The following is a 72,089-nucleotide window of genomic DNA, read 5'->3' as shown; positions in this document are numbered from 1 at the left end:
ACCAAAACACGTGTCTGGGGTTGCTGTTGGTACTCTTGTTCAGAGGAGAATTGCCTAGCATTTCGGTGCTGGACTGCTCCAGGGCAGGATAAAGACTGATATGTTTGTGATATGTCTTCTCTGTGAAAGATAGTGAGCTAAAGACTCTGGGTAAGGTTCTCGTAACCAGGACTCATGTCTGGCAGAGAGTCTCCCAGGACCCCCCTTGTTAGTTGCATATCTCAAGTAACTTTGGGTCTCACCCTAAGTAACTAGGGGAATCCAGACGTTGACCCCTTGCTCACGATTCTTAGAGAGGCACAGCTACACCCTACTGATGAGGTTCAACCAGACCGAAACACTTGTCTGGGGTTGCTGTTGGTACTCCTGTTTGCAGGAGAATTGCCTAGCATTTCGGTGCTGGACTGCCCCAGGGCAGGGGAAAGACTGATATGTTTGGGATATTTCTTCTCTGTGAAAAATAGTGAACTAAAGACTCTGGGTAAGTCTCTCGTAACCAGGACTAATGTATGGCAGAGAGTCTGCCAGGACCCCCCTTGTTATTTGCATATCTCAAGTAACTTTGGGTCTCACCCTAAGTAACTAGGGGAATCCAGACGTGGACCCCTTGCTCACTATTCTTAGAGAGGCAAAGCTACACCCTACTGATGAGGTTCAACCAGACCAAAACACGTGTCTGGGGTTGCTGTTGGTACTCTTGTTTACAGGAGAATTGCCTAGCTTTTCGGTGCTGGACTGCCCCAGGGCCGGACAAAGACTGATATGTTTGGGATATTTCTTCTCTGTGAAAGATAGTTAGCTAAATACTCTGGGTAAGGCTCTTGTAACCAGGACTCGTGTCTGGCAGAGAGTCTCCCAGGACCCCCCTTGTTATTTGCATATCTCAAGTAACTTTGGGTCTCTCCCTAAGTTACTAGGGGAATTCAGACGTGGACCCCTTGCTCACTATTCTTAGAGAGGCATAGCTATACCCTACTGATGAGGTTCAACCAGACCGAAACACGTGTTGGGGGTTGCGTTTGGTACTCTTGTTCAGAGGAGAATTACCTAGCATTTCGGTGCTGGACTGCCCCAGGGCAGGACAAAGACTGATATGTTTGGGATATTTCTTCTCTGTGAAAGATAATGAACTAAAGACTCTGGGGAAGGCTCTTGTTACCAGGACTCATGACTGGCAGAGAGTCTCCCAGGACCCCCCTTGTTATTTGCATATCTCAAGTAACTTTGGGTCTCACCCTAAGTTACTAGGGGAATCCAGACGTGGACCCCTTGCTCACTATTCTTAGAGAGGCATAGCTACACCCTACTGATGAGGTTCAACCAGACTGAAACACGTGTCTGGGGTTGCTGTTGGTACTTTTGTTCAGAGGAGAATTGCCTATCATTTCGGTGCTGGACTGCCCCAGGGCAGGACAAAGACTGATATGTTTGGGATATTTCTTCTCTGGGAAAGATAGTGAGCTAAAGACTCTGGGTAAGGCTCTTGTAACCAGGACTCATGTCTGGCAGAGAGTCTCCCAGGACCCCCCTTGTTATTTGCATATCTCAAGTAACTTTGGGTCTCACCCTAAGTTACTAGGGGAATTCAGACGTGGACCCCTTGCTCACTATTCTTAGAGAGGCACAGCTACACCCTATTGATGACGTTCAACCAGACCGAAACATGTGTCTGGGGTTTCTGTTGGTACTCTTGTTCAGAGGAGAATTGCCTAGCATTTCGGTGCCGGACTGCCCCCGGGCAGGACAAAGACTGATATGTTTGGGATATTTCTTCTCTGGGAAAGATAGTGAGCTAAAGACTCTGGGTAAGGCTCTTGTAACCAGGACTCATGTCTGGCAGAGAGTCTCCCAGGACCCCCCTTATTATTTGCATATCTCAAGTAACTTTGGGTCTCACCCTAAGTTACTAGGGGAATCCAGACGTGGACACCTTGCTCACTCTTCTTAGAGAGGCACAGCTACACCCTACTGATGAGGTTCAACCAGACCGAAACACGTGTCTGGGGTTGCTGTTGGTGCTCTTGTTCAGAGGAGAATTGCCTAGCTTTTCGGTGCTGGACTGCCCCAGGGCAAGACAAATACTGATATGTTTAGGACATTTCTTCTCTGTGAAAGATAGTGAGCTAAAGACTCTGGGTAAGTCTCTCGTAACCAGGACTAATGTCTGGCAGAGGGTCTCCCAGGACCCCCCTTGTTAATTTGCATATTTAAGTAACTTTGGGTCTTACCCTAAGTTACTAGGGGAATCCAGACGTGGACCCCTTGCTCACTATTCTTAGAGAGGCACAGCTACACCCTACTGATGAGGTTCAACCAGACCGAAACACGTGTCTGGGGTTGCGTTTGGTACTCTTGTTCAGAGGAGAATTGCCTAGCATTTCGGTGCGGGACTGCCCCAGGGCAGGACAAAGACTGATATGTTTGGGATATTTCTTCTCTGTGAAAGATAATGAGCTAAAGACTCTGGGTAAGGCTCTTGTAACCAGGACTCATGACTGGCAGAGAGTCTCCCAGGACCCCCTTGTTATTTGCATATCTCAAGTAACTTTGGGTCTCACCCTAAGTTACTAGGGGAATCCAGACGTGGACCCCTTGCTCACTATTCTTAGAGAGGCATAGCTACACCCTACTGATGAGGTTCAACCAGACTGAAACACGTGTCTGGGGTTGCTGTTGGTACTTTTGTTCAGAGGAGAATTGCCTAGCATTTCGGTGCTGGACTGCCCCAGGGCAGAACAAAGACTGATATGTTTGGGATATTTCTTCTCTGGGAAAGATAGTGAGCTAAAGACTCTGGGTAAGGCTCTTGTAACCAGGACTCATGTCTGGCAGAGAGTCTCCCAGGACCCCCCTTGTTATTTGCATATCTCAAGTAACTTTGGGTCTCACCCTAAGTTACTAGGGGAATCCAGACGTGGACCCCTTGCTCACTCTTCTTAGAGAGGCACAGCTACACCCTACTGACGAGGTTCAACCAGACTGAAACACGTGTCTGGGGTTTTTGTTGGTACTCTTGTTCAGAGGAGAATTGCCTAGCTTTTCGGTGCTGGACTGCCCCAGGGGAAGACAAAGACTGATATGTTTAGGATATTTCTTCTCTGTGAAAGATAGTGAGCTAAAGACTCTGGGTAAGTCTCTCGTAACCAGGACTAATGTCTGGCAGAGGGACTCCCAAGAACCCCCTTGTTAATTTGCATATTTAAGTAACTTTGGGTCTTACCCTAAGTTACTAGGGGAATCCAGACATGGACCCCTTGCTCACTATTCTTAGAGAGGCACAGCTACACCCTACTGATGAGGTTCAACCAGACCGAAACACGTGTCTGGGGTTTCTGTTGGTACTTTTGTTCAGAGGAGAATTGCCTAGCATTTCGGTGCTGGACTGCCCCAGGGCAGGACAAAGACTGATATGTTTGGGATATTTCTTCTCTGGGAAAGATAGTGAGCTAAAGACTCTGGGTAAGGCTCTTGTAACCAGGACTCATGTCTGGCAGAGAGTCTCCCAGGACCCCCCTTGTTATTTGCATATCTCAAGTAACTTTGGGTCTCACCCTAAGTTACTAGGGGAATCCAGACGTGGACCCCTTGCTCACTATTCTTAAAGAGGCAAAGACCCACCCTACTGATGAGGTCCAACCAGACTGAAACACGTGTCTGGGGTTTTTGTTGGTACTCTTGTTCAGAGGAGAATTGCCTAGCTTTTCGGTGCTGGACTGCCCCAGGGCAAGACAAAGACTGATATGTTTAGGATATTTCTTCTCTGTGAAAGATAGTGAGCTAAAGACTCTGGGTAAGTCTCTCGTAACCAGGACTAATGTCTGGCAGAGGGACTCCCAAGAACCCCTTTGTTAATTTGCATATTTAAGTAACTTTGGGTCTTACCCTAAGTTACTAGGGGAATCCAGACATGGACACCTTGCTCACTCTTCTTAGAGAGGCACAGCTACACCCTACTGATGAGGTTCAACCAGACCGAAACACGTGTCTGGGGTTGCTGTTGGTGCTCTTGTTCAGAGGAGAATTGCCTAGCATTTTGGTGCTGGACTGCCCCAGGGCAGGACAAAGACTGATATGTTTGGGATATTTCTTCCCTGTGAAAGATTGTGAGCTAAAGACTCTGGGTAAGGCTCTTGTAACCAGGACTCATGTCTGGCAGAGAGTTTTCCAGGACCCCCCTTGTTATTTGCATATCTCAAGTAACTTTGGGTCTCACCCTAAGTAACTAGGGGAATCAAGACGTGGACCCCTTGCTCACTATTCTTAGAGAGGCACAGCTACACCCTACTGATGAGGTTCAACCAGACCGAAACACGTGTCTGGGGTTGCTGTTGGTACTCTTGTTAAGAGGAGAGTTGCCTAGCATTTCGGTGCTGGACCGCCCCAGGGCAGGACAAAGACTGATATGTTTGGGATATTTCTTCTCTGTGAAAGATAGTGAGCTAAAGACTCTGGGTAAGTTTCTCGTAACCAGGACTAATGTCTGGCAGAGGGACTCCCAGGACCCCCCTTGTTAATTTGCATATTTAAGTAACTTTGGGTCTCACCCTAAGTTATTAGGGGAATCCAGACGTGGACCCCTTGCTCACTATTCTTAGAGAGGCACAGACCCACCCTACTGATGAGGTCCAACCAGACTGAAACACGTGTCTAGGGTTTTTGTTGGTACTCTTGTTCAGAGGAGAATTGCCTAGCTTTTCGGTGCTGGACTGCCCCAGGGCAAGACAAATACTGATATGTTTAGGATATTTCTTCTCTGTGAAAGATAGTGAGCTAAAGACTCTGGGTAAGTCTCTCGTAACCAGGACTAATGTCTGGCAGAGGGTCTCCCAGGACCCCCCTTGTTAATTTGCATATTTAAGTAACTTTGGGTCTTACCCTAAGTTACTAGGGGAATCCAGACGTGGACCCCTTGCTCACTATTCTTAGAGAGGCACAGCTACACCCTACTGATGAGGTTCAACCAGACCGAAACACGTGTCTGGGGTTGCGTTTGGTACTCTTGTTCAGAGGAGAATTGCCTAGCATTTCGGTGCTGGACTGCCCCAGGGCAGGACAAAGACTGATATGTTTGGGATATTTCTTCGCTGGGAAAGATAGTGAGCTAAAGACTCTGGGTAAGGCTCTTGTAACCAGGACTCATGTCTGGCAGAGAGTCTCCCAGGACCCCCCTTGTTATTTGCATATCTCAAGTAACTTTGGGTCTCACCCTAAGTTACTAGGGGAATTCAGACGTGGACCCCTTGCTCACTATTCTTAGAGAGGCACAGCTACACCCTATTGATGACGTTCAACCAGACCGAAACACGTGTCTGGGGTTGCTGTTGGTACTCTTGTTCAGAGGAGAATTGCCTAGCATTTCGGTGCTGGACTGCCCCAGGGCAGGATAAAGACTGATATGTTTGTGATATGTCTTCTCTGTGAAAGATAGTGAGCTAAAGACTCTGGGTAAGGCTCTCGTAACCAGGACTCATGTCTGGCAGAGAGTCTCCCAGGACCCCCCTTGTTATTTGCATATCTCAAGTAACTTTGGGTCTCACCCTAAATTACTAGTCTAATCCAGACGTGGACCCCTTGCTCACCCTTCTTAGAGAGGCACAGCTACACCCTACTGATGAGGTTCAACCAGACCGAAACACGTGTCTGGGGTTGCTGTTGGTACTCTTGTTCAGAGGAGAATTGCCTAGCATTTCGGTGCTGGACTGCCCCAGGGCAGGACAAAGACTGATATGTTTGGGATATTTCTTCTCTGTGAAAGATAGTGAGCTAAAGACTCTGGGTAAGTCTCTCGTAACCAGGACTAATGTCTGGCAGAGGGACTCCCAGGACACCCCTTGTTAATTTGCATATTTAAGTAACTTTGGGTCTCACCCTAAGTTATTAGGGGAATCCAGACGTGGACCCCTTGCTCACTATTCTTAGAGAGGCACAGACCCACCCTACTGATGAGGTCCAACCAGACTGAAACACGTGTCTGGGGTTTTTGTTGGTACTCTTTTTCAGAGGAGAATTGCCTAGCTTTTCGGTGCTGGACTGCCCCAGGGCAAGACAAAGACTGATATGTTTAGGATATTTCTTCTCTGTGAAAAATAGTGAGCTAAAGACTCTGGGTAAGTCTCTCGTAACCAGGACTAATGTCTGGCAGAGGGACTCCCAGGACCCCCCTTGTTAATTTGCATATTTAAGGAACTTTGGGTCTTACCCTAAGTTACTAGGGGAATCCAGACGTGGACCCCTTGCTCACTATTCTTAGAGAGGCACAGCTACACCCTACTGATGAGGTTCAACCAGACCGAAACACGTGTCTGGGGTTGCTGTTGGTACTCTTGTTCAGAGGAGAATTGCCTAGCATTTCGGTGCTGGACTGCCCCAGGGCAGGACAAAGACTGATATGTTTGGGATATTTCTTCTCTGTGAAAGATAGTGAGCTAAATACTCTGGGTAAGGCTCTTGTAACCAGGACTCATGTCTGGCAGAGAGTCTCCCAGGACCCCCCTTGTTATTTGCATATCTCAAGTAACTTTGGGTCTCACCCTAAGTAACTAGGGGAATCCAGACGTGGACCCCTTGCTCACGATTCTTAGAGAGGCACAGCTACACCCTACTGATGAGGTTCAACCAGACCGAAACACGTGTCTGGGGTTGCTGTTGGTACTCCTGTTTACAGGAGAATTGCCTAGCATTTCGGTGCTGGACTGCCCCAGGGCAGGGGAAAGACTGATATGTTTGGGATATTTCTTCTCTGTGAAAAATAGTGAACTAAAGACTCTGGGTAAGTCTCTCGTAACCAGGACTAATGTGTGGCAGAGAGTCTGCCAGGACCCCCCTTGTTATTTGCATATCTCAAGTAACTTTGGGTCTCACCCTAAGTAACTAGGGGAATCCAGACGTGGACCCCTTGCTCACTATTCTTAGAGAGGCAAAGCTACACCCTACTGATGAGGTTCAACCAGACCAAAACACGTGTCTGGGGTTGCTGTTGGTACTCTTGTTTACAGGAGAATTGCCTAGCTTTTCGGTGCTGGACTGCCCCAGGGCAGGACAAAGACTGATATGTTTGGGATATTTCTTCTCTGGGAAAGATAGTGAGCTAAATACTCTGGGTAAGGCTCTTGTAAACAGGACTCATGTCTGGCAGAGAGTCTCCCAGGACCCCCCTTGTTATTTGCATATCTCAAGTAACTTTGGGTCTCACCCTAAGTTACTAGGGGAATTCAGACGTGGACCCCTTGCTCACTATTCTTAGAGAGGCACAGCTACACCCTATTGATGACGTTCAACCAGACCAAAACACGTGTCTGGGGTTGCTGTTGGTACTCTTGTTCAGAGGAGAATTGCCTAGCATTTCGGTGCTGGACTGCCCCAGGGCAGGATAAAGACTGAGATGTTTGTGATATGTCTTCTCTGTGAAAGATAGTGAGCTAAAGACTCTGGGTAAGGTTCTCGTAACCAGGACTCATGTCTGGCAGAGAGTCTCCCAGGACCCCCCTTGTTAGTTGCATATCTCAAGTAACTTTGGGTCTCACCCTAAGTAACTAGGGGAATCCAGACGTTGACCCCTTGCTCACGATTCTTAGAGAGGCACAGCTACACCCTACTGATGAGGTTCAACCAGACCGAAACACGTGTCTGGGGTTGCTGTTGGTACTCCTGTTTACAGGAGAATTGCCTAGCATTTCGGTGCTGGACTGCCCCAGGGCAGGGGAAAGACTGATATGTTTGGGATATTTCTTCTCTGTGAAAAATAGTGAACTAAAGACTCTGGGTAAGTCTCTCGTAACCAGGACTAATGTATGGCAGAGAGTCTGCCAGGACCCCCCTTGTTATTTGCATATCTCAAGTAACTTTGGGTCTCACCCTAAGTAACTAGGGGAATCCAGACGTGGACCCCTTGCTCACTATTCTTAGAGAGGCAAAGCTACACCCTACTGATGAGGTTCAACCAGACCAAAACACGTGTCTGGGGTTGCTGTTGGTACTCTTGTTTACAGGAGAATTGCCTAGCTTTTCGGTGCTGGACTGCCCCAGGGCCGGACAAAGACTGATATGTTTGGGATATTTCTTCTCTGTGAAAGATAGTTAGCTAAATACTCTGGGTAAGGCTCTTGTAACCAGGACTCGTGTCTGGCAGCGAGTCTCCCAGGACCCCCCTTGTTATTTGCATATCTCAAGTAACTTTGGGTCTCTCCCTAAGTTACTAGGGGAATTCAGACGTGGACCCCTTGCTCACTATTCTTAGAGAGGCATATCTACACCCTACTGATGAGGTTCAACCAGACTGAAACACGTGTCTGGGGTTGCTGTTGGTACTTTTGTTCAGAGGAGAATTGCCTAGCATTTCGGTGCTGGACTGCCCCAGGGCAGGACAAAGACTGATATGTTTGGGATATTTCTTCTCTGGGAAAGATAGTGAGCTAAAGACTCTGGGTAAGGCTCTTGTAACCAGGACTCATGTCTGGCAGAGAGTCTCCCAGGACCCCCCTTGTTATTTGCATATCTCAAGTAACTTTGGGTCTCACCCTAAGTTACTAGGGGAATTCAGACGTGGACCACTTGCTCACTATTCTTAGAGAGGCACAGCTACACCCTATTGATGACGTTCAACCAGACCAAAACACGTGTCTGGGGTTGCTGTTGGTACTCTTGTTCAGAGGAGAATTGCCTAGCATTTCGGTGCTGGACTGCCCCAGGGCAGGATAAAGACTGATATGTTTGTGATATGTCTTCTCTGTGAAAGATAGTGAGCTAAACACTCTGGGTAAGGCTCTCGTAACCAGGACTCATGTCTGGCAGAGAGTCTCCCAGGACCCCCCTTGTTATTTGCATATCTCAAGTAACTTTGGGTCTCACCCTAAGTTACTAGGGGAATGCAGACGTGGACCCCTTGCTCACTATTCTTAGAGAAGCTCAGCTACACCCTACTGATGAGGTTCAACCAGACTGAAACACGTGTCTGGGATTGCTGTTGGTACTCTTGTTCAGAGGAGAATTGCCTAGCGTTTCGGTGCTGGACTGCCCCAGGGCAGGACAAAGACTGATATGTTTAGGATATTTCTTCTCTGTGAAAGATAGTGAGCTAAAGACTCTGGGTAAGGCTCTTGTAACCAGGACTCATGTCTGGCAGAGAGTCTCCCAGGATCCCCCTTGTTATTTGCATATCTCAAGTAACTTTGGGTCTCACCCTAAGTTACTAGGCAAATCCAGACGTGGACCCTTTGCTCACTATTCTTAGAGAGGCACAGATATACCCTATGATGAGGTTCAACCAGACCGAAATACGTGTCTGGGGTTGCTGTTGGTACTCTTGTTCAGAGGAGAATTGCCTAGCATTTCGGTGCCGGACTGCCCCCGGGCAGGACAAAGACTGATATGTTTGGGATATTTCTTCTCTGTGAAAGATAGTGAGCTAAAGACTCTGGGTAAGGCTCTTGTAACCAGGACTCATGTCTGGCAGAGAGTCTCCCAGGACCCCCCTTGTTATTTGCATATCTCAAGTAACTTTGGGTCTCACCCTAAATTACTAGTGGAATCCAGACATGGACCCCTTGCTCACCCTTCTTAGAGAGGCACAGCTACACCCTACTGATGAGGTTCAACCAGACCGAAACACGTGTCTGGGGTTGCTGTTGGTACTCTTGTTCAGAGGAGAATTGCCTAGCATTTTGGTGCTGGACTGCCCCAGGGCAGGACAAAGACTGATATGTTTGGGATATTTCTTCTCTGTGAAAGATAGTGAGCTAAAGACTCTGGGTAAGTCTCTCGTAACCAGGACTAATGTCTGGCAGAGGGACTCCCAGGACACCCCTTGTTAATTTGCATATTTAAGTAACTTTGGGTCTCACCCTAAGTTATTAGGGGAATCCAGACGTGGACCCCTTGCTCACTATTCTTAGAGAGGCACAGACCCACCCTACTGATGAGGTCCAACCAGACCGAAACACGTGTCTGGGGTTGCTGTTGGTACTCTTGTTCAGAGGAGAATTGCCTAGCATTTCGGTGCTGGACTGCCCCAGGGCAGGACAAAGACTGATATGTTTGGGATATTTCTTCTCTGTGAAAGATAGTGAGCTAAATACTCTGGGTAAGGCTCTTGTAACCAGGACTCATGTCTGGCAGAGAGTCTCCCAGGACCCCCCTTGTTATTTGCATATCTCAAGTAACTTTGGGTCTCACCCTAAGTAACTAGGGGAATCCAGACGTGGACCCCTTGCTCACTATTCTTAGAGAGGCACAGCTACACCCTACTGATGAGGTTCAACCAGACCGAAACACGTGTCTGGGTTTGCTGTTGGTACTCCTGTTTACAGGAGAATTGCCTAGCATTTCGGTGCTGGACTGCCCCAGGGCAGGGGAAAGACTGATATGTTTGGGATATTTCTTCTCTGTGAAAAATAGTGAACTAAAGACTCTGGGTAAGTCTCTCATAACCAGGACTAATGTATGGCAGAGAGTCTGCCAGGACCCCCCTTGTTATTTGCATATCTCAAGTAACTTTGGGTCTCACCCTAAGTAACTAGGGGAATCCAGACGTGGGCCTCTTGCTCACTATTCTTAGAGAGGCAAAGCTACACCCTACTGATGAGGTTCAACCAGACCGAAACACGTGTCTGGGGTTGCTGTTGGTACTCTTGTTTACAGGAGAATTGCCTAGCTTTTCGGTGCTGGACTGCCCCAGGGCCGGACAAAGACTGATATGTTTGGGATATTTCTTCTCTGTGAAAGATAGTGAGCTAAATACTCTGGGTAAGGCTCTTGTAACCAGGACTCGTGTCTGGCAGAGAGTCTACCAGGACCCCCCTTGTTATTTGCATATCTCAAGTAACTTTGGGTCTCTCCCTAAATTACTAGGGGAATCCAGACGTGGACCCCTTGCTCACTATTCTTAGAGAGGCACAGCTACACCCTACTGATGAGGTTCAACCAGACCGAAACACGTGTCTGGGGTTGCTGTTGGTACTCTTGTTCAGAGGAGAATTGCCTAGCATTTCGGTGCCGGACTGCCCCCGGGCAGGACAAAGACTGATATGTTTGGGATATTTCTTCTCTGTGAAAGATAGTGAGCTAAAGACTCTGGGTAAGGCTCTTGTAACCAGGACTCATGTCTGGCAGAGAGTCTCCCAGGACCCCCCTTGTTATTTGCATATCTCAAGTAACTTTGGGTCTCACCCTAAGTTACTAAGGGAATCCAGACGTAGACCCCTTGCTCACTCTTCTTAGAGAGGCACAGCTACACCCTACTGATGAGGTTCAACCAGACCGAAACACGTATCTGGGGTTGCTGTTGGTACTCTTGTTCAGAGGAAAATTGCCTAGCATTTTGGTGCTGGACTGCCCCAGGGCAGGACAAAGACTGATATGTTTGGGATATTTCTTCTCTGTGAAAGATAGTGAGCTAAAGACTCTGGGTAAGGCTCTTGTAACCTGGACTCATGTCTGGCAGAGAGTCTCCCAGGACCCCCCTTGTTATTTGCATATCTCAAGTAACTTTGGGTCTCACCCTAAGTAACTAGGGGAATCCAGACGTGGACCCCTTGCTCACTATTCTTAGAGAGGCACAGCTACACCCTACTGATGAGGTTCAACCAGACCGAAACACGTGTCTGGGGTTGCTGTTGGTACTCTTGTTCAGAGGAGAATTGCCTAGCATTTCAGTGCTGGACTGCCCCAGGGCAGGACAAAGACTGATATGTTTGGGATATTTCTTCTCTGTGAAAGATAGTGAGCTAAAGACTCTGGGTAAGTCTCTCGTAACCAGGACTAATGTCTGGCAGAGGGACTCCCAGGACCCCCCTTGTTAATTTGCATATTTAAGTAACTTTGGGTCTCACCCTAAGTTATTAGGGGAATCCAGACGTGGTCCCCTTGCTCACTATTCTTAGAGAGGCACAGACCCACCCTACTGATGAGGTCCAACCAGACTGAAACACGTGTCTGGGATTTTTGTTGATACTCTTGTTCAGAGGAGAATTGCCTAGCTTTTCGGTGCTGGACTGCCCCAGGGCAAGACAAAGACTGATATGTTTAGGATATTTCTTCTCTGTGAAAGATAGTGAGCTAAAGACTCTGGGTAAGTCTCTCGTATCCAGAACTAATGTCTGGCAGAGGGACTCCCAGGACCCCCCCTTGTTAATTTGCATATTTAAGTAACTTTGGGTCTTACTCTAAGTTACTAGGGGAATCCAGACGTGAACCCCTTGCTCACTATTCTTAGAGAGGCACAGCTACACCCTACTGATGAGGTTCAACCAGACCGAAACACGTGTCTGGGGTTGCTGTTGGTACTCTTGTTCAGAGGAGAATTGCCTAGCATTTCGGTGCTGGACTGCCCCAGGGCAGGACAAAGACTGATATGTTTGGGATATTTCTTCTCTGTGAAAGATAGGGAGCTAAATTCTCTGGGTAAGGCTCTTGTAACCAGGACTCGTGCCTGGCAGAGAGTCTCCCAGGACCCCCCTTGTTATTTGCATATCTCAAGTAACTTTGGGTCTCACTCTAAGTTACTAGGGGAATCCACACGTGGCCCCCTTGCTCACTATTCTTAGAGAGGCACAGCTACACCCTACTGATGAGGTTCAACCAGACCGAAACACGTGTCTGGGGTTGCTGTTGGTAATCTTGTTCAGAGGAGAATTGCCTAGCATTTCGGTGCTGGACTGCCCCAGGGCAGGACAAAGACTGATATGTTTGGGATATTTCTTCTCTGTGAAAGATAGTGAGCTAAAGACTCTGGGTAAGGCTCTTGTAGCCAGGACTCATGTCTGGCAGATAGTCTCCCAGGACCCCCCTTGTTATTTGCATATCTCAAGAAACTTTGGGTCTTACCCTACGTTACTAGGGGAATCCAGACGTGGACCCCTTGCTCACTATTCTTAGAGAGGCATAGCTACACCCTACTGATGAGGTTCAACTAGACTGACACACGTGTCTGGGGTTGCTGTTGGTACTTTTGTTCAGAGGAGAATTGCCTAGCATTTCGTTGCTGGACTGCCCTAGGGCAGGACAAAGACTGATATGTTTGGGATATTTCTTCCCTGTGAAAGATAGTGAGCTAAAGACTCTGGGTAAGGCTCTTGTAACCAGGACTCATGTCTGGCAGAGAGTCTCCCAGGACCCCCCTTGTTATTTGCATATCTCAAGTAACTTTGGGTCTCACCCTAAGTTACTAGGGGAATCCAGACGTGGACCCCTTGCTCACTATTCTTAGAGAGGCACAGCTACACCCTACTGATGAGGTTCAACCAGACCGAAACACGTGTCTGGGGTTGCTGTTGGTACTCTTGTTCAGAGGAGAATTGCCTAGCATTTCGGTGCCGGACTGCCCCTGGGCAGGACAAAGACTGATATGTTTGGGATATTTCTTCTCTGTGAAAGATAGTGAGCTAAAGACTCTGGGTAAGGCTCTTGTAACCAGGACTCATGTCTGGCAGAGAGTCTCCCAGGACCCCCCTTATTATTTGCATATCTCAAGTAACTTTGGGTCTCACCCTAAGTTACTAGGGGAATCCAGACGTGGACACCTTGCTCACTCTTCTTAGAGAGGCACAGCTACACCCTACTGATGAGGTTCAACCAGACCAAAACACGTGTCTGGGGTTGCTGTTGGTGCTCTTGTTCAGAGGAGAATTGCCTAGCATTTTGGTGCTGGACTGCCCCAGGGCAGGATAAAGACTGATATGTTTGGGATATTTCTTCTCTGTGAAAGATTGTGAGCTAAAGACTCTGGGTAAGGCTCTTGTAACCAGGACTCATGTCTGGCAGAGAGTTTTCCAGGACCCCCCTTGTTATTTGCATATCTCAAGTAACTTTGGGTCTCACCCTAAGTAACTAGGGGAATCAAGACGTGGACCCCTTGCTCACTATTCTTAAAGAGGCACAGCTACACCCTACTGATGAGGTTCAACCAGACCGAAACACGTGTCTGGGGTTGCTATTGGTACTCTTGTTTAGAGGAGAGTTGCCTAGCATTTCGGTGCTGGACTGCCCCAGGGCAGGACAAAGACTGATATGTTTGGGATATTTCTTCTCTGTGAAAGATAGTGAGCTAAAGACTCTGGGTAAGTTTCTCGTAACCAGGACTAATGTCTGGCAGAGGGACTCCCAGGACCCCCCTTGTTAATTTGCATATTTAAGTAACTTTGGGTCTCACCCTAAGTTATTAGGGGAATCCAGACGTGGACCCCTTGCTCACTATTCTTAGAGAGGCACAGACCCACCCTACTGATGAGGTCCAACCAGACTGAAACACGTGTCTAGGGTTTTTGTTGGTACTCTTGTTCAGAGGAGAATTGCCTAGCTTTTCGGTGCTGGACTGCCCCAGGGCAAGACAAATACTGATATGTTTAGGATATTTCTTCTCTGTGAAAGATAGTGAGCTAAAGACTCTGGGTAAGTCTGTCGTAACCAGGACTAATGTCTGGCAGAGGGTCTCCCAGGACCCCCCTTGTTAATTTGCATATTTAAGTAACTTTGGGTCTTACCCTAAGTTACTAGGGGAATCCAGAAGTGGACCCCTTGCTCACTATTCTTAGAGAGGCATAGCTATACCCTACTGATGAGGTTCAACCAGACCGAAACACGTGTTGGGGGTTGCGTTTGGTACTCTTGTTCAGAGGAGAATTACCTAGCATTTCGGTGCTGGACTGCCCCAGGGCAGGACAAAGACTGATATGTTTGGGATATTTCTTCTCTGTGAAAGATAATGAACTAAAGACTCTGGGGAAGGCTCTTGTTACCAGGACTCATGACTGGCAGAGAGTCTCCCAGGACCCCCCTTGTTATTTGCATATCTCAAGTAACTTTGGGTCTCACCCTAAGTTACTAGGGGAATCCAGACGTGGACCCCTTGCTCACTATTCTTAGAGAGGCATAGCTACACCCTACTGATGAGGTTCAACCAGACTGAAACACGTGTCTGGGGTTGCTGTTGGTACTTTTGTTCAGAGGAGAATTGCCTATCATTTCGGTGCTGGACTGCCCCAGGGCAGGACAAAGACTGATATGTTTGGGATATTTCTTCTCTGGGAAAGATAGTGAGCTAAAGACTCTGGGTAAGGCTCTTGTAACCAGGACTCATGTCTGGCAGAGAGTCTCCCAGGACCCCCCTTGTTATTTGCATATCTCAAGTAACTTTGGGTCTCACCCTAAGTTACTAGGGGAATTCAGACGTGGACCCCTTGCTCACTATTCTTAGAGAGGCACAGCTACACCCTATTGATGACGTTCAACCAGACCGAAACATGTGTCTGGGGTTTCTGTTGGTACTCTTGTTCAGAGGAGAATTGCCTAGCATTTCGGTGCCGGACTGCCCCCGGGCAGGACAAAGACTGATATGTTTGGGATATTTCTTCTCTGGGAAAGATAGTGAGCTAAAGACTCTGGGTAAGGCTCTTGTAACCAGGACTCATGTCTGGCAGAGAGTCTCCCAGGACCCCCCTTATTATTTGCATATCTCAAGTAACTTTGGGTCTCACCCTAAGTTACTAGGGGAATCCAGACGTGGACACCTTGCTCACTCTTCTTAGAGAGGCACAGCTACACCCTACTGATGAGGTTCAACCAGACCGAAACACGTGTCTGGGGTTGCTGTTGGTGCTCTTGTTCAGAGGAGAATTGCCTAGCTTTTCGGTGCTGGACTGCCCCAGGGCAAGACAAATACTGATATGTTTAGGATATTTCTTCTCTGTGAAAGATAGTGAGCTAAAGACTCTGGGTAAGTCTCTCGTAACCAGGACTAATGTCTGGCAGAGGGTCTCCCAGGACCCCCCTTGTTAATTTGCATATTTAAGTAACTTTGGGTCTTACCCTAAGTTACTAGGGGAATCCAGACGTGGACCCCTTGCTCACTATTCTTAGAGAGGCACAGCTACACCCTACTGATGAGGTTCAACCAGACCGAAACACGTGTCTGGGGTTGCGTTTGGTACTCTTGTTCAGAGGAGAATTGCCTAGCATTTCGGTGCGGGACTGCCCCAGGGCAGGACAAAGACTGATATGTTTGGGATATTTCTTCTCTGTGAAAGATAATGAGCTAAAGACTCTGGGTAAGGCTCTTGTAACCAGGACTCATGACTGGCAGAGAGTCTCCCAGGACCCCCTTGTTATTTGCATATCTCAAGTAACTTTGGGTCTCACCCTAAGTTACTAGGGGAATCCAGACGTGGACCCCTTGCTCACTATTCTTAGAGAGGCATAGCTACACCCTACTGATGAGGTTCAACCAGACTGAAACACGTGTCTGGGGTTGCTGTTGGTACTTTTGTTCAGAGGAGAATTGCCTAGCATTTCGGTGCTGGACTGCCCCAGGGCAGAACAAAGACTGATATGTTTGGGATATTTCTTCTCTGGGAAAGATAGTGAGCTAAAGACTCTGGGTAAGGCTCTTGTAACCAGGACTCATGTCTGGCAGAGAGTCTCCCAGGACCCCCCTTGTTATTTGCATATCTCAAGTAACTTTGGGTCTCACCCTAAGTTACTAGGGGAATCCAGACGTGGACCCCTTGCTCACTCTTCTTAGAGAGGCACAGCTACACCCTACTGACGAGGTTCAACCAGACCGAAACACATGTCTGGGGTTGTTGTTGGTACTCTTGTTCAGAGGAGAATTGCCTAGCATTTTGGTGCTGGACTGCCCCAGGGCAGGACAAAGACTGATATGTTTGGGATATTTCTTCTCTGTGAAAGATAGTGAGCTAAAGAATCTGGGTAAGTCTCTCGTAACCAGGACTAATGTCTGGCAGAGGGACTCCCAGGACCCCCCTTGTTAATTTGCATATTTAAGTAACTTTGGGTATCACCCTAAGTTATTAGGGGAATCCAGACGTGGACCCCTTGCTCACTATTCTTAAAGAGGCAAAGACCCACCCTACTGATGAGGTCCAACCAGACTGAAACACGTGTCTGGGGTTTTTGTTGGTACTCTTGTTCAGAGGAGAATTGCCTAGCTTTTCGGTGCTGGACTGCCCCAGGGCAAGACAAAGACTGATATGTTTAGGATATTTCTTCTCTGTGAAAGATAGTGAGCTAAAGACTCTGGGTAAGTCTCTCTTAACCAGGACTAATGTCTGGCAGAGGGACTCCCAAGAACCCCCTTGTTAATTTGCATATTTAAGTAACTTTGGGTCTTACCCTAAGTTACTAGGGGAATCCAGACATGGACCCCTTGCTCACTATTCTTAAAGAGGCACAGCTACACCCTACTGATGAGGTTCAACCAGACCGAAACACGTGTCTGGGGTTGCTGTTAGTACTCTTGTTCAGAGGAGAATTGCCTAGCATTTCGGTGCTGGAATGCCCCAGGGCAGGACAAAGACTGATATGTTTGGGATATTTCTTCTCTGTGAAAGATAATGAGCTAAAGACTCTGGGTAAGGCTCTTGTAACCAGGACTCATGACTGGCAGAGAGTCTCCCAGGACCCCCTTGTTATTTGCATATATCAAGTAACTTTGGGTCTCACCCTAAGTTACTAGGGGAATCCAGACGTGGACCCCTTGCTCACTATTCTTAAAGAGGCAAAGACCCACCCTACTGATGAGGTCCAACCAGACTGAAACACGTGTCTGGGGTTTTTGTTGGTACTCTTGTTCAGAGGAGAATTGCCTAGCTTTTCGGTGCTGGACTGCCCCAGGGGAAGACAAAGACTGATATGTTTAGGATATTTCTTCTCTGTGAAAGATAGTGAGCTAAAGACTCTGGGTAAGTCTCTCGTAACCAGGACTAATGTCTGGCAGAGGGACTCCCAAGAACCCCCTTGTTAATTTGCATATTTAAGTAACTTTGGGTCTTACCCTAAGTTACTAGGGGAATCCAGACATGGACCCCTTGCTCACTATTCTTAGAGAGGCACAGCTACACCCTACTGATGAGGTTCAACCAGACCGAAACACGTGTCTGGGGTTTCTGTTGGTACTTTTGTTCAGAGGAGAATTGCCTAGCATTTCGGTGCTGGACTGCCCCAGGGCAGGACAAAGACTGATATGTTTGGGATATTTCTTCTCTGGGAAAGATAGTGAGCTAAAGACTCTGGGTAAGGCTCTTGTAACCAGGACTCATGTCTGGCAGAGAGTCTCCCAGGACCCCCCTTGTTATTTGCATATCTCAAGTAACTTTGGGTCTCACCCTAAGTTACTAGGGGAATCCAGACGTGGACCCCTTGCTCACTATTCTTAAAGAGGCAAAGACCCACCCTACTGATGAGGTCCAACCAGACTGAAACACGTGTCTGGGGTTTTTGTTGGTACTCTTGTTCAGAGGAGAATTGCCTAGCTTTTCGGTGCTGGACTGCCCCAGGGCAAGACAAAGACTGATATGTTTAGGATATTTCTTCTCTGTGAAAGATAGTGAGCTAAAGACTCTGGGTAAGTCTCTCGTAACCAGGACTAATGTCTGGCAGAGGGACTCCCAAGAACCCCTTTGTTAATTTGCATATTTAAGTAACTTTGGGTCTTACCCTAAGTTACTAGGGGAATCCAGACATGGACCCCTTGCTCACTATTCTTAAAGAGGCACAGCTACACCCTACTGATGAGGTTCAACCAGACCGAAACACGTGTCTGGGGTTGCTGTTGGTACTCTTGTTCAGAGGAGAATTGCCTAGCATTTCGGTGCTGGAATGCCCCAGGGCAGGACAAAGACTGATATGTTTGGGATATTTCTTCTCTGTGAAAGATAATGAGCTAAAGACTCTGGGTAAGGCTCTTGTAACCAGGACTCATGACTGGCAGAGAGTCTCCCAGGACCCCCTTGTTATTTGCATATCTCAAGTAACTTTGGGTCTCACCCTAAGTTACTAGGGGAATCCAGACATGGACCCCTTGCTCACTATTCTTAAAGAGGCACAGCTACACCCTACTGATGAGGTTCAACCAGACCGAAACACGTGTCTGGGGTTGCTGTTGGTACTCTTGTTCAGAGGAGAATTGCCTAGCATTTCGGTGCTGGAATGCCCCAGGGCAGGACAAAGACTGATATGTTTGGGATATTTCTTCTCTGTGAAAGATAATGAGCTAAAGACTCTGGGTAAGGCTCTTGTAACCAGGACTCATGACTGGCAGAGAGTCTCCCAGGACCCCCTTGTTATTTGCATATCTCAAGTAACTTTGGGTCTCACCCTAAGTTACTAGGGGAATCCAGACGTGGACCCCTTGCTCACTATTCTTAAAGAGGCAAAGACCCACCCTACTGATGAGGTCCAACCAGACTGAAACACGTGTCTGGGGTTTTTGTTGGTACTCTTGTTCAGAGGAGAATTGCCTAGCTTTTCGGTGCTGGACTGCCCCAGGGCAAGACAAAGACTGATATGTTTAGGATATTTCTTCTCTGTGAAAGATAGTGAGCTAAAGACTCTGGGTAAGTCTCTCGTAACCAGGACTAATGTCTGGCAGAGGGACTCCCAAGAACCCCCTTGTTAATTTGCATATTTAAGTAACTTTGGGTCTTACCCTAAGTTACTAGGGGAATCCAGACATGGACCCCTTGCTCACTATTCTTAGAGAGGCAAAGCTACACCCTACTGATGAGGTTCAACCAGACCAAAACACGTGTCTGGGGTTTCTGTTGGTACTTTTGTTCAGAGGAGAATTGCCTAGCATTTCGGTGCTGGACTGCCCCAGGGCAGGACAAAGACTGATATGTTTGGGATATTTCTTCTCTGGGAAAGATAGTGAGCTAAAGACTCTGGGTAAGGCTCTTGTAACCAGGACTCATGTCTGGCAGAGAGTCTCCCAGGACCCCCCTTGTTATTTGCATATCTCAAGTAACTTTGGGTCTCACCCTAAGTTACTAGGGGAATCCAGACGTGGACCCCTTGCTCACTATTCTTAAAGAGGCAAAGACCCACCCTACTGATGAGGTCCAACCAGAATGAAACACGTGTCTGGGGTTTTTGTTGGTACTCTTGTTCAGAGGAGAATTGCCTAGCTTTTCGGTGCTGGACTGCCCCAGGGCAAGACAAAGACTGATATGTTTAGGATATTTCTTCTCTGTGAAAGATAGTGAGCTAAAGACTCTGGGTAAGTCTCTCGTAACCAGGACTAATGTCTGGCAGAGGGACTCCCAAGAACCCCCTTGTTAATTTGCATATTTAAGTAACTTTGGGTCTTACCCTAAGTTACTAGGGGAATCCAGACATGGACCCCTTGCTCACTATTCTTAGAGAGGCACAGCTACACCCTACTGATGAGGTTCAACCAGACCGAAACACGTGTCTGGGGTTTCTGTTGGTACTCTTGTTCAGAGGAGAATTGCCTAGCATTTTGGTGCTGGAATGCCCCAGGGCAGGACAAAGACTGATATGTTTGGGATATTTCTTCTCTGTGAAAGATAGTGAGCTAAATACTCTGGGTAAGGCTCTTGTAACCAGGACTCATTTCTGGCAGAGAGTCTCCCAGGAGCCCCCTTGTTATTTGCATATCTCAAGTAACTTTGGGTCTCACCCTAAGTTACTAGGGGAATGCAGACGTGGACCCCTTGCTCACTATTCTTAGAGAGGCTCAGCTACACCCTACTGATGAGGTTCAACCAGACCGAAACACGTGTCTGGGGTTGCTGTTGGTACTCTTGTTCAGAGGAGAATTGCCTAGCATTTAGGTTCTGGACTGACCCAGGGCAGGACAAAGACTGATATGTTTGGAATATTTCTTCTATGTGAAAGATAGTGAGCTAAAGACTCTGGGTAAGGCTCTTGTAACCAGGACTCATGTCTGGCAGAGAGTCTCCCAGGAGCCCCCTTGTTATTTGCATATCTCAAGTAACTTTGGGTCTCACCCTAAGTTACTAGGGGAATCCAGACGTCGACCCCTTGCTCACTCTTCTTAGAGAGGCACAGCTACACCCTACTGATGAGGTTCAACCAGACCGAAACACGTGTCTGGGGTTGCTGTTGGTACTCTTGTTCAGAGGTAAATTGCCTAGCATTTTGGTGCTGGATTTCCCCAGGGCAGGACAAAGACTGATATGTTTGGGATATTTCTTCTCTGTGAAAGATAGTGAGCTAAAGACTCTGGGTAAGGCTCTTGTAACCAGGACTCATGTCTGGCAGAGAGTCTCCCAGGACCCCCCTTGTTATTTGCATATCTCAAGTAACTTTGGGTCTCACCCTAAGTAACTAGGGGAATCCAGATGTGGACCCCTTGCTCACTATTCTTAGAGAGGCACAGCTACACCCTACGGATGAGATTCAACCAGACCGAAACACGTGTCTGGAGTTGCTGTTGGTACTCTTGTTTATAGGAGAATTGCCTAGCATTTCGGTGCAGGTCTGCCCCAGGGCAGGACAAAGACTGATATGTTTGGGATATTTCTTCTCTGTGAAAGATAGTGAGCTAAAGACTCTGGGTAAGTCTCTCGTAACCAGGACTAATGTCTGGCAGAGGGACTCCCAGGACCCCCTTGTTAATTTGCATATTTAAGTAACTTTGGGTCTCACCCTAAGTTATTAGGGGAATCCAGACGTGGACCCCTTGCTCACTATTCTTAGAGAGGCACAGACCCACCCTACTGATGAGGTCCAACCAGACTGAAACACGTGTCTGGGGTTTCTGTTGGTACTTTTGTTCAGAGGAGAATTGCCTAGCATTTCGGTGCTGGACTGCCCCAGGGCAGGACAAAGACTGATATGTTTGGGATATTTCTTCTCTGTGAAAGATAGTGAGCTAAAGACTCTGGGTAAGTTTCTCGTAACCAGGACTAATGTCTGGCAGAGGGACTCCCAGGACCCCCCTTGTTAATTTGCATATTTAAGTAACTTTGGGTCTTACCCTAAGTTACTAGGGGAATCCAGACGTGGACCCCTTGCTCACTATTCTTAGAGAGGCACAGCTACACCCTACTGATGAGGTTCAACCAGACCGAAACACGTGTCTGGGGTTGCTGTTGGTACTCTTGTTTAGAGGAGAGTTGCCTAGCATTTCGGTGCTGGACTGCCCCAGGGCAGGACAAAGACTGATATGTTTAGGATATTTCTTCTCTGTGAAAGATAGTGAGCTAAAGACTCTGGGTAAGTCTGTCGTAACCAGGACTAATGTCTGGCAGAGGGTCTCCCAGGACCCCCCTTGTTAATTTACATATTTAAGTAACTTTGGGTCTTACCCTAAGTTACTAGGGGAATCCAGAAGTGGACCCCTTGCTCACTATTCTTAGAGAGGCATAGCTATACCCTACTGATGAGGTTCAACCAGACCGAAACACGTGTTGGGGGTTGCGTTTGGTACTCTTGTTCAGAGGAGAATTGCCTAGCATTTCGGTGCTGGACTGCCCCAGGGCAGGACAAAGACTGATATGTTTGGGATATTTCTTCTCTGTGAAAGATAATGAGCTAAAGACTCTGGGTAAGGCTCTTGTAACCAGGACTCATGACTGGCAGAGAGTCTCCCAGGACCCCCCTTGTTATTTGCATATCTCAAGTAACTTTGGGTCTCACCCTAAGTTACTAGGGGAATCCAGACGTGGACCCCTTGCTCACTATTCTTAGAGAGGCATAGCTACACCCTACTGATGAGGTTCAACCAGACTGAAACATGTGTCTGGGGTTGCTGTTGGTACTTTTGTTCAGAGGAGAATTGCCTAGCATTTCGGTGCTGGACTGCCCCAGGGCAGGACAAAGACTGATATGTTTGGGATATTTCTTCTCTGGGAAAGATAGTGAGCTAAAGACTCTGGGTAAGGCTCTTGTAACCAGGACTCATGTCTGGCAGAGAGTCTCCCAGGACCCCCCTTGTTATTTGCATATCTCAAGTAACTTTGGGTCTCACCCTAAGTTACTAGGGGAATTCAGACGTGGACCCCTTGCTCACTATTCTTAGAGAGGCACAGCTACACCCTATTGATGACGTTCAACCAGACCAAAACACGTGTCTGGGGTTGCTGTTGGTACTCTTGTTCAGAGGAGAATTGCCTAGCATTTCGGTGCCGGACTGCCCCCGGCCAGGACAAAGACTGATATGTTTGGGATATTTCTTCTCTGGGAAATATAGTGAGCTAAAGACTCTGGGTAAGGCTCTTGTAACCAGGACTCATGTCTGGCAGAGAGTCTCCCAGGACCCCCCTTATTATTTGCATATCTCAAGTAACTTTGGGTCTCACCCTAAGTTACTAGGGGAATCCAGACATGGACATCTTGCTCACTCTTCTTAGAGAGGCACAGCTACTCCCTACTGATGAGGTTCAACCAGACCGAAACACGTGTCTGGGGTTGCTGTTGGTGCTCTTGTTCAGAGGAGAATTGCCTAGCATTTTGGTGCTGGACTGCCCCAGGGCAGGACAAAGACTGATATGTTTGGGATATTTCTTCCCTGTGAAAGATTGTGAGCTAAAGACTCTGGGTAAGGCTCTTGTAACCAGGACTCATGTCTGGCAGAGAGTTTTCCAGGACCCCCCTTGTTATTTGCATATCTCAAGTAACTTTGGGTCTCACCCTAAGTAACTAGGGGAATCAAGACGTGGACCCCTTGCTCACTATTCTTAGAGAGGCACAGCTACACCCTACTGATGAGGTTCAACCAGACCGAAACACGTGTCTGGGGTTGCTGTTGGTACTCTTGTTAAGAGGAGAGTTGCCTAGCATTTCGGTGCTGGACCGCCCCAGGGCAGGACAAAGACTGATATGTTTGGGATATTTCTTCTCTGTGAAAGATAGTGAGCTAAAGACTCTGGGTAAGTTTCTCGTAACCAGGACTAATGTCTGGCAGAGGGACTCCCAGGACCCCCCTTGTTAATTTGCATATTTAAGTAACTTTGGGTCTCACCCTAAGTTATTAGGGGAATCCAGACGTGGACCCCTTGCTCACTATTCTTAGAGAGGCACAGACCCACCCTACTGATGAGGTCCAACCAGACTGAAACACGTGTCTAGGGTTTTTGTTGGTACTCTTGTTCAGAGGAGAATTGCCTAGCTTTTCGGTGCTGGACTGCCCCAGGGCAAGACAAATACTGATATGTTTAGGATATTTCTTCTCTGTGAAAGATAGTGAGCTAAAGACTCTGGGTAAGTCTCTCGTAACCAGGACTAATGTCTGGCAGAGGGTCTCCCAGGACCCCCCTTGTTAATTTGCATATTTAAGTAACTTTGGGTCTTACCCTAAGTTACTAGGGGAATCCAGACGTGGACCCCTTGCTCACTATTCTTAGAGAGGCACAGCTACACCCTACTGATGAGGTTCAACCAGACCGAAACACGTGTCTGGGGTTGCGTTTGGTACTCTTGTTCAGAGGAGAATTGCCTAGCATTTCGGTGCTGGAATGCCCCAGGGCAGGACAAAGACTGATATGTTTGGGATATTTCTTCTCTGTGAAAGATAATGAGCTAAAGACTCTGGGTAAGGCTCTTGTAACCAGGACTCATGACTGGCAGAGAGTCTCCAAGGACCCCCTTGTTATTTGCATATCTCAAGTAACTTTGGGTCTCACCCTAAGTTACTAGGGGAATCCAGACGTGGACCCCTTGCTCACTATTCTTAAAGAGGCAAAGACCCACCCTACTGATGAGGTCCAACCAGACTGAAACACGTGTCTGGGGTTTTTGTTGGTACTCTTGTTCAGAGGAGAATTGCCTAGCTTTTCGGTGCTGGACTGCCCCAGGGCAAGACAAAGACTGATATGTTTAGGATATTTCTTCTCTGTGAAAGATAGTGAGCTAAAGACTCTGGGTAAGTCTCTCGTAACCAGGACTAATGTCTGGCAGAGGGACTCCCAAGAACCCCCTTGTTAATTTGCATATTTAAGTAACTTTGGGTCTTACCCTAAGTTACTAGGGGAATCCAGACATGGACCCCTTGCTCACTATTCTTAGAGAGGCACAGCTACACCCTACTGATGAGGTTCAACCAGACCGAAACACGTGTCTGGGGTTTCTGTTGGTACTTTTGTTCAGAGGAGAATTGCCTAGCATTTCGGTGCTGGACTGCCCCAGGGCAGGACAAAGACTGATATGTTTGGGATATTTCTTCTCTGTGAAAGATAGTGAGCTAAAGACTCTGGGTAAGTTTCTCGTAACCAGGACTAATGTCTGGCAGAGGGACTCCCAGGACCCCCCTTGTTAATTTGCATATTTAAGTAACTTTGGGTCTCACCCTAAGTTATTAGGGGAATCCAGACGTGGACCCCTTGCTCACTATTCTTAGAGAGGCACAGACCCACCCTACTGATGAGGTCCAACCAGACTGAAACACGTGTCTAGGGTTTTTGTTGGTACTCTTGTTCAGAGGAGAATTGCCTAGCTTTTCGGTGCTGGACTGCCCCAGGGCAAGACAAATACTGATATGTTTAGGATATTTCTTCTCTGTGAAAGATAGTGAGCTAAAGACTCTGGGTAAGTCTCTCGTAACCAGGACTAATGTCTGGCAGAGGGTCTACCAGGACCCCCCTTGTTAATTTGCATATTTAAGTAACTTTGGGTCTTACCCTAAGTTACTAGGGGAATCCAGACGTGGACCCCTTGCTCACTATTCTTAGAGAGGCACAGCTACACCCTACTGATGAGGTTCAACCAGACCGAAACACGTGTCTGGGGTTGCGTTTGGTACTCTTGTTCAGAGGAGAATTGCCTAGCATTTCGGTGCTGGAATGCCCCAGGGCAGGACAAAGACTGATATGTTTGGGATATTTCTTCTCTGTGAAAGATAATGAGCTAAAGACTCTGGGTAAGGCTCTTGTAACCAGGACTCATGACTGGCAGAGAGTCTCCCAGGACCCCCTTGTTATTTGCATATCTCAAGTAACTTTGGGTCTCACCCTAAGTTACTAGGGGAATCCAGACGTGGACCCCTTGCTCACTATTCTTAAAGAGGCAAAGACCCACCCTACTGATGAGGTCCAACCAGACTGAAACACGTGTCTGGGGTTTTTGCTGGTACTCTTGTTCAGAGGAGAATTGCCTAGCTTTTCGGTGCTGGACTGCCCCAGGGCAAGACAAAGACTGATATGTTTAGGATATTTCTTCTCTGTGAAAGATAGTGAGCTAAAGACTCTGGGTAAGTCTCTCGTAACCAGGACTAATGTCTGGCAGAGGGACTCCCAAGAACCCCCTTGTTAATTTGCATATTTAAGTAACTTTGGGTCTTACCCTAAGTTACTAGGGGAATCCAGACATTGACCCCTTGCTCACTATTCTTAGAGAGGCACAGCTACACCCTACTGATGAGGTTCAACCAGACCGAAACACGTGTCTGGGGTTTCTGTTGGTACTTTTGTTCAGAGGAGAATTGCCTAGCATTTCGGTGCTGGACTGCCCCAGGGCAGGACAAAGACTGATATGTTTGGGATATTTCTTCTCTGGGAAAGATAGTGAGCTAAAGACTCTGGGTAAGGCTCTTGTAACCAGGACTCATGTCTGGCAGAGAGTCTCCCAGGACCCCCCTTGTTATTTGCATATCTCAAGTAACTTTGGGTCTCACCCTAAGTTACTAGGGGAATCCAGACGTGGACCCCTTGCTCACTATTCTTAAAGAGGCAAAGACCCACCCTACTGATGAGGTCCAACCAGACTGAAACACGTGTCTGGGGTTTTTGTTGGTACTCTTGTTCAGAGGAGAATTGCCTAGCTTTTCGGTGCTGGACTGCCCCAGGGCAAGACAAAGACTGATATGTTTAGGATATTTCTTCTCTGTGAAAGATAGTGAGCTAAAGACTCTGGGTAAGTCTCTCGTAACCAGGACTAATGTCTGGCAGAGGGACTCCCAAGAACCCCCTTGTTAATTTGCATATTTAAGTAACTTTGGGTCTTACCCTAAGTTACTAGGGGAATCCAGACATGGACCCCTTGCTCACTATTCTTAGAGAGGCACAGCTACACCCTACTGATGAGGTTCAACCAGACCGAAACACGTGTCTGGGGTTTCTGTTGGTACTTTTGTTCAGAGGAGAATTGCCTAGCATTTCGGTGCTGGACTGCCCCAGGGCAGGACAAAGACTGATATGTTTGGGATATTTCTTCTCTGGGAAAGATAGTGAGCTAAAGACTCTGGGTAAGGCTCTTGTAACCAGGACTCATGTCTGGCAGAGAGTCTCCCAGGACCCCCCTTGTTATTTGCATATCTCAAGTAACTTTGGGTCTCACCCTAAGTTACTAGGGGAATCCAGACGTGGACCCCTTGCTCACTATTCTTAAAGAGGCAAAGACCCACCCTACTGATGAGGTCCAACCAGACTGAAACACGTGTCTGGGGTTTTTGTTGGTACTCTTGTTCAGAGGAGAATTGCCTAGCTTTTCGGTGCTGGACTGCCCCAGGGCAAGACAAAGACTGATATGTTTAGGATATTTCTTCTCTGTGAAAGATAGTGAGCTAAAGACTCTGGGTAAGTCTCTCGTAACCAGGACTAATGTCTGGCAGAGGGACTCCCAAGAACCCCTTTGTTAATTTGCATATTTAAGTAACTTTGGGTCTTACCCTAAGTTACTAGGGGAATCCAGACATGGACCCCTTGCTCACTATTCTTAAAGAGGCACAGCTACACCCTACTGATGAGGTTCAACCAGACCGAAACACGTGTCTGGGGTTGCTGTTGGTACTCTTGTTCAGAGGAGAATTGCCTAGCATTTCGGTGCTGGAATGCCCCAGGGCAGGACAAAGACTGATATGTTTGGGATATTTCTTCTCTGTGAAAGATAATGAGCTAAAGACTCTGGGTAAGGCTCTTGTAACCAGGACTCATGACTGGCAGAGAGTCTCCCAGGACCCCCTTGTTATTTGCATATCTCAAGTAACTTTGGGTCTCACCCTAAGTTACTAGGGGAATCCAGACATGGACCCCTTGCTCACTATTCTTAAAGAGGCACAGCTACACCCTACTGATGAGGTTCAACCAGACCGAAACACGTGTCTGGGGTTGCTGTTGGTACTCTTGTTCAGAGGAGAATTGCCTAGCATTTCGGTGCTGGAATGCCCCAGGGCAGGACAAAGACTGATATGTTTGGGATATTTCTTCTCTGTGAAAGATAATGAGCTAAAGACTCTGGGTAAGGCTCTTGTAACCAGGACTCATGACTGGCAGAGAGTCTCCCAGGACCCCCTTGTTATTTGCATATCTCAAGTAACTTTGGGTCTCACCCTAAGTTACTAGGGGAATCCAGACGTGGACCCCTTGCTCACTATTCTTAAAGAGGCAAAGACCCACCCTACTGATGAGGTCCAACCAGACTGAAACACGTGTCTGGGGTTTTTGTTGGTACTCTTGTTCAGAGGAGAATTGCCTAGCTTTTCGGTGCTGGACTGCCCCAGGGCAAGACAAAGACTGATATGTTTAGGATATTTCTTCTCTGTGAAAGATAGTGAGCTAAAGACTCTGGGTAAGTCTCTCGTAACCAGGACTAATGTCTGGCAGAGGGACTCCCAAGAACCCCCTTGTTAATTTGCATATTTAAGTAACTTTGGGTCTTACCCTAAGTTACTAGGGGAATCCAGACATGGACCCCTTGCTCACTATTCTTAGAGAGGCAAAGCTACACCCTACTGATGAGGTTCAACCAGACCAAAACACGTGTCTGGGGTTTCTGTTGGTACTTTTGTTCAGAGGAGAATTGCCTAGCATTTCGGTGCTGGACTGCCCCAGGGCAGGACAAAGACTGATATGTTTGGGATATTTCTTCTCTGGGAAAGATAGTGAGCTAAAGACTCTGGGTAAGGCTCTTGTAACCAGGACTCATGTCTGGCAGAGAGTCTCCCAGGACCCCCCTTGTTATTTGCATATCTCAAGTAACTTTGGGTCTCACCCTAAGTTACTAGGGGAATCCAGACGTGGACCCCTTGCTCACTATTCTTAAAGAGGCAAAGACCCACCCTACTGATGAGGTCCAACCAGAATGAAACACGTGTCTGGGGTTTTTGTTGGTACTCTTGTTCAGAGGAGAATTGCCTAGCTTTTCGGTGCTGGACTGCCCCAGGGCAAGACAAAGACTGATATGTTTAGGATATTTCTTCTCTGTGAAAGATAGTGAGCTAAAGACTCTGGGTAAGTCTCTCGTAACCAGGACTAATGTCTGGCAGAGGGACTCCCAAGAACCCCCTTGTTAATTTGCATATTTAAGTAACTTTGGGTCTTACCCTAAGTTACTAGGGGAATCCAGACATGGACCCCTTGCTCACTATTCTTAGAGAGGCACAGCTACACCCTACTGATGAGGTTCAACCAGACCGAAACACGTGTCTGGGGTTTCTGTTGGTACTCTTGTTCAGAGGAGAATTGCCTAGCATTTTGGTGCTGGAATGCCCCAGGGCAGGACAAAGACTGATATGTTTGGGATATTTCTTCTCTGTGAAAGATAGTGAGCTAAATACTCTGGGTAAGGCTCTTGTAACCAGGACTCATTTCTGGCAGAGAGTCTCCCAGGAGCCCCCTTGTTATTTGCATATCTCAAGTAACTTTGGGTCTCACCCTAAGTTACTAGGGGAATGCAGACGTGGACCCCTTGCTCACTATTCTTAGAGAGGCTCAGCTACACCCTACTGATGAGGTTCAACCAGACCGAAACACGTGTCTGGGGTTGCTGTTGGTACTCTTGTTCAGAGGAGAATTGCCTAGCATTTAGGTTCTGGACTGACCCAGGGCAGGACAAAGACTGATATGTTTGGAATATTTCTTCTATGTGAAAGATAGTGAGCTAAAGACTCTGGGTAAGGCTCTTGTAACCAGGACTCATGTCTGGCAGAGAGTCTCCCAGGAGCCCCCTTGTTATTTGCATATCTCAAGTAACTTTGGGTCTCACCCTAAGTTACTAGGGGAATCCAGACGTCGACCCCTTGCTCACTCTTCTTAGAGAGGCACAGCTACACCCTACTGATGAGGTTCAACCAGACCGAAACACGTGTCTGGGGTTGCTGTTGGTACTCTTGTTCAGAGGTAAATTGCCTAGCATTTTGGTGCTGGATTTCCCCAGGGCAGGACAAAGACTGATATGTTTGGGATATTTCTTCTCTGTGAAAGATAGTGAGCTAAAGACTCTGGGTAAGGCTCTTGTAACCAGGACTCATGTCTGGCAGAGAGTCTCCCAGGACCCCCCTTGTTATTTGCATATCTCAAGTAACTTTGGGTCTCACCCTAAGTAACTAGGGGAATCCAGATGTGGACCCCTTGCTCACTATTCTTAGAGAGGCACAGCTACACCCTACGGATGAGATTCAACCAGACCGAAACACGTGTCTGGAGTTGCTGTTGGTACTCTTGTTTATAGGAGAATTGCCTAGCATTTCGGTGCAGGTCTGCCCCAGGGCAGGACAAAGACTGATATGTTTGGGATATTTCTTCTCTGTGAAAGATAGTGAGCTAAAGACTCTGGGTAAGTCTCTCGTAACCAGGACTAATGTCTGGCAGAGGGACTCCCAGGACCCCCTTGTTAATTTGCATATTTAAGTAACTTTGGGTCTCACCCTAAGTTATTAGGGGAATCCAGACGTGGACCCCTTGCTCACTATTCTTAGAGAGGCACAGACCCACCCTACTGATGAGGTCCAACCAGACTGAAACACGTGTCTGGGGTTTCTGTTGGTACTTTTGTTCAGAGGAGAATTGCCTAGCATTTCGGTGCTGGACTGCCCCAGGGCAGGACAAAGACTGATATGTTTGGGATATTTCTTCTCTGTGAAAGATAGTGAGCTAAAGACTCTGGGTAAGTTTCTCGTAACCAGGACTAATGTCTGGCAGAGGGACTCCCAGGACCCCCCTTGTTAATTTGCATATTTAAGTAACTTTGGGTCTTACCCTAAGTTACTAGGGGAATCCAGACGTGGACCCCTTGCTCACTATTCTTAGAGAGGCACAGCTACACCCTACTGATGAGGTTCAACCAGACCGAAACACGTGTCTGGGGTTGCTGTTGGTACTCTTGTTTAGAGGAGAGTTGCCTAGCATTTCGGTGCTGGACTGCCCCAGGGCAGGACAAAGACTGATATGTTTAGGATATTTCTTCTCTGTGAAAGATAGTGAGCTAAAGACTCTGGGTAAGTCTGTCGTAACCAGGACTAATGTCTGGCAGAGGGTCTCCCAGGACCCCCCTTGTTAATTTACATATTTAAGTAACTTTGGGTCTTACCCTAAGTTACTAGGGGAATCCAGAAGTGGACCCCTTGCTCACTATTCTTAGAGAGGCATAGCTATACCCTACTGATGAGGTTCAACCAGACCGAAACACGTGTTGGGGGTTGCGTTTGGTACTCTTGTTCAGAGGAGAATTGCCTAGAATTTCGGTGCTGGACTGCCCCAGGGCAGGACAAAGACTGATATCTTTGGGATATTTCTTCTCTGTGAAAGATAATGAGCTAAAGACTCTGGGTAAGGCTCTTGTAACCAGGACTCATGACTGGCAGAGAGTCTCCCAGGACCCCCCTTGTTATTTGCATATCTCAAGTAACTTTGGGTCTCACCCTAAGTTACTAGGGGAATCCAGACGTGGACCCCTTGCTCACTATTCTTAGAGAGGCATAGCTACACCCTACTGATGAGGTTCAACCAGACTGAAACATGTGTCTGGGGTTGCTGTTGGTACTTTTGTTCAGAGGAGAATTGCCTAGCATTTCGGTGCTGGACTGCCCCAGGGCAGGACAAAGACTGATATGTTTGGGATATTTCTTCTCTGGGAAAGATAGTGAGCTAAAGACTCTGGGTAAGGCTCTTGTAACCAGGACTCATGTCTGGCAGAGAGTCTCCCAGGACCCCCCTTGTTATTTGCATATCTCAAGTAACTTTGGGTCTCACCCTAAGTTACTAGGGGAATTCAGACGTGGACCCCTTGCTCACTATTCTTAGAGAGGCACAGCTACACCCTATTGATGACGTTCAACCAGACCAAAACACGTGTCTGGGGTTGCTGTTGGTACTCTTGTTCAGAGGAGAATTGCCTAGCATTTCGGTGCCGGACTGCCCCCGGCCAGGACAAAGACTGATATGTTTGGGATATTTCTTCTCTGGGAAATATAGTGAGCTAAAGACTCTGGGTAAGGCTCTTGTAACCAGGACTCATGTCTGGCAGAGAGTCTCCCAGGACCCCCCTTATTATTTGCATATCTCAAGTAACTTTGGGTCTCACCCTAAGTTACTAGGGGAATCCAGACATGGACATCTTGCTCACTCTTCTTAGAGAGGCACAGCTACTCCCTACTGATGAGGTTCAACCAGACCGAAACACGTGTCTGGGGTTGCTGTTGGTGCTCTTGTTCAGAGGAGAATTGCCTAGCATTTTGGTGCTGGACTGCCCCAGGGCAGGACAAAGACTGATATGTTTGGGATATTTCTTCCCTGTGAAAGATTGTGAGCTAAAGACTCTGGGTAAGGCTCTTGTAACCAGGACTCATGTCTGGCAGAGAGTTTTCCAGGACCCCCCTTGTTATTTGCATATCTCAAGTAACTTTGGGTCTCACCCTAAGTAACTAGGGGAATCAAGACGTGGACCCCTTGCTCACTATTCTTAGAGAGGCACAGCTACACCCTACTGATGAGGTTCAACCAGACCGAAACACGTGTCTGGGGTTGCTGTTGGTACTCTTGTTAAGAGGAGAGTTGCCTAGCATTTCGGTGCTGGACCGCCCCAGGGCAGGACAAAGACTGATATGTTTGGGATATTTCTTCTCTGTGAAAGATAGTGAGCTAAAGACTCTGGGTAAGTTTCTCGTAACCAGGACTAATGTCTGGCAGAGGGACTCCCAGGACCACCCTTGTTAATTTGCATATTTAAGTAACTTTGGGTCTCACCCTAAGTTATTAGGGGAATCCAGACGTGGACCCCTTGCTCACTATTCTTAGAGAGGCACAGACCCACCCTACTGATGAGGTCCAACCAGACTGAAACACGTGTCTAGGGTTTTTGTTGGTACTCTTGTTCAGAGGAGAATTGCCTAGCTTTTCGGTGCTGGACTGCCCCAGGGCAAGACAAATACTGATATGTTTAGGATATTTCTTCTCTGTGAAAGATAGTGAGCTAAAGACTCTGGGTAAGTCTCTCGTAACCAGGACTAATGTCTGGCAGAGGGTCTCCCAGGACCCCCCTTGTTAATTTGCATATTTAAGTAACTTTGGGTCTTACCCTAAGTTACTAGGGGAATCCAGACGTGGACCCCTTGCTCACTATTCTTAGAGAGGCACAGCTACACCCTACTGATGAGGTTCAACCAGACCGAAACACGTGTCTGGGGTTGCGTTTGGTACTCTTGTTCAGAGGAGAATTGCCTAGCATTTCGGTGCTGGAATGCCCCAGGGCAGGACAAAGACTGATATGTTTGGGATATTTCTTCTCTGTGAAAGATAATGAGCTAAAGACTCTGGGTAAGGCTCTTGTAACCAGGACTCATGACTGGCAGAGAGTCTCCAAGGACCCCCTTGTTATTTGCATATCTCAAGTAACTTTGGGTCTCACCCTAAGTTACTAGGGGAATCCAGACGTGGACCCCTTGCTCACTATTCTTAAAGAGGCAAAGACCCACCCTACTGATGAGGTCCAACCAGACTGAAACACGTGTCTGGGGTTTTTGTTGGTACTCTTGTTCAGAGGAGAATTGCCTAGCTTTTCGGTGCTGGACTGCCCCAGGGCAAGACAAAGACTGATATGTTTAGGATATTTCTTCTCTGTGAAAGATAGTGAGCTAAAGACTCTGGGTAAGTCTCTCGTAACCAGGACTAATGTCTGGCAGAGGGACTCCCAAGAACCCCCTTGTTAATTTGCATATTTAAGTAACTTTGGGTCTTACCCTAAGTTACTAGGGGAATCCAGACATGGACCCCTTGCTCACTATTCTTAGAGAGGCACAGCTACACCCTACTGATGAGGTTCAACCAGACCGAAACACGTGTCTGGGGTTTCTGTTGGTACTTTTGTTCAGAGGAGAATTGCCTAGCATTTCGGTGCTGGACTGCCCCAGGGCAGGACAAAGACTGATATGTTTGGGATATTTCTTCTCTGTGAAAGATAGTGAGCTAAAGACTCTGGGTAAGTTTCTCGTAACCAGGACTAATGTCTGGCAGAGGGACTCCCAGGACCCCCCTTGTTAATTTGCATATTTAAGTAACTTTGGGTCTCACCCTAAGTTATTAGGGGAATCCAGACGTGGACCCCTTGCTCACTATTCTTAGAGAGGCACAGACCCACCCTACTGATGAGGTCCAACCAGACTGAAACACGTGTCTAGGGTTTTTGTTGGTACTCTTGTTCAGAGGAGAATTGCCTAGCTTTTCGGTGCTGGACTGCCCCAGGGCAAGACAAATACTGATATGTTTAGGATATTTCTTCTCTGTGAAAGATAGTGAGCTAAAGACTCTGGGTAAGTCTCTCGTAACCAGGACTAATGTCTGGCAGAGGGTCTCCCAGGACCCCCCTTGTTAATTTGCATATTTAAGTAACTTTGGGTCTTACCCTAAGTTACTAGGGGAATCCAGACGTGGACCCCTTGCTCACTATTCTTAGAGAGGCACAGCTACACCCTACTGATGAGGTTCAACCAGACCGAAACACGTGTCTGGGGTTGCGTTTGGTACTCTTGTTCAGAGGAGAATTGCCTAGCATTTCGGTGCTGGAATGCCCCAGGGCAGGACAAAGACTGATATGTTTGGGATATTTCTTCTCTGTGAAAGATAATGAGCTAAAGACTCTGGGTAAGGCTCTTGTAACCAGGACTCATGACTGGCAGAGAGTCTCCCAGGACCCCCTTGTTATTTGCATATCTCAAGTAACTTTGGGTCTCACCCTAAGTTACTAGGGGAATCCAGACGTGGACCCCTTGCTCACTATTCTTAAAGAGGCAAAGACCCACCCTACTGATGAGGTCCAACCAGACTGAAACACGTGTCTGGGGTTTTTGCTGGTACTCTTGTTCAGAGGAGAATTGCCTAGCTTTTCGGTGCTGGACTGCCCCAGGGCAAGACAAAGACTGATATGTTTAGGATATTTCTTCTCTGTGAAAGATAGTGAGCTAAAGACTCTGGGTAAGTCTCTCGTAACCAGGACTAATGTCTGGCAGAGGGACTCCCAAGAACCCCCTTGTTAATTTGCATATTTAAGTAACTTTGGGTCTTACCCTAAGTTACTAGGGGAATCCAGACATTGACCCCTTGCTCACTATTCTTAGAGAGGCACAGCTACACCCTACTGATGAGGTTCAACCAGACCGAAACACGTGTCTGGGGTTTCTGTTGGTACTTTTGTTCAGAGGAGAATTGCCTAGCATTTCGGTGCTGGACTGCCCCAGGGCAGGACAAAGACTGATATGTTTGGGATATTTCTTCTCTGGGAAAGATAGTGAGCTAAAGACTCTGGGTAAGGCTCTTGTAACCAGGACTCATGTCTGGCAGAGAGTCTCCCAGGACCCCCCTTGTTATTTGCATATCTCAAGTAACTTTGGGTCTCACCCTAAGTTACTAGGGGAATCCAGACGTGGACCCCTTGCTCACTATTCTTAAAGAGGCAAAGACCCACCCTACTGATGAGGTCCAACCAGACTGAAACACGTGTCTGGGGTTTTTGTTGGTACTCTTGTTCAGAGGAGAATTGCCTAGCTTTTCGGTGCTGGACTGCCCCAGGGCAAGACAAAGACTGATATGTTTAGGATATTTCTTCTCTGTGAAAGATAGTGAGCTAAAGACTCTGGGTAAGTCTCTCGTAACCAGGACTAATGTCTGGCAGAGGGACTCCCAAGAACCCCCTTGTTAATTTGCATATTTAAGTAACTTTGGGTCTTACCCTAAGTTACTAGGGGAATCCAGACATGGACCCCTTGCTCACTATTCTTAGAGAGGCACAGCTACACCCTACTGATGAGGTTCAACCAGACCGAAACACGTGTCTGGGGTTTCTGTTGGTACTCTTGTTCAGAGGAGAATTGCCTAGCATTTTGGTGCTGGAATGCCCCAGGGCAGGACAAAGACTGATATGTTTGGGATATTTCTTCTCTGTGAAAGATAGTGAGCTAAATACTCTGGGTAAGGCTCTTGTAACCAGGACTCATTTCTGGCAGAGAGTCTCCCAGGAGCCCCCTTGTTATTTGCATATCTCAAGTAACTTTGGGTCTCACCCTAAGTTACTAGGGGAATGCAGACGTGGACCCCTTGCTCACTATTCTTGGAGAGGCTCAGCTACACCCTACTGATGAGGTTCAACCAGACCGAAACATGTGTCTGGGGTTGCTGTTGGTACTCTTGTTCAGAGGAGAATTGCCTTGCATTTAGGTTCTGGACTGCCCCAGGGCAGGACAAAGACTGATATGTTTGGAATATTTCTTCTATGTGAAAGATAGTGAGCTAAAGACTCTGGGTAAGGCTCTTGTAACCAGGACTCATGTCTGGCAGAGAGTCTCCCAGGAGCCCCCTTGTTATTTGCATATCTCAAGTAACTTTGGGTCTCACCCTAAGTTACTAGGGGAATCCAGACGTCGACCCCTTGCTCACTCTTCTTAGAGAGGCACAGCTACACCCTACTGATGAGGTTCAACCAGACCGAAACACGTGTCTGGGGTTGCTGTTGGTACTCTTGTTCAGAGGTAAATTGCCTAGCATTTTGGTGCTGGATTTCCCCAGGGCAGGACAAAGACTGATATGTTTGGGATATTTCTTCTCTGTGAAAGATAGTGAGCTAAAGACTCTGGGTAAGGCTCTTGTAACCAGGACTCATGTCTGGCAGAGAGTCTCCCAGGACCCCCCTTGTTATTTGCATATCTCAAGTAACTTTGGGTCTCACCCTAAGTAACTAGGGGAATCCAGATGTGGACCCCTTGCTCACTATTCTTAGAGAGGCACAGCTACACCCTACGGATGAGATTCAACCAGACCGAAACACGTGTCTGGAGTTGCTGTTGGTACTCTTGTTTATAGGAGAATTGCCTAGCATTTCGGTGCAGGTCTGCCCCAGGGCAGGACAAAGACTGATATGTTTGGGATATTTCTTCTCTGTGAAAGATAGTGAGCTAAAGACTCTGGGTAAGTCTCTCGTAACCAGGACTAATGTCTGGCAGAGGGACTCCCAGGACCCCCCTTGTTAATTTGCATATTTAAGTAACTTTGGGTCTCACCCTAAGTTATTAGGGGAATCCAGACGTGGACCCCTTGCTCACTATTCTTAGAGAGGCACAGACCCACCCTACTGATGAGGTCCAACCAGACTGAAACACGTGTCTGGGGTTTTTGTTGGTACTCTTGTTCAGAGGAGAATTGCCTAGCTTTACGGTGCTGGACTGCCCCAGGGCAAGACAAAGACTGATATGTTTAGGATATTTCTTCTCTGTGAAAGAGAGTGAGCTAAAGACTCTGGGTAAGTCTCTCGTAACCAGGACTAATGTCTGGCAGAGGGACTCCCAGGACCCCCCTTGTTAATTTGCATATTTAAGTAACTTTGGGTCTTACCCTAAATTACTAGGGGAATCCAGACGTGGACCCCTTGCTCACTATTCTTAGAGAGGCACAGCTACACCCTACTGATGAGGTTCAACCAGATCAAAAAACGTATCTGGGGTTGCTGTTGGTACTCTTGTTCAGAGGAGAATTGCCTAGCATTTTGGTGCTGGACTGCCCCAGGGCAGGACAAAGACTGATATGTTTGGGATATTTCTTCTCTGTGAAAGATAGTGAGCTAAAGTCTCTGGGTAAGGCTCTTGTAACCTGGACTCATGTCTGGCAGAGAGTCTCCCAGGACCCCCCTTGTTATTTGCATATCTCAAGTAACTTTGGGTCTCACCCTAAGTAACTAGGGGAATGCAGACGTGGACCCCTTGCTCACTATTCTTAGAGAGGCACAGCTACACCCTACTGATGAGGTTCAACCAGACCGAAACACGTGTCTGGGGTTGCTGTTGGTACTCTTGTTCAGAGGAGAATTGCCTAGCATTTCAGTGCTGGACTGCCCCAGGGCAGGACAAAGACTGATATGTTTGGGATATTTCTTCTCTGTGAAAGATAGTGAGCTAAAGACTCTGGGTAAGTCTCTCGTAACCAGGACTAATGTCTGGCAGAGGGACTCCCAGGACCCCCCTTGTTAATTTGCATATTTAAGTAACTTTGGGTCTCACCCTAAGTTATTAGGGGAATCCAGACGTGGTCCCCTTGCTCACTATTCTTAGAGAGGCACAGACCCACCCTACTGATGAGGTCCAACCAGACTGAAACACGTGTCTGGGATTTTTGTTGATACTCTTGTTCAGAGGAGAATTGCCTAGCTTTTCGGTGCTGGACTGCCCCAGGGCAAGACAAAGACTGATATGTTTAGGATATTTCTTCTCTGTGAAAGATAGTGAGCTAAAGACTCTGGGTAAGTCTCTCGTATCCAGGACTAATGTCTGGCAGAGGGACTCCCAGGACCCCCCTTATTAATTTGCATATTTAAGTAACTTTGGGTCTTACTCTAAGTTACTAGGGGAATCCAGACGTGAACCCCTTGCTCACTATTCTTAGAGAGGCACAGCTACACCCTACTGATGAGGTTCAACCAGACCGAAACACGTGTCTGGGGTTGCTGTTGGTACTCTTGTTCAGAGGAGAATTGCCTAGCATTTCGGTGCTGGACTGCCCCAGGGCAGGACACAGACTGATATGTTTGGGATATTTCTTCTCTGTGAAAGATAGGGAGCTAAATACTCTGGGTAAGGCTCTTGTAACCAGGACTCGTGCCTGGCAGAGAGTCTCCCAGGACCCCCCTTGTTATTTGCATATCTCAAGTAACTTTGGGTCTCACCCTAAGTTACTAGGGGAATCCAGACGTGGCCCCCTTGCTCACTATTCTTAGAGAGGCACAGCTACACCCTACTGATGAGGTTCAACCAGACCGAAACACGTGTCTGGGGTTGCTGTTGGTACTCTTGTTCAGAGGAGAATTGCCTAGCATTTCGGTGCTGGACTGCCCCAGGGCAGGACAAAGACTGATATGTTTGGGATATTTCTTCTCTGTGAAAGATAGTGAGCTAAAGACTCTGGGTAAGTTTCTCGTAACCAGGACTAATGTCTGGCAGAGGGACTCCCAGGACCCCCCTTGTTAATTTGCATATTTAAGTAACTTTGGGTCTTACCCTAAGTTACTAGGGGAATCCAGACGTGGACCCCTTGCTCACTATTCTTAGAGAGGCACAGCTACACCCTACTGATGAGGTTCAACCAGACCGAAACACGTGTCTGGGGTTGCTGTTGGTACTCTTGTTTAGAGGAGAGTTGCCTAGCATTTCGGTGCTGGACTGCCCCAGGGCAGGACAAAGACTGATATGTTTAGGATATTTCTTCTCTGTGAAAGATAGTGAGCTAAAGACTCTGGGTAAGTCTGTCGTAACCAGGACTAATGTCTGGCAGAGGGTCTCCCAGGACCCCCCTTGTTAATTTGCATATTTAAGTAACTTTGGGTCTTACCCTAAGTTACTAGGGGAATCCAGAAGTGGACCCCTTGCTCACTATTCTTAGAGAGGCATAGCTATACCCTACTGATGAGGTTCAACCAGACCGAAACACGTGTTGGGGGTTGCGTTTGGTACTCTTGTTCAGAGGAGAATTGCCTAGCATTTCGGTGCTGGACTGCCCCAGGGCAGGACAAAGACTGATATGTTTGGGATATTTCTTCTCTGTGAAAGATAATGAGCTAAAGACTCTGGGTAAGGCTCTTGTAACCAGGACTCATGACTGGCAGAGAGTCTCCCAGGACCCCCCTTGTTATTTGCATATCTCAAGTAACTTTGGGTCTCACCCTAAGTTACTAGGGGAATCCAGACGTGGACCCCTTGCTCACTATTCTTAGAGAGGCATAGCTACACCCTACTGATGAGGTTCAACCAGACTGAAACATGTGTCTGGGGTTGCTGTTGGTACTTTTGTTCAGAGGAGAATTGCCTAGCATTTCGGTGCTGGACTGCCCCAGGGCAGGACAAAGACTGATATGTTTGGGATATTTCTTCTCTGGGAAAGATAGTGAGCTAAAGACTCTGGGTAAGGCTCTTGTAACCAGGACTCATGTCTGGCAGAGAGTCTCCCAGGACCCCCCTTGTTATTTGCATATCTCAAGTAACTTTGGGTCTCACCCTAAGTTACTAGGGGAATTCAGACGTGGACCCCTTGCTCACTATTCTTAGAGAGGCACAGCTACACCCTACTGATGAGGTTCAACCAGACCGAAACACGTGTCTGGGGTTGCTGTTGGTACTCTTGTTAAGAGGAGAGTTGCCTAGCATTTCGGTGCTGGACCGCCCCAGGGCAGGACAAAGACTGATATGTTTGGGATATTTCTTCTCTGTGAAAGATAGTGAGCTAAAGACTCTGGGTAAGTTTCTCGTAACCAGGACTAATGTCTGGCAGAGGGACTCCCAGGACCCCCCTTGTTAATTTGCATATTTAAGTAACTTTGGGTCTCACCCTAAGTTATTAGGGGAATCCAGACGTGGACCCCTTGCTCACTATTCTTAGAGAGGCACAGACCCACCCTACTGATGAGGTCCAACCAGACTGAAACACGTGTCTAGGGTTTTTGTTGGTACTCTTGTTCAGAGGAGAATTGCCTAGCTTTTCGGTGCTGGACTGCCCCAGGGCAAGACAAATACTGATATGTTTAGGATATTTCTTCTCTGTGAAAGATAGTGAGCTAAAGACTCTGGGTAAGTCTCTCGTAACCAGGACTAATGTCTGGCAGAGGGTCTCCCAGGACCCCCCTTGTTAATTTGCATATTTAAGTAACTTTGGGTCTTACCCTAAGTTACTAGGGGAATCCAGACGTGGACCCCTTGCTCACTATTCTTAGAGAGGCACAGCTACACCCTACTGATGAGGTTCAACCAGACCGAAACACGTGTCTGGGGTTGCGTTTGGTACTCTTGTTCAGAGGAGAATTGCCTAGCATTTCGGTGCTGGAATGCCCCAGGGCAGGACAAAGACTGATATGTTTGGGATATTTCTTCTCTGTGAAAGATAATGAGCTAAAGACTCTGGGTAAGGCTCTTGTAACCAGGACTCATGACTGGCAGAGAGTCTCCCAGGACCCCCTTGTTATTTGCATATCTCAAGTAACTTTGGGTCTCACCCTAAGTTACTAGGGGAATCCAGACGTGGACCCCTTGCTCACTATTCTTAAAGAGGCAAAGACCCACCCTACTGATGAGGTCCAACCAGACTGAAACACGTGTCTGGGGTTTTTGTTGGTACTCTTGTTCAGAGGAGAATTGCCTAGCTTTTCGGTGCTGGACTGCCCCAGGGCAAGACAAAGACTGATATGTTTAGGATATTTCTTCTCTGTGAAAGATAGTGAGCTAAAGACTCTGGGTAAGTCTCTCGTAACCAGGACTAATGTCTGGCAGAGGGACTCCCAAGAACCCCCTTGTTAATTTGCATATTTAAGTAACTTTGGGTCTTACCCTAAGTTACTAGGGGAATCCAGACATGGACCCCTTGCTCACTATTCTTAGAGAGGCACAGCTACACCCTACTGATGAGGTTCAACCAGACCGAAACACGTGTCTGGGGTTTCTGTTGGTACTTTTGTTCAGAGGAGAATTGCCTAGCATTTCGGTGCTGGACTGCCCCAGGGCAGGACAAAGACTGATATGTTTGGGATATTTCTTCTCTGTGAAAGATAGTGAGCTAAAGACTCTGGGTAAGTTTCTCGTAACCAGGACTAATGTCTGGCAGAGGGACTCCCAGGACCCCCCTTGTTAATTTGCATATTTAAGTAACTTTGGGTCTCACCCTAAGTTATTAGGGGAATCCAGACGTGGACCCCTTGCTCACTATTCTTAGAGAGGCACAGACCCACCCTACTGATGAGGTCCAACCAGACTGAAACACGTGTCTAGGGTTTTTGTTGGTACTCTTGTTCAGAGGAGAATTGCCTAGCTTTTCGGTGCTGGACTGCCCCAGGGCAAGACAAATACTGATATGTTTAGGATATTTCTTCTCTGTGAAAGATAGTGAGCTAAAGACTCTGGGTAAGTCTCTCGTAACCAGGACTAATGTCTGGCAGAGGGTCTCCCAGGACCCCCCTTGTTAATTTGCATATTTAAGTAACTTTGGGTCTTACCCTAAGTTACTAGGGGAATCCAGACGTGGACCCCTTGCTCACTATTCTTAGAGAGGCACAGCTACACCCTACTGATGAGGTTCAACCAGACCGAAACACGTGTCTGGGGTTGCGTTTGGTACTCTTGTTCAGAGGAGAATTGCCTAGCATTTCGGTGCTGGAATGCCCCAGGGCAGGACAAAGACTGATATGTTTGGGATATTTCTTCTCTGTGAAAGATAATGAGCTAAAGACTCTGGGTAAGGCTCTTGTAACCAGGACTCATGACTGGCAGAGAGTCTCCCAGGACCCCCTTGTTATTTGCATATCTCAAGTAACTTTGGGTCTCACCCTAAGTTACTAGGGGAATCCAGACGTGGACCCCTTGCTCACTATTCTTAAAGAGGCAAAGACCCACCCTACTGATGAGGTCCAACCAGACTGAAACACGTGTCTGGGGTTTTTGTTGGTACTCTTGTTCAGAGGAGAATTGCCTAGCTTTTCGGTGCTGGACTGCCCCAGGGCAAGACAAAGACTGATATGTTTAGGATATTTCTTCTCTGTGAAAGATAGTGAGCTAAAGACTCTGGGTAAGTCTCTCGTAACCAGGACTAATGTCTGGCAGAGGGACTCCCAAGAACCCCCTTGTTAATTTGCATATTTAAGTAACTTTGGGTCTTACCCTAAGTTACTAGGGGAATCCAGACATGGACCCCTTGCTCACTATTCTTAGAGAGGCACAGCTACACCCTACTGATGAGGTTCAACCAGACCGAAACACGTGTCTGGGGTTTCTGTTGGTACTTTTGTTCAGAGGAGAATTGCCTAGCATTTCGGTGCTGGACTGCCCCAGGGCAGGACAAAGACTGATATGTTTGGGATATTTCTTCTCTGGGAAAGATAGTGAGCTAAAGACTCTGGGTAAGGCTCTTGTAACCAGGACTCATGTCTGGCAGAGAGTCTCCCAGGACCCCCCTTGTTATTTGCATATCTCAAGTAACTTTGGGTCTCACCCTAAGTTACTAGGGGAATCCAGACGTGGACCCCTTGCTCACTATTCTTAAAGAGGCAAAGACCCACCCTACTGATGAGGTCCAACCAGACTGAAACACGTGTCTGGGGTTTTTGTTGGTACTCTTGTTCAGAGGAGAATTGCCTAGCTTTTCGGTGCTGGACTGCCCCAGGGCAAGACAAAGACTGATATGTTTAGGATATTTCTTCTCTGTGAAAGATAGTGAGCTAAAGACTCTGGGTAAGTCTCTCGTAACCAGGACTAATGTCTGGCAGAGGGACTCCCAAGAACCCCCTTGTTAATTTGCATATTTAAGTAACTTTGGGTCTTACCCTAAGTTACTAGGGGAATCCAGACATGGACCCCTTGCTCACTATTCTTAGAGAGGCACAGCTACACCCTACTGATGAGGTTCAACCAGACCGAAACACGTGTCTGGGGTTTCTGTTGGTACTCTTGTTCAGAGGAGAATTGCCTAGCATTTTGGTGCTGGAATGCCCCAGGGCAGGACAAAGACTGATATGTTTGGGATATTTCTTCTCTGTGAAAGATAGTGAGCTAAATACTCTGGGTAAGGCTCTAGTAACCAGGACTCATTTCTGGCAGAGAGTCTCCCAGGAGCCCCCTTGTTATTTGCATATCTCAAGTAACTTTGGGTCTCACCCTAAGTTACTAGGGGAATGCAGACGTGGACCCCTTGCTCACTATTCTTGGAGAGGCTCAGCTACACCCTACTGATGAGGTTCAACCAGACCGAAACATGTGTCTGGGGTTGCTGTTGGTACTCTTGTTCAGAGGAGAATTGCCTTGCATTTAGGTTCTGGACTGCCCCAGGGCAGGACAAAGACTGATATGTTTGGAATATTTCTTCTATGTGAAAGATAGTGAGCTAAAGACTCTGGGTAAGGCTCTTGTAACCAGGACTCATGTCTGGCAGAGAGTCTCCCAGGAGCCCCCTTGTTATTTGCATATCTCAAGTAACTTTGGGTCTCACCCTAAGTTACTAGGGGAATCCAGACGTCGACCCCTTGCTCACTCTTCTTAGAGAGGCACAGCTACACCCTACTGATGAGGTTCAACCAGACCGAAACACGTGTCTGGGGTTGCTGTTGGTACTCTTGTTCAGAGGTAAATTGCCTAGCATTTTGGTGCTGGATTTCCCCAGGGCAGGACAAAGACTGATATGTTTGGGATATTTCTTCTCTGTGAAAGATAGTGAGCTAAAGACTCTGGGTAAGGCTCTTGTAACCAGGACTCATGTCTGGCAGAGAGTCTCCCAGGACCCCCCTTGTTATTTGCATATCTCAAGTAACTTTGGGTCTCACCCTAAGTAACTAGGGGAATCCAGATGTGGACCCCTTGCTCACTATTCTTAGAGAGGCACAGCTACACCCTACTGATGAGGTTCAACCAGACCGAAACACGTGTCTGGGGTTGCTGTTGGTACTCTTGTTCAGAGGAGAATTGCCTAGCATTTCAGTGCTGGACTGCCCCAGGGCAGGACAAAGACTGATATGTTTGGGATATTTCTTCTCTGTGAAAGATAGTGAGCTAAAGACTCTGGGTAAGTCTCTCGTAACCAGGACTAATGTCTGGCAGAGGGACTCCCAGGACCCCCCTTGTTAATTTGCATATTTAAGTAACTTTGGGTCTCACCCTAAGTTATTAGGGGAATCCAGACGTGGTCCCCTTGCTCACTATTCTTAGAGAGGCACAGACCCACCCTACTGATGAGGTCCAACCAGACTGAAACACGTGTCTGGGATTTTTGTTGATACTCTTGTTCAGAGGAGAATTGCCTAGCTTTTCGGTGCTGGACTGCCCCAGGGCAAGACAAAGACTGATATGTTTAGGATATTTCTTCTCTGTGAAAGATAGTGAGCTAAAGACTCTGGGTAAGTCTCTCGTATCCAGGACTAATGTCTGGCAGAGGGACTCCCAGGACCCCCCTTATTAATTTGCATATTTAAGTAACTTTGGGTCTTACTCTAAGTTACTAGGGGAATCCAGACGTGAACCCCTTGCTCACTATTCTTAGAGAGGCACAGCTACACCCTACTGATGAGGTTCAACCAGACCGAAACACGTGTCTGGGGTTGCTGTTGGTACTCTTGTTCAGAGGAGAATTGCCTAGCATTTCGGTGCTGGACTGCCCCAGGGCAGGACACAGACTGATATGTTTGGGATATTTCTTCTCTGTGAAAGATAGGGAGCTAAATACTCTGGGTAAGGCTCTTGTAACCAGGACTCGTGCCTGGCAGAGAGTCTCCCAGGACCCCCCTTGTTATTTGCATATCTCAAGTAACTTTGGGTCTCACCCTAAGTTACTAGGGGAATCCAGACGTGGCCCCCTTGCTCACTATTCTTAGAGAGGCACAGCTACACCCTACTGATGAGGTTCAACCAGACCGAAACACGTGTCTGGGGTTGCTGTTGGTACTCTTGTTCAGAGGAGAATTGCCTAGCATTTCGGTGCTGGACTGCCCCAGGGCAGGACAAAGACTGATATGTTTGGGATATTTCTTCTCTGTGAAAGATAGTGAGCTAAAGACTCTGGGTAAGGCTCTTGTAGCCAGGACTCATGTCTGGCAGATAGTCTCCCAGGACCCCCCTTGTTATTTGCATATCTCAAGTAACTTTGGGTCTTACCCTACGTTAATAGGGGAATCCAGACGTGGAATACCTTGCTCACTATTCTTAGAGAGGCACAGCTACACCCTACTGATGAGGTTCAACCAGACCGAAACACGTGTCTGGGGTTGCTGTTGGTAATCTTGTTCAGAGGAGAATTGCCTAGCATTTCGGTGCTGGACTGCCCCAGGGCAGGACAAAGACTAATATGTTTGGGATATTTCTTCTCTGTGAAAGATAGTGAGCTAAAGACTCTGGGTAAGGCTCTTGTAGCCAGGACTCATGTCTGGCAGATAGTCTCCCAGGACCCCCCTTGTTATTTGCATATCTCAAGTAACTTTGGGTCTTACCCTACGTTACTAGGGGAATCCAGACGTGGACCCCTTGCTCACTATTCTTAGAGAGGCATAGCTACACCCTACTGATGAGGTTCAACTAGACTGAAACACGTGTCTGGGGATGCTGTTGGTACTTTTGTTCAGAGGAGAATTGCCTAGCATTTCGGTGCTGGACTGCCCCAGGGCAGGACAAAGACTGATATGTTTGGGATATTTCTTCCCTGTGAAAGATAGTGAGCTAAAGACTCTGGGTAAGGCTCTTGTAACCAGGACTCATGTCTGGCAGAGAGTCTCCCAGGACCCCCCTTGTTATCTGCATATCTCAAGTAACTTTGGGTCTCACCCTAAGTTACTAGGGGAATCCAGACGTGGACCCCTTGATCACTATTCTTAGAGAGGCACAGCTACACCCTACTGATGAGGTTCAACCAGACCGAAACACGTGTCTTGGGGTGCTGTTGGTACTCTTGTTCAGAGGAGAATTGCCTAGCATTTCGGTGCCGGACTGCCCCCGGGCAGGACAAAGACTGATATGTTTGGGATATTTCTTCTCTGTGAAAGATAGTGAGCTAAAGACTCTGGGTAAGGCTCTTGTAAGCAGGACTCATGTCTGGCAGAGAGTCTCCCAGGACCCCCCTTATTATTTGCATATCTCAAGTAACTTTGGGTCTCACCCTAAGTTACTAGGGGAATCCAGACGTGGACCCCTTGCTCACTCTTCTTAGAGAGGCACAGCTACACCCTACTGATGAGGTTCAACCAGACCAAAACACGTGTCTGGGGTTGCTGTTGGTGCTCTTGTTCAGAGGAGAATTGCCTAGCATTTTGGTGCTGGACTGCCCCAGGGCAGGATAAAGACTGATATATTTGGGATATTTCTTCTCTGAGAAAGATTGTGAGCTAAAGACTCTGGGTAAGGCTCTTGTAACCAGGACTCATGTCTGGCAGAGAGTTTTCCAGGACCCCCCTTGTTATTTGCATATCTCAAGTAACTTTGGGTCTCACCCTAAGTAACTAGGGGAATCAAGACGTGGACCCCTTGCTCACTATTCTTAAAGAGGAACAGCTACACCCTACTGATGAGGTTCAACCAGACCGAAACACGTGTCTGGGGTTGCTGTTGGTACTCTTGTTTAGAGGAGAGTTGCCTAGCATTTCGGTGCTGGACTGCCCCAGGGCAGGACAAAGACTGATATGTTTGGGATATTTCTTCTCTGTGAAAGATAGTGAGCTAAAGACTCTGGGTAAGGCTCTTGTAGCCAGGACTCATGTCTGGCAGATAGTCTCCCAGGACCCCCCTTGTTATTTGCATATCTCAAGTAACTTTGGGTCTTACCCTACGTTACTAGGGGAATCCAGACGTGGAATACCTTGCTCACTATTCTTAGAGAGGCACAGCTACACCCTACTGATGAGGTTCAACCAGACCGAAACACGTGTCTGGGGTTGCTGTTGGTAATCTTGTTCAGAGGAGAATTGCCTAGCATTTCGGTGCTGGACTGCCCCAGGGCAGGACAAAGACTGATATGTTTGGGATATTTCTTCTCTGTGAAAGATAGTGAGCTAAAGACTCTGGGTAAGGCTCTTGTAGCCAGGACTCATGTCTGGCAGATAGTCTCCCAGGACCCCCCTTGTTATTTGCATATCTCAAGTAACTTTGGGTCTTACCCTACGTTACTAGGGGAATCCAGACGTGGACCCCTTGCTCACTATTCTGAGAGAGGCATAGCTACACCCTACTGATGAGGTTCAACTAGACTGAAACACGTGTCTGGGGTTGCTGTTGGTACTTTTGTTCAGAGGAGAATTGCCTAGCATTTAGGTGCTGGACTGCCCCAGGGCAGGACAAAGACTGATATGTTTGGGATATTTCTTCCCTGTGAAAGATAGTGAGCTAAAGACTCTGGGTAAGGCTCTTGTAACCAGGACTCATGTCTGGCAGAGAGTCTCCCAGGACCCCCCTTGTTATTTGCATATCTCAAGTAACTTTGGGTCTCACCCTAAGTTACTAGGGGAATCCAGACGTGGACCCCTTGCTCACTATTCTTAGAGAGGCACAGCTACACCCTACTGATGAGGTTCAACCAGACCGAAACACGTGTCTGGGGTTGCTGTTGGTACTCTTGTTCAGAGGAGAATTGCCTAGCATTTCGGTGCCGGACTGCCCCCGGGCAGGACAAAGACTGATATGTTTGGGATATTTCTTCTCTGTGAAAGATAGTGAGCTAAAGACTCTGGGTAAGGCTCTTGTAAGCAGGACTCATGTCTGGCAGAGAGTCTCCCAGGACCCCCCTTATTATTTGCATATCTCAAGTAACTTTGGGTCTCACCGTAAGTTACTAGGGGAATCCAGACGTGGACCACTTGCTCACTCTTCTTAGAGAGGCACAGCTACACCCTACTGATGAGGTTCAACCAGAACAAAACACGTGTCTGGGGTTGCTGTTGGTGCTCTTGTTCAGAGGAGAATTGCCTAGCATTTTGGTGCTGGACTGCCCCAGGGCAGGATAAAGACTGATATGTTTGGGATATTTCTTCTCTGTGAAAGATTGTGAGCTAAAGACTCTGGGTAAGGCTCTTGTAACCAGGAATCATGTCTGGCAGAGAGTTTTCCAGGACCCCCCTTGTTATTTGCATATCTCAAGTAACTTTGGGTCTCACCCTAAGTAACTAGGGGAATCAAGACGTGGACCCCTTGCTCACTATTCTTAAAGAGGAACAGCTACACCCTACTGATGAGGTTCAACCAGACCGAAACACGTGTCTGGGGTTGCTGTTGGTACTCTTGTTTAGAGGAGAGTTGCCTAGCATTTCGGTGCTGGACTGCCCCAGGGCAGGACAAAGACTGATATGTTTGGGATATTTCTTCTCTGTGAAAGATAGTGAGCTAAAGACTCTGGGTAAGTTTCTCGTAACCAGGACTAATGTCTGGCAGAGGGACTCCCAGGACCCCCTTGTTAATTTGCATATTTAAGTAACTTTGGGTCTCACCCTAAGTTATTAGGGGAATCCAGAAATGGACCCCTTGCTCACTATTCTTAGAGAGGCACAGACCCACCCTACTGATGAGGTCCAACCAGACTGAAACACGTGTCTAGGGTTTTTGTTGGTACTCTTGTTCAGAGGAGAATTGCCTAGCTTTTCGGTGCTGGACTGCCCCAGGGAAAGACAAATACTGATATGTTTAGGATATTTCTTCTCTGTGAAAGATAGTGAGCTACAGACTCTGGGTAAGTCTGTCGTAACCAGGACTAATGTCTGGCAGAGGGTCTCCCAGGACCCCCCTTGTTAATTTGCATATTTAAGTAACTTTGGGTCTTACCCTAAATTACTAGGGGAATCCAGAAGTGGACCCCTTGCTCACTATTCTTAGAGAGGCATAGCTATACCCTACTGATGAGGTTCAACCAGACCGAAACACGTGTTGGGGGTTGCGTTTGGTACTCTTGTTCAGAGGAGAATTGCCTAGCATTTCGGTGCTGGACTGCCCCAGGGCAGGACAAAGACTGATATGTTTGGGATATTTCTTCTCTGTGAAAGATAATGAGCTAAAGACTCTGGGTAAGGCTCTTGTAACCAGGACTCATGACTGGCAGAGAGTCTCCCAGGACCCCCCTTGTTATTTGCATATCTCAAGTAACTTTGGGTCTCACCCTAAGTTACTAGGGGAATCCAGACGTGGACCCCTTGCTCACTATTCTTAGAGAGGCATAGCTACACCCTACTGATGAGGTTCAACCAGACTGAAACACGTGTCTGGGGTTGCTGTTGGTACTTTTGTTCAGAGGAGAATTGCCTAGCATTTCGGTGCTGGACTGCCCCAGAGCAGGACAAAGACTGATATGTTTGGGATATTTCTTCTCTGGGAAAGATAGTGAGCTAAAGACTCTGGGTAAGGCTCTTGTAACCAGGACTCATGTCTGGCAGAGAGTCTCCCAGGACCCCCCTTGTTATTTGCATATCTCAAGTAACTTTGGGTCTCACCCTAAGTTATTAGGGGAATCCAGACGTGGACCCCTTGCTCACTCTTCTTAGAGAGGCACAGCTACACCCTACTGATGAGGTTGAACCAGACCGAAACACGTGTCTGGGGTTGCTGTTGGTGCTCTTGTTCAGAGGAGAATTGCCTAGCATTTTGGTGCTGGACTGCCCCAGGGCAGGACAAAGACTGATATGTTTAGGATATTTCTTCTCTGTGAAAGATAGTGAGCTAAAGACTCTGGGTAAGTCTCTCGTAACCAGGACTAATGTCTGGCAGAGGGTCTCCCAGGACCCCCCTTGTTAATTTGCATATTTAAGTAACTTTGGGTCTTACCCTAAGTTACTAGGGGAATCCAGACGTGGACCCCTTGCTCACTATTCTTAGAGAGGCACAGCTACACCCTACTGATGAGGTTCAACCAGACCGAAACACGTGTCTGGGGTTGCGTTTGGTACTCTTGTTCAGAGGAGAATTGCCTAGCATTTTGGTGCTGGACTGCCCCAGGGCAGGACAAAGACTGATATGTTTGGGATATTTCTTCTCTGTGAAAGATAATGAGCTAAAGACTCTGGGTAAGGCTCTTGTAACCAGGACTCATGACTGGCAGAGAGTCTCCCAGGACCCCCTTGTTATTTGCATATCTCAAGTAACTTTGGGTCTCACCCTAAGTTACTAGGGGAATCCAGACGTGGACCCCTTGCTCACTATTCTTAGAGAGGCATAGCTACACCCTACTGATGAGGTTCAACCAGACTGAAACACGTGTCTGGGGTTGCTGTTGGTACTTTTGTTCAGAGGAGAATTGCCTAGCATTTCGGTGCTGGACTGCCCCAGGGCAGGACAAAGACTGATATGTTTGGGATATTTCTTCTCTGTGAAAGATAGTGAGCTAAAGACTCTGGGTAAGTCTCTCGTAACCAGGACTAATGTCTGGCAGAGGGACTCCCAGGACCCCCCTTGTTAATTTGCATATTTAAGTAACTTTGGGTATCACCCTAAGTTATTAGGGGAATCCAGACGTGGACCCCTTGCTCACTATTCTTAAAGAGGCAAAGACCCACCCTACTGATGAGGTCCAACCAGACTGAAACACGTGTCTGGGGTTTTTGTTGGTACTCTTGTTCAGAGGAGAATTGCCTAGCTTTTTGGTGCTGGAATGCCCCAGGGCAGGACAAAGACTGATATGTTTGGGATATTTCTTCTCTGTGAAAGATAGTGAGCTAAATACTATGGGTAAGGCTCTTGTAACCAGGACTCATTTCTGGCAGAGAGTCTACCAGGAGCCCCCTTGTTATTTGCATATCTCAAGTAACTTTGGGTCTCACCCTAAGTTACTAGGGGAATCCAGACGTGGACCCCTTGCTCACTATTCTTAGAGAGGCTCAGCTACACCCTACTGATGAGGTTCAACCAGACCGAAACACGTGTCTGGGGTTGCTGTTGGTACTCTTGTTCAGAGGAGAATTGCCTAGCATTTAGGTTCTGGACTGCCCCAGGGCAGGACAAAGACTGATATGTTTGGGATATTTCTTCTATGTGAAAGATAGTGAGCTAAATACTCTGGGTAACGGTCTTGTAACCAGGACTTGTGTCTGGCAGAGAGTCTCCCAGGACCCCCCTTGTTATTTGCATATCTCAAGTAACTTTGGGTCTCTCCCTAAGTTACTAGAGGAATACAGACGTGTACCCCTTGCTCACTATTCTTAGAGAGGCACAGCTACACCCTACTGATGAGGTTCAACCAGACCGAAACACGTGTCTGGGGTTGCTGTTGGTACTCTTGTTCAGAGGAGAATTGCCTAGCATTTCGGTGCTGGACTGCCCCAGGGCAGGACAAAGACTGATATATTTGGGATATTTCTTCTCTGTGAAATATAGTGAGCTAAAGACTCTGGGTAAGGCTCTTGTAACCAGGACTCATGTCTGGCAGAGAGTCTCCCAGGACCCCCCTTGTTATTTGCATATCTCAAGTAACTTTGGGTCTCACCCTAAGTTACTAGGGGAATCCAGACGTGGACCCCTTGCTCACTATTCTTAGAGAGGCACAGCTACACCCTACTGATGAGGTTCAACCAGACCGAAACACGTGTCTGGGGTTGCTGTTGGTACTCTTGTTCAGAGGAGAATTGCCTAGCATTTCGGTGCCGGACTGCCCCCGGGCAGGACAAAGACTGATATGTTTGGGATATTTCTTCTCTGTGAAAGATAGTGAGCTAAAGACTCTGGGTAAGGCTCTTGTAACCAGGACTCATGTCTGGCAGAGAGTCTCCCAGGACCCCCCTTGTTATTTGTGTATCTCAAGTAACTTTGGGTCTCACCCTAAGTTACTAGGGGAATCCAGACGTCGACCCCTTGCTCACTCTTCTTAGAGAGGCACAGCTACACCCTACTGATGAGGTTCAACCAGACCGAAACACGTGTCTGGGGTTGCTGTTGGTACTCTTGTTCAGAGGTAAATTGCCTAGCATTTTGGTGCTGGATTGCCCCAGGGCAGGACAAAGACTGATATGTTTGGGATATTTCTTCTCTGTGAAAGATAGCGAGCTAAAGACTCTGGGTAAGGCTCTTGTAACCAGGACTCATGTCTGGCAGAGAGTCTCCCAGGACCCCCCTTGTTATTTGCATATCTCAAGTAACTTTGGGTCTCACCCTAAGTAACTAGGGGAATCCAGATGTGGACCCCTTGCTCACTATTCTTAGAGAGGCACAGCTACACCCTACGGATGAGATTCAACCAGACCGAAACACGTGTCTGGAGTTGCTGTTGGTACTCTTGTTTATAGGAGAATTGCCTAGCATTTCGGTGCAGGTCTGCCCCAGGGCAGGACAAAGACTGATATGTTTGGGATATTTCTTCTCTGTGAAAGATAGTGAGCTAAAGACTCTGGGTAAGTCTCTCGTAACCAGGACTAATGTCTGGCAGAGGGACTCCCAGGACCCCCCTTGTTAATTTGCATATTTAAGTAACTTTAGGTCTCACCCTAAGTTATTAGGGGAATCCAGACGTGGACCCCTTGCTCACTATTCTTAGAGAGGCACAGACCCACCCTACTGATGAGGTCCAACCAGACTGAAACACGTGTCTGGGGTTTTTGTTGGTACTCTTGTTCAGAGGAGAATTGCCTAGCTTTACGGTGCTGGACTGCCCCAGGGCAAGACAAAGAATGATATGTTTAGGATATTTCTTCTCTGTGAAAGATAGTGAGCTAAAGACTCTGGGTAAGTCTCTCGTAACCAGGACTAATGTCTGGCAGAGGGACTCCCAGGACCCCCCTTGTTAATTTGCATATTTAAGTAACTTTGTGTCTTACCCTAAGTTACTAGGGGAATCCAGACGTGGACCCCTTGCTCTCTATTCTTAGAGAGGCACAGCTACACCCTACTGATGAGGTTCAACCAGACCGAAACATGTGTCTGGGGTTTCTGTTGGTACTCTTGTTCAGAGGAGAATTGCCTAGCATTTTGGTGCTGGAATGCCCCAGGGCAGGACAAAGACTGATATGTTTGGGATATTTCTTCTCTGTGAAAGATAGTGAGCTAAATACTATGGGTAAGGCTCTTGTAACCAGGACTCATTTCTGGCAGAGAGTCTCCCAGGAGCCCCCTTGTTATTTGCATATCTCAAGTAACTTTGGGTCTCACCCTAAGTTACTAGGGGAATGCAGACGTGGACCCCTTGCTCACTATTCTTAGAGAGGCTCAGCTACACCCTACTGATGAGGTTCAACCAGACCGAAACACGTGTCTGGGGTTGCTGTTGGTACTCTTGTTCAGAGGAGAATTGCCTAGCATTTAGGTTCTGGACTGCCCCAGGGCAGGACAAAGACTGATATGTTTGGGATATTTCTTCTATGTGAAAGATAGTGAGCTAAATACTCTGGGTAACGGTCTTGTAACCAGGACTTGTGTCTGGCAGAGAGTCTCCCAGGACCCCCCTTGTTATTTGCATATCTCAAGTAACTTTGGGTCTCACCCTAAGTTACTAGGGGAATGCAGACGTGGACCCCTTGCTCACTATTCTTAGAGAGGCTCAGCTACACCCTACTGATGAGGTTCAACCAGACCGAAACACGTGTCTGGGGTTGCTGTTGGTACTCTTGTTCAGAGGAGAATTGCCTAGCATTTCGGTGCTGGACTGCCCCAGGGCAGGACAAAGACTGATATATTTGGGATATTTCTTCTCTGTGAAATATAGTGAGCTAAAGACTCTGGGTAAGGCTCTTGTAACCAGGACTCATGTCTGGCAGAGAGTCTCCCAGGACCCCCCTTGTTATTTGCATATCTCAAGTAACTTTGGGTCTCACCCTAAGTTACTAGGGGAATCCAGACGTGGACCCCTTGCTCACTATTCTTAGAGAGGCACAGCTACACCCTACTGATGAGGTTCAACCAGACCGAAACACGTGTCTGGGGTTGCTGTTGGTACTCTTGTTCAGAGGAGAATTGCCTAGCATTTCGGTGCCGGACTGCCCCCGGGCAGGACAAAGACTGATATGTTTGGGATATTTCTTCTCTGTGAAAGATAGTGAGCTAAAGACTCTGGGTAAGGCTCTTGTAACCAGGACTCATGTCTGGCAGAGAGTCTCCCAGGACCCCCCTTGTTATTTGTGTATCTCAAGTAACTTTGGGTCTCACCCTAAGTTACTAGGGGAATCCAGACGTCGACCCCTTGCTCACTCTTCTTAGAGAGGCACAGCTACACCCTACTGATGAGGTTCAACCAGACCGAAACACGTGTCTGGGGTTGCTGTTGGTACTCTTGTTCAGAGGTAAATTGCCTAGCATTTTGGTGCTGGATTGCCCCAGGGCAGGACAAAGACTGATATGTTTGGGATATTTCTTCTCTGTGAAAGATAGCGAGCTAAAGACTCTGGGTAAGGCTCTTGTAACCAGGACTCATGTCTGGCAGAGAGTCTCCCAGGACCCCCCTTGTTATTTGCATATCTCAAGTAACTTTGGGTCTCACCCTAAGTAACTAGGGGAATCCAGATGTGGACCTCTTGCTCACTATTCTTAGAGAGGCACAGCTACACCCTACCGATGAGATTCAACCAGACCGAAACACGTGTCTGGAGTTGCTGTTGGTACTCTTGTTTATAGGAGAATTGCCTAGCATTTCGGTGCAGGTCTGCCCCAGGGCAGGACAAAGACTGATATGTTTGGGATATTTCTTCTCTGTGAAAGATAGTGAGCTAAAGACTCTGGGTAAGTCTCTCGTAACCAGGACTAATGTCTGGCAGAGGGACTCCCAGGACCCCCCTTGTTAATTTGCATATTTAAGTAACTTTGGGTCTCACCCTAAGTTATTAGGGGAATCCAGACGTGGACCCCTTGCTCACTATTCTTAGAGAGGCACAGACCCACCCTACTGATGAGGTCCAACCAGACTGAAACACGTGTCTGGGGTTTTTGTTGGTACTCTTGTTCAGAGGAGAATTGCCTAGCTTTACGGTGCTGGACTGCCCCAGGGCAAGACAAAGAATGATATGTTTAGGATATTTCTTCTCTGTGAAAGATAGTGAGCTAAAGACTCTGGGTAAGTCTCTCGTAACCAGGACTAATGTCTGGCAGAGGGACTCCCAGGACCCCCCTTGTTAATTTGCATATTTAAGTAACTTTGGGTCTTACCCTAAGTTACTAGGGGAATCCAGACGTGGACCCCTTGCTCTCTATTCTTAGAGAGGCACAGCTACACCCTACTGATGAGGTTCAACCAGACCGAAACACGTGTCTGGGGTTGCTGTTGGTACTCTTGTTCAGAGGAGAATTGCCTAGCATTTCGGTGCTGGACTGCCCCAGGGCAGGACAAAGACTGATATGTTTGGGATATTTCTTCTCTGTGAAAGATAATGAGCTAGAGACTCTGGGTAAGGCTCTTGTAACCAGGACTCATGACTGGCAGAGAGTCTCCCAGGACCCCCCTTGTTATTTGCATATCTCAAGTAACTTTGGGTCTCACCCTAAGTTACTAGGGGAATCCAGACATGGACCCCTTGCTCACTATTCTTAGAGAGGCATAGGTACACCCTACTGATGAGGTTCAACTAGACTGAAACACGTGTCTGGGGTTGCTGTTGGTACTTTTGTTCAGAGGAGAATTGCCTAGCATTTCGGTGCTGGACTGGCCCAGGGCAGGACAAAGACTGATATGTTTGGGATATTTCTTCCCTGTGAAAGATAGTGAGCTAAAGACTCTGGGTAAGGCTCTTGTAACCAGGACTCATGTCTGGCAGAGAGTCTCCCAGGACCCCCCTTATTATTTGCATATCTCAAGTAACTTTGGGTCTCACCCTGAGTTACTAGGGGAATCCAGACGTGGACCCCTTGCTCACTCTTCTTAGAGAGGCACAGCTACACACTACTGATGAGGTTCAACCAGACCGAAACACGTGTCTGGGGTTGCAGTTGGTGCTCTTGTTCAGAGGAGAATTGCCTAGCATTTTGGTGCTGGACTGCCCCAGGGCAGGACAAAGACTGATATGTTTGGGATATTTCTTCTCTGTGAAAGATAGTGAGCTAAAGACTCTGGGTAAGGCTCTTGTAACCAGGACTCATGTCTGGCAGAGAGTTTTCCAGGACCCCCCTTGTTATTTGCATATGTCAAGTAACTTTGGGTCTCACCCTAAGTAACTAGGGGAATCAAGACGTGGACCCCTTGCTCACTCTTCTTAGAGAGGCACAGCTACACCCTACTGATGAGGTTCAACCAGACTGAAACACGTGTCTGGGGATGATGTTGGTACTTTTGTTCAGAGGAGAATTGCCTAGCATTTCGGTGCTGGACTGCCCCAGGGCAGGACAAAGACTGATATGTTTGGGATATTTCTTCTCTGGGAAAGATAGTGAGCTAAAGACTCTGGGTAAGGCTCTTGTAACCAGGACTCATGTCTGGCAGAGAGTTTTCCAGGACCCCCCTTGTTATTTGCATATGTCAAGTAACTTTGGGTCTCACCCTAAGTAACTAGGGGAATTCAGACGTGGACCCCTTGCTCACTGTTCTTAGAGAGGCACAGCTACACCCTATTGATGACGTTCAACCAGACCGAAACACGTGTCTGGGGTTGCTGTTGGTACTCTTGTTCAGAGGAGAATTGCCTAGCATTTTGGTGCTGGACTGCCCCAGGGCAGGACAAAGTCTGATATGTTTGGGATATTTCTTCTCTGTGAAAGATAGTGAGCTAAAGACTCTGGGTAAGTCTCTCGTAACCAGGACTAATGTCTGGCAGAGGGACTCCCAGGACCCCCCTTGTTAATTTGCATATTTAAGTAACTTTGGGTATCACCCTAAGTTATTAGGGGAATCCAGACGTGGACCCCTTGCTCACTATTCTTAAAGAGGCAAAGACCCACCCTACTGATGAGGTCCAACCAGACTGAAACACGTGTCTGGGGTTTTTGTTGGTACTCTTGTTCAGAGGAGAATTGCCTAGCTTTTCGGTGCTGGACTGCCCCAGGGCAAGACAAAGACTGATATGTTTAGGATATTTCTTCTCTGTGAAAGATAGTGAGCTAAAGACTCTGGGTAATTTTCTCGTAACCAGGACTCATGACTGGCAGAGAGTCTCCCAGGACCCCCCTTGTTATTTGCATATCTCAAGTAACTTTGGGTCTCACCCTAAGTTACTAGGGGAATCCAGACGTGGACCCCTTGCTCATTATTCTTAGAGAGGCATAGCTACACCCTACTGATGAGGTTCAACTAGACTGAAACACGTGTCTGGGGTTGCTGTTGGTACTTTTGTTCAGAGGAGAATTGCCTAGCATTTCGGTGCTGGACTGGCCCAGGGCAGGACAAAGACTGATATGTTTGGGATATTTCTTCCCTGTGAAAGATAGTGAGCTAAAGACTCTGGGTAAGGCTCTTGTAACCAGGACTCATGTCTGGCAGAGAGTCTCCCAGGACCCCCCTTATTATTTGCATATCTCAAGTAACTTTGGGCCCCACCCTGAGTTACTAGGGGAATCCAGACATGGACCCCTTGCTCACTCTTCTTAGCGAGGCACAGCTACACCCTACTGATAAGGTTCAACCAGACCGAAACACGTGTCTGGGGTTGCAGTTGGTGCTCTTGTTCAGAGGAGAATTGCCTAGAATTTTGGTGCTGGACTGCCCCAGGGCAGGACAAAGACTGATATGTTTGGGATATTTCTTCTCTGTGAAAGATAGTGAGCTAAAGACTCTGGGTAAGGCTCTTGTAACCAGGACTCATGTCTGGCAGAGAGTTTTCCAGGACCCCCCTTGTTATTTGCATATGTCAAGTAACTTTGGGTCTCACCCTAAGTAACTAGGGGAATCAAGACGTGGACCCCTTGCTCACTATTCTTAGAGAGGCACAGCTACACCCTACTGATGAGGTTCAACCAGACCGAAACACGTGTCTGGGGTTGCTGTTGGTACTCTTGTTTAGAGGAGAGTTGCCTAGCATTTCGGTGCTGGACTGCCCCAGGGCAGGACAAAGACTGATATGTTTGGGATATTTCTTCTCTGTGAAAGATAGTGAGCTAAAGACTCTGGGTAAGTTTCTCGTAACCAGGACTAATGTCTGGCAGAGGGACTCCCAGGACCCCCCTTGTTAATTTGCATATTTAAGTAACTTTGGGTCTCACCCTAAGTTATTAGGGGAATCCAGACGTGGACCCCTTGCTCACTATTCTTAGAGAGGCACAGACCCACCCTACTGATGAGGTCCAACCAGACTGAAACACGTGTCTAGGGTTTTTGTTGGTACTCTTGTTCAGAGGAGAATTGCCTAGCTTTTCGGTGCTGGACTGCCCCAGGGCAAGACAAATACTGATATGTTTAGGATATTTCTTCTCTGTGAAAGATAGTGAGCTAAAGACTCTGGGTAAGTCTCTCGTAACCAGGACTAATGTCTGGCAGAGGGTCTCCCAGGACCCCCCTTGTTAATTTGCATATTTATGTAACTTTGGGTCTTACCCGAAGTTACTAGGGGAATCCAGACGTGGACCCCTTGCTCACTATTCTTAGAGAGGCACAGCTACACCTTACTGATGAGGTTCAACCAGACTGAAACACGTGTCTGGGTTTGCTGTTGGTACTTTTGTTCAGATGAGAATTGCCTAGCATTTTGGTGCTGGACTGGCCCAGGGCAGGACAAAGACTGATATGTTTGGGATATTTCTTCTCTGGGAAAGATAGTGAGCTAAAGACTCTGGGTAAGGCTCTTGTAACCAGGACTCATGTCTGGCAGAGAGTCTCCCAGGACCCCCCTTGTTATTTGCATATCTCAAGTAACTTTGGGTCTCACCCTAAGTTACTAGGGGAATTCAGACGTGGACCCCTTGCTCACTGTTCTTAGAGAGACACAGCTACACCCTATTGATGACGTTCAACCAGACCGAAACACGTGTCTGGGGTTGCTGTTGGTACTCTTGTTCAGAGGAGAATTGCCTAGCATTTCGGTGCTGGACTGCCCCAGGGCAGGATAAAGACTGATATGTTTGTGATATGTCTTCTCTGTGAAAGATAGTGAGCTAAAGACTCTCGGTAAGGCTCTCCTAACCAGGACTCATGTCTGGCAGAGAGTCTCCCAGGACCCCCCTTGTTATTTGCATATCTCAAGTAACTTTGGGTCTCACCCTAAGTAACTAGGGGAATCCAGACGTGGACCCCTTGCTCACTATTCTTAGAGAGGCACAGCTACACCCTACTGATGAGGTTCAACCAGACCGAAACACGTGTCTGGGGTTGCTGTTGGTACTCTTGTTTAGAGGAGAATTGCCTAGCATTTCGGTGCTGGACTGCCCCAGGGCAGGACAAAGACTGATATGTTTGGGATATTTCTTCTCTGTGAAAGATAGTGAGCTAAAGACTCTGGGTAAGTCTCTCGTAACCAGGACTAATGTCTGGCAGAGGGACTCCCAGGACCCCCCTTGTTAGTTTGCATATTTAAGTAACTTTGGGTCTCACCCTAAGTTATTAGGGGAATTCAGACGTGGACCCCTTGCTCACTATTCTTAGAGAGGCACAGACCCACCCTACTGATGAGGTCCAACCAGACTGAAACACGTGTCTGGGGTTTTTGTTGGTACTCTTGTTCAGAGGAGAATTGCCTAGCTTTTCGGTGCTGGACTGCCCCAGGGCAAGACAAATACTGATATGTTTAGGATATTTCTTCTCTGTGAAAGATAGTGAGCTAAAGACTCTGGGTAAGTCTCTCATAACCAGGACAAATGTCTGGCAGAGGGACTCCCAGGACCCCCCTTGTTAATTTGCATATTTAAGTAACTTTGGGTCTTACCCTAAGTTACTAGGGGAATCCAGACGTGGACCCCTTGCTCACTATTCTTAGAGAGGCACAGCTACACCCTACTGATGAGGTTCAACCAGACCGAAACACGTGTCTGGGGTTGCTGTTGGTACTCTTGTTCAGAGGAGAATTGCCTAGCATTTCGGTGCTGGACTGCCCCAGGGCAGGACAAAGACTGATATGTTTGGGATATTTCTTCTCTGTGAAAGATAATGAGCTAGAGACTCTGGGTAAGGCTCTTGTAACCAGGACTCATGTCTGGCAGAGAGTCTCCCAGGACCCCCCTTATTATTTGCATATCTCAAGTAACTTTGGGTCTCACCCTGAGTTACTAGGGGAATCCAGACGTGGACCCCTTGCTCACTCTTCTTAGAGAGGCACAGCTACACACTACTGATGAGGTTCAACCAGACCGAAACACGTGTCTGGGGTTGCAGTTGGTGCTCTTGTTCAGAGGAGAATTGCCTAGCATTTTGGTGCTGGACTGCCCCAGGGCAGGACAAAGACTGATATGTTTGGGATATTTCTTCTCTGTGAAAGATAGTGAGCTAAAGACTCTGGGTAAGGCTCTTGTAACCAGGACTCATGTCTGGCAGAGAGTTTTCCAGGACCCCCCTTGTTATTTGCATATGTCAAGTAACTTTGGGTCTCACCCTAAGTACCTAGGGGAATCAAGACGTGGACCCCTTGCTCACTCTTCTTAGAGAGGCACAGCTACACCCTACTGATGAGGTTCAACCAGACTGAAACACGTGTCTGGGGATGATGTTGGTACTTTTGTTCAGAGGAGAATTGCCTAGCATTTCGGTGCTGGACTGCCCCAGGGCAGGACAAAGACTGATATGTTTGGGATATTTCTTCTCTGGGAAAGATAGTGAGCTAAAGACTCTGGGTAAGGCTCTTGTAACCAGGACTCATGTCTGGCAGAGAGTCTCCCAGGACCCCCCTTGTTATTTGCATATCTCAAGTAACTTTGGGTCTCACCCTAAGTTACTAGGGGAATTCAGACGTGGACCCCTTGCTCACTGTTCTTAGAGAGGCACAGCTACACCCTATTGATGACGTTCAACCAGACCGAAACACGTGTCTGGGGTTGCTGTTGGTACTCTTGTTCAGAGGAGAATTGCCTAGCATTTTGGTGCTGGACTGCCCCAGGGCAGGACAAAGTCTGATATGTTTGGGATATTTCTTCTCTGTGAAAGATAGTGAGCTAAAGACTCTGGGTAAGTCTCTCGTAACCAGGACTAATGTCTGGCAGAGGGACTCCCAGGACCCCCCTTGTTAATTTACATATTTAAGTAACTTTGGGTATCACCCTAAGTTATTAGGGGAATCCAGACGTGGACCCCTTGCTCACTATTCTTAAAGAGGCAAAGACCCACCCTACTGATGAGGTCCAACCAGACTGAAACACGTGTCTGGGGTTTTTGTTGGTACTCTTGTTCAGAGGAGAATTGCCTAGCTTTTCGGTGCTGGACTGCCCCAGGGCAAGACAAAGACTGATATGTTTAGGATATTTCTTCTCTGTGAAAGATAGTGAGCTAAAGACTCTGGGTAATTTTCTCGTAACCAGGACTCATGACTGGCAGAGAGTCTCCCAGGACCCCCCTTGTTATTTGCATATCTCAAGTAACTTTGGGTCTCACCCTAAGTTACTAGGGGAATCCAGACGTGGACCCCTTGCTCACTATTCTTAGAGAGGCATAGCTACACCCTACTGATGAGGTTCAACTAGACTGAAACACGTGTCTGGGGTTGCTGTTGGTACTTTTGTTCAGAGGAGAATTGCCTAGCATTTCGGTGCTGGACTGGCCCAGGGCAGGACAAAGACTGATATGTTTGGGATATTTCTTCCCTGTGAAAGATAGTGAGCTAAAGACTCTGGGTAAGGCTCTTGTAACCAGGACTCATGTCTGGCAGAGAGTCTCCCAGGACCCCCCTTATTATTTGCATATCTCAAGTAACTTTGGGCCCCACCCTGAGTTACTAGGGGAATCCAGACATGGACCCCTTGCTCACTCTTCTTAGCGAGGCACAGCTACACCCTACTGATAAGGTTCAACCAGACCGAAACACGTGTCTGGGGTTGCAGTTGGTGCTCTTGTTCAGAGGAGAATTGCCTAGAATTTTGGTGCTGGACTGCCCCAGGGCAGGACAAAGACTGATATGTTTGGGATATTTCTTCTCTGTGAAAGATAGTGAGCTAAAGACTCTGGGTAAGGCTCTTGTAACCAGGACTCATGTCTGGCAGAGAGTTTTCCAGGACCCCCCTTGTTATTTGCATATGTCAAGTAACTTTGGGTCTCACCCTAAGTAACTAGGGGAATCAAGACGTGGACCCCTTGCTCACTATTCTTAGAGAGGCACAGCTACACCCTACTGATGAGGTTCAACCAGACCGAAACACGTGTCTGGGGTTGCTGTTGGTACTCTTGTTTAGAGGAGAGTTGCCTAGCATTTCGGTGCTGGACTGCCCCAGGGCAGGACAAAGACTGATATGTTTGGGATATTTCTTCTCTGTGAAAGATAGTGAGCTAAAGACTCTGGCTAAGTTTCTCGTAACCAGGACTAATGTCTGGCAGAGGGACTCCCAGGACCCCCCTTGTTAATTTGCATATTTAAGTAACTTTGGGTCTCACCCTAAGTTATTAGGGGAATCCAGACGTGGACCCCTTGCTCACTATTCTTAGAGAGGCACAGACCCACCCTACTGATGAGGTCCAACCAGACTGAAACACGTGTCTAGGGTTTTTGTTGGTACTCTTGTTCAGAGGAGAATTGCCTAGCTTTTCGGTGCTGGACTGCCCCAGGGCAAGACAAATACTGATATGTTTAGGATATTTCTTCTCTGTGAAAGATAGTGAGCTAAAGACTCTGGGTAAGTCTCTCGTAACCAGGACTAATGTCTGGCAGAGGGTCTCCCAGGACCCCCCTTGTTAATTTGCATATTTATGTAACTTTGGGTCTTACCCGAAGTTACTAGGGGAATCCAGACGTGGACCCCTTGCTCACTATTCTTAGAGAGGCACAGCTACACCCTACTGATGAGGTTCAACCAGACTGAAACACGTGTCTGGGTTTGCTGTTGGTACTTTTGTTCAGATGAGAATTGCCTAGCATTTTGGTGCTGGACTGGCCCAGGGCAGGACAAAGACTGATATGTTTGGGATATTTCTTCTCTGGGAAAGATAGTGAGCTAAAGACTCTGGGTAAGGCTCTTGTAACCAGGACTCATGTCTGGCAGAGAGTCTCCCAGGACCCCCCTTGTTATTTGCATATCTCAAGTAACTTTGGGTCTCACCCTAAGTTACTAGGGGAATTCAGACGTGGACCCCTTGCTCACTGTTCTTAGAGAGACACAGCTACACCCTATTGATGACGTTCAACCAGACCGAAACACGTGTCTGGGGTTGCTGTTGGTACTCTTGTTCAGAGGAGAATTGCCTAGCATTTCGGTGCTGGACTGCCCCAGGGCAGGATAAAGACTGATATGTTTGTGATATGTCTTCTCTGTGAAAGATAGTGAGCTAAAGACTCTCGGTAAGGCTCTCCTAACCAGGACTCATGTCTGGCAGAGAGTCTCCCAGGACCCCCCTTGTTATTTGCATATCTCAAGTAACTTTGGGTCTCACACTAAGTTACTAGGGGAATCCAGACGTGGACCCCTTGCTCACTATTCTTAGAGAGGCACAGACCCACCCTACTGATGAGGTCCAACCAGACTGAAACACGTGTCTAGGGTTTTTGTTGGTACTCTTGTTCAGAGGAGAATTGCCTAGCTTTTCGGTGCTGGACTGCCCCAGGGCAAGACAAATACTGATATGTTTAGGATATTTCTTCTCTGTGAAAGATAGTGAGCTAAAGACTCTGGGTAAGTCTCTCGTAACCAGGACTAATGTCTGGCAGAGGGTCTCCCAGGACCCCCCTTGTTAATTTGCATATTTATGTAACTTTGGGTCTTACCCGAAGTTACTAGGGGAATCCAGACGTGGACCCCTTGCTCACTATTCTTAGAGAGGCACAGCTACACCCTACTGATGAGGTTCAACCAGACTGAAACACGTGTCTGGGTTTGCTGTTGGTACTTTTGTTCAGATGAGAATTGCCTAGCATTTTGGTGCTGGACTGGCCCAGGGCAGGACAAAGACTGATATGTTTGGGATATTTCTTCTCTGGGAAAGATAGTGAGCTAAAGACTCTGGGTAAGGCTCTTGTAACCAGGACTCATGTCTGGCAGAGAGTCTCCCAGGACCCCCCTTGTTATTTGCATATCTCAAGTAACTTTGGGTCTCACCCTAAGTTACTAGGGGAATTCAGACGTGGACCCCTTGCTCACTGTTCTTAGAGAGACACAGCTACACCCTATTGATGACGTTCAACCAGACCGAAACACGTGTCTGGGGTTGCTGTTGGTACTCTTGTTCAGAGGAGAATTGCCTAGCATTTCGGTGCTGGACTGCCCCAGGGCAGGATAAAGACTGATATGTTTGTGATATGTCTTCTCTGTGAAAGATAGTGAGCTAAAGACTCTCGGTAAGGCTCTCCTAACCAGGACTCATGTCTGGCAGAGAGTCTCCCAGGACCCCCCTTGTTATTTGCATATCTCAAGTAACTTTGGGTCTCACCCTAAGTAACTAGGGGAATCCAGACGTGGACCCCTTGCTCACTATTCTTAGAGAGGCACAGCGACACCCTACTGATGAGGTTCAACCAGACCGAAACACGTGTCTGGGGTTGCTGTTGGTACTCTTGTTTAGAGGAGAATTGCCTAGCATTTCGGTGCTGGACTGCCCCAGGGCAGGACAAAGACTGATATGTTTGGGATATTTCTTCTCTGTGAAAGATAGTGAGCTAAAGACTCTGGGTAAGTCTCTCGTAACCAGGACTAATGTCTGGCAGAGGGACTCCCAGGACCCCCCTTGTTAGTTTGCATATTTAAGTAACTTTGGGTCTCACCCTAAGTTATTAGGGGAATTCAGACGTGGACCCCTTGCTCACTATTCTTAGAGAGGCACAGACCCACCCTACTGATGAGGTCCAACCAGACTGAAACACGTGTCTGGGGTTTTTGTTGGTACTCTTGTTCAGAGGAGAATTGCCTAGCTTTTCGGTGCTGGACTGCCCCAGGGCAAGACAAATACTGATATGTTTAGGATATTTCTTCTCTGTGAAAGATAGTGAGCTAAAGACTCTGGGTAAGTCTCTCATAACCAGGACAAATGTCTGGCAGAGGGACTCCCAGGACCCCCCTTGTTAATTTGCATATTTAAGTAACTTTGGGTCTTACCCTAAGTTACTAGGGGAATCCAGACGTGGACCCCTTGCTCACTATTCTTAGAGAGGCACAGCTACACCCTACTGATGAGGTTCAACCAGACCGAAACACGTGTCTGGGGGTGCTGTTGGTACTCTTGTTCAGAGGAGAATTGCCTAGCATTTCGGTGCTGGACTGCCCCAGGGCAGGACAAAGACTGATATGTTTGGGATATTTCTTCTCTGTGAAAGATAGTGAGCTAAAGACTCTGGGTAAGGCTCTTGTAACCAGGACTCATGTCTGGCAGAGGGTCTCCCAGGACCCCCCTTGTTATTTGCATATCTCAAGTAACTTTGGGTCTCACCCTAAGTTACTAGGGGAATCCATACGTGGACCCCTTGCTCACTATTCTTAGAGAGGCACACCTACACCCTACTGATGAGGTTCAACCAGACCGAAACACGTGTCTGGGGTTGCTGTTGGTACTCTTGTTCAGAGGAGAATTGCCTAGCATTTCGGTGCTGGACTGCCCCAGGGCAGGACAAAGACTGATATGTTTGGGATATTTCTTCTCTGTGAAAGATAGTGAGCTAAAGACTCTGGGTAAGGCTCTTGTAACCAGGACTCATGTCTGGCAGAGGGTCTCCCAGGACCCCCCTTGTTATTTGCATATCTCAAGTAACTTTGGGTCTCACCCTAAGTAACTAGGGGAATCCAGAAGTGGACCCCTTGCTCACTATTCTTAGAGAGGCACAGCTAGACCCTACTGATGAGGTTCAACCAGACTGAAACACGTGTCTGGGGTTGCTGTTGGTACTTTTGTTCAGAGGAGAATTGCCTAGCATTTCGGTGCTGGACTGCCCCAGGGCAGGACAAAGACTGATATGTTTGGGATATTTCTTCCCTGTGAAAGATAGTGAGCTAAAGACTCTGGGTAAGGCTCTTGTAACCAGAACTCATGTCTGGCAGAGAGTCTCCCAGGACCCCCCTTGTTATTTGCATATCTCAAGTAACTTTGGGTCTCACCCTAAGTTACTAGGGGAATTCAGACGTGGACCTCTTGCTCACTATTCTTAGAGAGGCACAGCTACACCCTATTGATGAGGTTCAACCAGACCGAAACACATGTCTGGGGTTGCTGTTGGTACTCTTGTTCAGAGGAGAATTGCCTAGCATTTCGGTGCTGGACTGCCCCAGGGCAAGACAAATACTGATATGTTTAGGATATTTCTTCTCTGTGAATGATAGTGAGCTAAAGACTCTGGGTAAGTCTCTCATAACCAGGACTAATGTCTGGCAGAGGGACTCCCAGGACCCCCCTTGTTAATTTGCATATTTAAGTAACTTTGGGTCTTACCCTAAGTTACTAGGGGAATCCAGACGTGGACCCCTTGCTCACTATTCTTAGAGAGGCACAGCTACACCCTACTGATGAGGTTCAACCAGACTGAAACACGTGTCTGGGGTTGCTGTTGGTACTTTTGTTCAGAGGAGAATTGCCTAGCATTTCGGTGCTGGACTGCCCCAGGGCAGGACAAAGACTGATATGTTTGGGATATTTCTTCCCTGTGAAAGATAGTCAGCTAAAGACTCTGGGTAAGGCTCTTGTAACCAGGACTTATGTCTGGCAGAGAGTCTCCCAGGACCCCCCTTGTTATTTGCATATCTCAAGTAACTTTGGGTCTCACCCTAAGTTACTAGGGGAATTCAGACGTGGACCTCTTGCTCACTATTCTTAGAGAGGCACAGCTACACCCTATTGATGAGGTTCAACCAGACCGAAACACGTGTCTGGGGTTGCTGTTGGTACTCTTGTTCAGAGGAGAATTGCCTAGCATTTCGGTGCTGGACTGCCCCAGGGCAGGATAAAGACTGATATGTTTGGGATATGTCTTCTCTTTGAAAGATAGTGAGCTAAAGACTCTGGGTAAGGCTCTTGTAATCAGGACTCATTTCTGGCAGAGAGTCTCCCAGGACCCCCCTTGTTATTTGCACATCTCATGTAACTTTGGGTCTTACCCTAAGTTACTAGGGGAATCCAGACGTGGACCCCTTGCTCACTATTCTTAGAGAGGCACAGCTACACCCTTATGATGAGGTTCAACCAGACCGAAACACGTGTCTGGGGTTGCTGTTGGTACTCCTGTTCAGAGGAGAATTGCCTAGCATTTCGGTGCCGGACTGCCCCAGGGCAGGACAAAAAATGATATGTTTGGGATATTTCTTCTCTGTGAAAGATAGTGAGCCAAATACTCTGGGTAAGGCTCTTGTAACCAGGGCTCATTTCTGGCAGAGAGTCTCCCAGGACCCCCCTTGTTATTTGCACATCTCATGTAACTTTGGGTCTTACCCTAAGTTACTAGGGGAATCCAGACGTGGACCCCTTGCTCACTATTCTTAGAGAGGCACAGCTACACCCTTATGATGAGGTTCAACCAGACCGAAACACGTGTCTGGGGTTGCTGTTGGTACTCCTGTTCAGAGGAGAATTGCCTAGCATTTCGGTGCCGGACTGCCCCCGGGCAGGACAAAGAATGATATGTTTGGGATATTTCTTCTCTGTGAAAGATAGTGAGCCAAATACTCTGGGTAAGGCTCTTGTAACCAGGACTCATGTCTGGCAGAGAGTCTTCCAGGACCCCCCTTGTTATTTGCATAATCATTGGGTGTGTGGGAAAAAAAAAATCCATGTAGTATTAAAAAAAAACCTAGTACATTTATTTGACGTCACGTGGCACACTATGCTTGTTTGAAGAGTGCAGTACTTAAAGGAATGTCTAAGGTGCACAAATAAGTGCATTTGCTGTTACAATCACTGTTGCAGTAGAAAGAAGTGTAATGATGTATGTGTTTTGCTTTTCAAAAGTGTTTTTGGTATGGCTGTACCTACATACCAGTTGGTGTGTTCTAACTGTTTATAGTTTTACAGTTTTTAAGGGTATGTTTTGAAGCACTTTCATTCCTTTTGGTGGATTTTAACGCTTTCCCTATTGGAAGGTAATATTGCAGTACTATGGATGTAGTCAGATATCAGTTGGTGTATTCTGACTGTTGATAATTTTATAGTTTAGAAGAGTATGTTTTGAAGAACTTTCATTCCTGATGGTGGATTTCAACTATTTCACTATTGGACAGTAGCATTGCAGTGCTATGGGTGCAGTTAGATACCAGTTGGCTTATGGTAATGGTTGATCATTTTAAAGGTTAGTGACTGAAGTGTGTAGACCCTCATAATCAGTACATTTTAAGTACTATGCGTGAATCAACAGTAGTGTGTGTTATGCACAGTTGTTTTTTCTGTGTGCATAATCAATGGGTCATGGGGGAAAAACTGTATCGCATTATCAAAAATGTACAACATGTACATCTTTTGGCATACTGAAACTGTTTTCTATTTACAAACAGCATTGTAGTGCTATGGATGTAGTTACATACTAGTTGGTGTATGCTAACTTTTTGTACTTTTACAGTACAGAAGGGTATTTTTGTGTTGCACTTAGATACCTGTTCTTGTCTATCGTGCACAAACTTACAATGGTTTTCCAGGTCAGTGACTCCATTTAGGTTTAAGGAATATTAAGTAGGCATTTGTTAGATTTGCTGATAATGTATGCTTTAGAGAAATGGAAGTGTCATTGCACTCAAACCAACCATATCTTTTTTAATGTATGCAGTATAATGACCTGCACTGGTTGTGTCACCAGTGTGGTAGATTATGCCTACTCTTGGGAAGGTTTTCTTGCCAAGAGATACTTGGCTGTGTGTGAAGCTAGTAAGCTTGCAGTTGTTTTGGTACCATCTGTGTTGCACCTTCAAAGCATTGCTATTACATATTGGCTATGTGAGTTTATGTGTAAGGTGAAACGATTGTCTGAATTGCAGACAGGAAATAATATTCCATGATTTGCGTGTTGCACCAGCTGCTGAAATGGAATGGATTCAGAATTAGATATAGATACATACTCAAATCGTTCATTAGGGACTTTCTCCTGTGCAACATGGTTATGATATGATAAGATATGGCATTTATAACGCGCTTAACACAAGTGTTTCAAGGTGTGAATAGGCAGGGGAGGGGGTAAATGGGGAAGACAGAGATAACGATCCTACTAGGCCAGGTGACATTGAGATTGTGCAAGTGCAGGGGAGGGGGAAGGGGAAAAGTGTGGGGGTGGGGCAGTACAGGGAGCAGTGTGTTACCTAGGATAAGCATAAAATTAATAAGGACAATAAAAAAAAGTGTGTCCAGCTGGTGGCGGTACATAGGATAACAGTAAAATGAATAAAGGAAATAAATAAAAGTGTGGCCAGCTTGCAGAGAGTGCATGTATGTTTCCACATATATGAAATCTGGAAGATTTAATTTATAGGTATATTTTTGCTTTCTAGTACTTGCAGTAAGTACATTAGAAATTCTTGTGGATCTGTGTGTTTATGGTGAATCTTACCATTCCTGCACAGTAGTCCAATTCTTACCTTATTCATGAGACACTGTAAGTGTTGTCAGGATAGTTTGTTGCATTTCTGTGAAGGAGGAGCATTTGCAAACACAACTGGTCTGAGCCGTTCAAGTAAATGTTTTGAACAATTGGTGGCAATTGGAACAGAAAATGGATTGCTACATTTGCATAGCAATTTACACCAGTTGTGTTAGAACATTTAAATGGACCAGAGAGTTATGCGTCTGTGTCAATTGCTGGACCACCGCTTGTTTTTTTTAGAAGACATATTTCTCATTGTTTGTGCTGTTGAGGATGGCAGGCATGGAAATGGGACTGTGGAGCCCACGGTATTGGCCAATAAGGTTTCCTGGGTGTGCTATGCAAGGAGAGAGTGTGGCAGAAGGTCTGTTTGCTGAGAGTAATGGAGATGGCTATGGCTGTGTCTTTCAGGAGGCAGAGTGTCTGGAATTTGGGGGATTTGTGGATCCATTGGTTGCAGGTGTATGCAGAGCAGTGTGGAGTGGCTGTCCATCTTGGATTTCATCATGTTGATGTAAACTGGTATGGCCCTAGCGGGCCTCTGTGAGTGATTTCTGTGTTATTTAAAAAGAATTTTGCATTTGCGCTCTGAGCGCGTTGTTGTGCCTGCTCTCCCCTCCCCTCCCCTCTCACTTCCTGGTCCTCCTCTCCCTCCCGCCTCCCTGCCAGCACACACCCCCCTCCCCTTCCTCTCCTCCCTCTTCCTATTACCACCCTGCTCCTGGGCAGCCCCCTGCCCGGCAGCCCCCTGCGGCTAAGGGCCCCAAGGCCAAGGGCGACTCCTGCAGTTGCGGCTCCCTGTGTGTCTGCAGGTGTCCGCAGGGGACGCAAGGCGCAAGTAAATTTCGCCTTCTCCACCTTCTTCCTGCCCACCCCCACCCACGCCTGGCCACTGCATTCGCACGGTGTCTTCACCTCACTGTGTTCCACAGTTGTGGTAACTAGGGTTTTTCTCTCCTCGCAGGATTCTCAAACTTAGGTGGCCTCTCCACTGTGTTCCTAAAACACAATACTGTTGTTGTTCTGAAATGTGGTAACCTGTCTTGCCGTTCCTTCCTGTCTGTGGGCTCTCGCATCATCTGTCTTCCCCCCCCCTCCCACTCCATGGTGCTCTCTATCTCGCCTATCTTCTCTAACTGCTTCTCTATTGACTATCCTGCTCTCCTCACTAAATCTGGTAGGAAAAAGTTTAAAAAGGACATCCTGGTCTCCAACCCAGGCCTCCCTATCGCTGACACCTACACTAGTGCCTGCTCGAAGGAAACTCTCACTGACATCCTCTTTTTCGTGCCTTCACCTGACCTATGGACCCTTCATATGGTCTCTGTGCTCTCTCCTTTTTCCTCTTCTCCCATTAATGGTGGCACCCGTTGGGATGTCCTCTTGGCCCCCTTCCACTCCTCTAAGGCCATCATTAATGTCTACGCTAATGGGACCGTCTTGGTCCAAGGCCCTCAGGCCAACCTTCACCTCTTTGATAGACGCTTCCCTCGCCTCATCAACTTCCTTTCCTCCCCTGCTGTCCCCCCCCTGTCTTCGGCTACCTTGCCTCTACCCTCCCTCCCTGCCCCCTCTCGCACTCCCTCTTCACCTTCTTCTTCTACACCTCCGCAGGGCGTACCTCTGATCTGTACCCCTCCCCAGAAGTCCTTCAAGGATGGCAACCTTCTCCACTTTGCCACTCTTAACTCTCGCTCTGCCATCAAGCATTCCTCCGATATCTGTCACCTTCTTGAGGAACTGGACCTTGACGTCCTCGGTCTCATTGAGACATGGTTCACAGCCAGCTCTGTCACGAGCATTGACACACTCCTACCTGAAGGTTACAAGATCCTCTCTGTGCCCAGGCCCAACCGTGCAGGGGGGGGTGTTGCCCTTATCTTCCCTGAGTGGATTCCTGCCACTGTCACTCCTACGCAGACCTACTCCTCTTTTGAATGTCTTGTCTGCCGACTCTCTCTCTCTCCTAGCCATTCCCTTACCGTGGCTACTATCTATCGGCCACCTGGTCAAATTTCCTCCTTCCTCTCTGAGTGGGCTGACCTCTCCTCCTCACTCCTGTCCTCTACCACTCAACTCCTCTTTCTTGGTGACTTCAACATCCACCTAGATGCCTCTTGTCCCCCCACTGGACTCTTTCGTGACCTCTGCGACTCTCTCTCACTCTCTATTCTCCCGTCTGGGCCTACTCATTCTGCAGGGCACAC

Source organism: Ambystoma mexicanum, chromosome 10, assembly GCF_040938575.1.
Source record: "Ambystoma mexicanum isolate Mex_15411 chromosome 10, UKY_AmexF1_1, whole genome shotgun sequence".
Classification (NCBI taxonomy): Eukaryota; Metazoa; Chordata; class Amphibia; order Caudata; family Ambystomatidae; genus Ambystoma; species Ambystoma mexicanum.
Note: the sequence above shows the minus strand (reverse complement) of the source record.